At 38.4% G+C, this 70,711-nt stretch overlaps 10 protein-coding genes across 11 annotated transcripts in view; 5 read left to right on the top strand and 5 right to left on the bottom strand.

The window, feature by feature from the left end:
* LOC135801758 (F-box/LRR-repeat protein 21-like) overlaps window positions 1-2,813 on the top strand; it is a 6,329-nt gene extending 3,516 nt beyond the window's left edge. The window contains exon 5 of the mRNA XM_065315270.1: window positions 1-2,813. This exon is cut by the window's left edge and continues 1,077 nt beyond it. The gene's annotated coding sequence lies outside the window, so the exon portion shown is untranslated.
* Window positions 2,814-3,070: 257 nt separating this feature from the next.
* LOC135801756 (regulator of G-protein signaling loco-like) lies at window positions 3,071-18,923 on the top strand. The gene is made up of 7 exons (XM_065315268.1): window positions 3,071-4,189; window positions 4,247-5,250; window positions 16,178-16,282; window positions 16,338-16,892; window positions 17,285-17,479; window positions 17,544-17,927; window positions 17,989-18,923. The coding sequence occupies exons 1-7, from the start codon at window positions 3,184-3,186 to the stop codon at window positions 18,673-18,675; spliced, it is 3,936 nt and encodes a 1,311-aa protein (XP_065171340.1). The 5' UTR covers window positions 3,071-3,183; the 3' UTR covers window positions 18,676-18,923.
* Window positions 18,909-20,150, bottom strand: LOC135801759 (large ribosomal subunit protein mL45-like). The gene is made up of 2 exons (XM_065315271.1): window positions 19,993-20,150; window positions 18,909-19,938 (listed from the first exon to the last, which is right to left on the bottom strand). Exons 1-2 carry the CDS (start codon window positions 20,035-20,037, stop codon window positions 18,979-18,981), a joined length of 1,005 nt encoding a protein of 334 aa, XP_065171343.1. The 5' UTR covers window positions 20,038-20,150; the 3' UTR covers window positions 18,909-18,978.
* An 11,676-nt stretch (window positions 20,151-31,826) lies between these two features.
* On the bottom strand, window positions 31,827-35,401 carry LOC135801757 (transitional endoplasmic reticulum ATPase TER94). Its single transcript, XM_065315269.1, has 6 exons — window positions 35,197-35,401; window positions 34,338-34,697; window positions 32,965-34,276; window positions 32,725-32,908; window positions 32,383-32,669; window positions 31,827-32,315 (listed from the first exon to the last, which is right to left on the bottom strand). Exons 1-6 carry the CDS (start codon window positions 35,208-35,210, stop codon window positions 32,061-32,063), a joined length of 2,412 nt encoding a protein of 803 aa, XP_065171341.1. The 5' UTR covers window positions 35,211-35,401; the 3' UTR covers window positions 31,827-32,060.
* A 313-nt stretch (window positions 35,402-35,714) lies between these two features.
* On the bottom strand, window positions 35,715-37,372 carry LOC135801762 (myoneurin-like). The gene is given in 2 exon segments (XM_065315273.1): window positions 35,715-36,844; window positions 37,091-37,372. Coding segments are annotated over 2 exon segments (1,212 nt in total). The 5' UTR covers window positions 37,271-37,372; the 3' UTR covers window positions 35,715-35,812.
* Window positions 37,373-37,570: 198 nt separating this feature from the next.
* On the bottom strand, window positions 37,571-38,296 carry LOC135801755 (translation machinery-associated protein 7 homolog). Its single transcript, XM_065315267.1, has 2 exons — window positions 38,139-38,296; window positions 37,571-38,010 (listed from the first exon to the last, which is right to left on the bottom strand). Exon 2 carries the CDS (start codon window positions 38,001-38,003, stop codon window positions 37,809-37,811), a length of 195 nt encoding a protein of 64 aa, XP_065171339.1. The 5' UTR covers window positions 38,004-38,010; window positions 38,139-38,296; the 3' UTR covers window positions 37,571-37,808.
* A 107-nt stretch (window positions 38,297-38,403) lies between these two features.
* LOC135801754 (carnosine N-methyltransferase-like) lies at window positions 38,404-40,061 on the bottom strand. The gene is made up of 2 exons (XM_065315266.1): window positions 39,727-40,061; window positions 38,404-39,652 (listed from the first exon to the last, which is right to left on the bottom strand). The coding sequence occupies exons 1-2, from the start codon at window positions 39,801-39,803 to the stop codon at window positions 38,581-38,583; spliced, it is 1,149 nt and encodes a 382-aa protein (XP_065171338.1). The 5' UTR covers window positions 39,804-40,061; the 3' UTR covers window positions 38,404-38,580.
* Window positions 40,062-40,366: 305 nt separating this feature from the next.
* Window positions 40,367-54,511, top strand: LOC135801752 (atos homolog protein A-like). Of its 2 annotated transcripts, none has more exons than XM_065315264.1 (7): window positions 40,367-40,732; window positions 51,032-51,253; window positions 51,336-51,526; window positions 51,592-52,893; window positions 52,955-53,103; window positions 53,175-53,347; window positions 53,424-54,511. In XM_065315264.1, exons 2-7 carry the CDS (start codon window positions 51,032-51,034, stop codon window positions 53,832-53,834), a joined length of 2,448 nt encoding a protein of 815 aa, XP_065171336.1. In that variant the 5' UTR covers window positions 40,367-40,732; the 3' UTR covers window positions 53,835-54,511. The 2 variants fall into 2 exon arrangements, with proteins under 2 accessions (XP_065171336.1, XP_065171337.1); XM_065315265.1 differs by lacking the exon at window positions 40,367-40,732 and adding an exon at window positions 49,916-50,505.
* Window positions 54,512-55,610: 1,099 nt separating this feature from the next.
* LOC135801806 (uncharacterized) lies at window positions 55,611-56,541 on the top strand. The gene is made up of 2 exons (XM_065315323.1): window positions 55,611-55,956; window positions 56,118-56,541. The coding sequence occupies exons 1-2, from the start codon at window positions 55,731-55,733 to the stop codon at window positions 56,354-56,356; spliced, it is 465 nt and encodes a 154-aa protein (XP_065171395.1). The 5' UTR covers window positions 55,611-55,730; the 3' UTR covers window positions 56,357-56,541.
* A 13,763-nt stretch (window positions 56,542-70,304) lies between these two features.
* Window positions 70,305-70,711, top strand: part of LOC135801877 (homeotic protein distal-less-like) — a gene marked incomplete at its 5' end in the record, with an annotated part of 24,201 nt that continues 23,794 nt past the window's right edge. The window contains one exon of the mRNA XM_065315397.1: window positions 70,305-70,711. This exon is cut by the window's right edge and continues 146 nt beyond it. Coding sequence (XP_065171469.1) covers window positions 70,305-70,711 — 407 coding nt within the window.

Genomic DNA, 70,711 nt, shown 5'->3' with positions numbered 1-70,711 from the left:
CCATTTGACCAAAACCTAATGGTTTAGATATATTTTTAAAATCGGTTGAGAAGGCAATTTACAGATACATTCCAGTAAACGTGAACACGTTGCCGCTGCAAGTTGATCAACTGCACGCAATAAAACAATGTTACCAAGCATTAAATTTAATTAATTTAATAAACATTACAGAGGGGAGCAACGTTATCGAATCCTCTGATAATTTAAGTAGATTTTACGACGCCGGGAGCGAGATAGAAATGTGTAAATGTGAGGACATGCATTTGTCGTCGACACCAAAAAACAAAATGGACACGATAGGGGAGTAACAATTTGTACATAACAACCAAGATGCGTACCTGAACAAGTATTGTAACACACCACATAAAAAAGCAACACGAAACTGTTATTTTCACAGCCCTAGTCCAACGTACGAAAACATTTGGCCACGCTGTTTAAATCTCAAAGAACTAATGAATTAAGCACATCTTGTAATATATCGAAAGGGTGGTTATCGAGTGTGAATGTTTGTGAACCGTGTGAGATGATGCTCGGCACGAAACCAAAGTCGAGCGCAATGTGAGAGAGTATATATATTATATTTATATCTGTGATTTGTGAAATTAACCACACATAACTTGCATCCGATACAACAAGCAGACGAAGCTGGATGTAATGCAAAAACAAAAGAAACTAAATAGTGTAAACCAAAATATTGTAACATACACACAAACAAACAATTTATTATTGTGCAAACAAGAGAAATTTATGAAGCTAACAAAGAGAAAACATATATTAAAGAACTTGTAACAGCGTACATATGTTAAACAACGCCAAAATGTTACAGTTGTTACTATAACAATCTAGATGCGGCGTTCAAGATGGCGCCGAGTAGGTAACAAACAAATGTAAAAAGAATGCGAACACTGCATTGTTAGGGTGATTTTTAGATGATGCGACGGAAGTGGAATGCGTCTATCTCAATGTGGAGACGGAATCAAAAAACAAAAACACATAAAATAACGAATAATATTAAACGCGACTTTGCGTCGCAATTGCCTGTGATTAATATCGTGGAGAAAGGATGATGAAAATAGTTTATAAATAGCGAGCCGGCGAAGATAGAAATTTATGCAAGCGGAGTGCACATGCGTTGCAGAAACAAACAACAACGTGAATACCTCACATTAACTTACGAGATACTTACATATTGCATACACCAAAATGTAAATTTTTTACTTTTTAGAACACGAATCTGATGAGATAAATCATTACTAGCAAGAGAGAACTTTAAAGCAAACAGAAAACAAGATGGCGAACATAGAAATCGACAATAAACATAACTTTGGCTCTTGGTATAAACTAAAAATTAAACAAACAGCATGAAGACGGCATTTTTATGAAGTAAATATATTTTAATCTGTATGTTGCGATGAGTTGTGTTTTTCAAAATGGCGTTTTTGTTTAACTTTAAGAAAAATGATCAAAAAATCTAAAAGAATTTATTGAATGTTTAAAAATCGAAAAACAAATATATTCAAAGTATATTATTCGAGCTGAAAGCTCGAAATTTCAAATATTGCTATAAACAAATATGAAAAACAAAAAAGCAAAGAAAGAAAAATATATAATACATATTGTAATATAATATTAAACATATAAAATGCATATTATTATATATCTATTCTATAAAATATAATGATATAGTATATTCTGTTTGGTAAATGTAGAAAAAAAAAGCACTTATTGCATAAGAAACAGTACTTTTGCAAGAAGTACATAATATTTATATGATTGTGAAGAAAACAAAACCAACTTGTATGTGTATTTAATTGTATTTAAATGGCATGCACGTTTATATCATGCAATTGTGCGCATATGTGGAGATATTTTTATTGTAATCCAACATTGTAAGCCATGTTCAAGTGGAATCGATTCCTTCAAACGATCGATTATCGTTAGGTCTATAGAATTTCTTTTGTAGATTTTTTAGTATTAGCCAAACACATGGTGAGAAAAGTTAATTTCAAGTCTTTGTATGAAGCGAAAATATTTTTGTATCTGTTGTATTAAGTTTATTTGTTTTGGCTTATTGAGTCAATCATGCCAATCAGGGGAATCAGGGTGTTAGTTGTTAGGTTCTGTAGATTTGTGACGTTTATTTACGCCCGGCCCTGATACATTTGCTCATTTTAGTTCGGTTTAGTTTAGTTATGTTTAATTTGCGTTTGGATTAGTTTGAAGAATATTAAGCGGAGGAAATTTTATGAATATATTTAAAAACTAACATTAGGATACACTTATGTGTTACATGATAATGTGCACTTGCAGCAAGTGAAACAGCTGTTATTCTCAGCTATTAACTTTGTAATCACAAATGTTAGGTGTATTACATGTGAAACGATTACAAAAAGGACACTTTAATGAGATTATGAAATGCCACAGAAGCAATACTCCGTACGAATTCAAGAAAACAAAACTCCAAACAATCGAAGCAATTGATTTCCGCGAAATTGTTCTTTTTATGCACGAAGTTTTAAACTTTAAATATTGAATGAAGAGGAAAACTAAATTCATGAAGCACTAAACATGATTTGTAAAGAAAAACAAGTGAAATTTAAATGAATATTGACCAATTACAAGTTTATCTGTAGAATGCAGAAATGTGAAAGTGAAAATTGATTCTAGAAACGAAAAAATACCAAACAAATCACTTGTTAAACCATTGAACAGAAATGATAGCTTAGCTACATAGATTACAAATATTGCTATTAATTATATTTATTATTATAACATTTATTGTTACGATAATAAAGATATTTGCCCATTGTAAACCGAATTAACGGATTAATTTCAATGGTAAAATAACAAGAAACAAGAAAATCCGTATTCGTGTTTAGCGGGTTGCATACTTTGAAAGTTTACAGTTGAATTTAAACGGTCCGCATTCCAAGCGTGCGTCGGGTGGGTCAATCCTACTCATACGTCACCTACGTTGTACGCAACAAACTCATGTACAAAACAAAGACAGAACATAAAACCAACCGAAAATTGAAATCACTGGTGACGTCGACGCGCAGTTAGCACGGTCTGTTTTGTTTCGTTCCGTTCGTTTATTTCGCGTGCGTGTTTTGTTTTGTATTCGCATTATCTCGTGCGGTTCGTTTATCAGCCGCGGGTGTAAACAAAAGCGCATCGTTCGCCATGCATCCAAATCGCCGCCGTAAGAAACGGCCCAACTACGGCCTTCGCACTGTTGAAGTCGCACGCGGCCCCAACGGCTTCGGTTTCACCATCTCCGGCCAGCAACCCTGCATTCTTTCCTGCATTGTGGCGCACTCCCCGGCGGACGTAGCAGGTCTACGCGCCGGAGACTGCCTCATCAGCGTCAACGGTATTTCCGTATCGAAAATCGCACATGATGCAGTCGTGAATCTCATCGGTAAAGCAATGGGCCCCATCCGGATGACCATAGCGTGTGCAGAACATTACTACTCTGACAGTTCCGATGAAGAATTGAATATGAATCGGGTAGTAACCACGAGAAAACACAAACCCAGGGTGCACAAAACGCAATCACATCCGAATCATAACACACACAACAATAATCTCAACACATCGGATCGCCGACGAAAGAAGGACTTTGAGGAAGTGCCAGATGGTGCTTTTTCTGCACAAGTTTGTAATCCAATGGAGGATGAAGGTGGACCTATTGAGTATAAAGCCATTGTTGGATATTTAGGCACTATTGAAATGCCTAAGCAATTACCACCGAATTCACGCCTTCAAACAGTGAATTCTTGCATTAAAAAGTTAAGACAGGAAAAACGAAAACCAACTGCTGTTTTAATGACTGTTTTACCGACTTGTTTAACACTCAAGAATGCAGTCAATCATATCCTGGCCATATATCCAACAAATAGGGTAGTTTACATTAGTACAACAGCCGATAAAGAATCTCGGTACTTCGGACTTGTTACAAGTGCGGTTTGTGATAGAAGTTTGGAAAATGTACAAAAAAAGTGTGAAACTTCATATCTTAACTTATGGGATGAGAGAGGAAAGTGCAACACTGACCAAGAGAAGAGTGAGGTGGAGATTTCGAATAGTTGTCATGTTTTTGTAACAGATCCTAAAATTATCGAGCATGGGGTGCATGCAACAAAAGCGGAAGGTTTTCGAATTGTTTGCACACGTGATGTCATTACTGGTAAATATTTCCAAGATGGCAACCAAATAATCATTACTAATATTTATATATTTTCAGGATATTGTTTGGAATTCCCACGAAATGCTCTCTATATTGTATCTTTAGTACAAAACATGTACCGTTTACAAAGCCCAGTTGTAAACCAAGACGATCCAGTAGCGAATTCACCGCAACCTTCAGCATCGAGTAATTCCGACTCTGGAATAGGTTTCCGCGATGATTGTGGTACAGTCAGTGACAGAATCCTCCTCGTTGAATTCCCAGTCGCTCATTCAAGCAATCTCAACATGCAGCCGAACAATTCAAGTCGTCCTGTAAATATAATCGCGTCAAATATTAATATAGAGAATTTAGAGAACGTCGCACCTAATTCTCCCAGTAAAACTTCGGCTACGTCTCTGCCATCATGCTCGAATCTAAACAATGTGCGTGCCATGCCAGCAAAGACTCACATAAATAATATACGTGCGTGTATCAAGGACGAAAATCTTTTGATTAAAAATTCGTTGAGTTCTGAAGAAACATTTATTACTACTGCCACACCTCCATCTACGTCAAATTTGAAAGTACAACCATTTTTAAGCAAGCAAAATAATGACATAGTGAGTCCCGATAAAGATAAAATTAAATTAACAGAAGAACTAGTAGAAGAAGTGATGGATGAGCCTTATTCCGAGCGTGCTGTAGATGTGAACTTTGATGTGTTTCATGGATCAATCGATAATATATCACTACACAGCTCGAAAAGTCTCGATGTGGATGTTTTTAAGAAACCACAGAGCGCTAAGAAGAAGAAAAAACTATGGCATATCGGTGCTGGGAGTTGCGATAACTTAGGCAGTGTGGGAAAACACACAAATTCTGACTACGAGTACAAATTATCGCCGAAAGTTTACAGAGATGATGGAAAAACCCATGAGGGTGACAGGAGAAAGGTCCGACGTAGTATTAGTGAAGATTTCGGTGGAAGTTTAAAGGATCTGACGCTGTTTGGAAGGAAATTGGTAGCCCTGGCGCAGAGCGAGCCGGATGTCAGGACAGAACATTTTGATTTACAAGAGGTAAGTCAGATTTTTATCTTTTTTCTAATCAGCTTTATGTAGGGTTTTGAATAATGGTTAGTGCACGTGGTAGAATTGAAAAAAAGAATGGGAATTCAATGCATACTAACATGACAAATGTATTTATCTGATGCGGTGAACAATGTGATATAATCACGTGTGAAGTGTGATGGAACAAGTGACCTCGTTCATGTTGTTTTGTACATTTTTTTATGCGGGGATTGGTTCAATTTCGGTTTGAATCAATTCATGTGTCTATAGGAACAATGATTGTTACATGGTGATATGTTTACATCAACAACAATGGCGGTGTTCTGCAACAAAACATAATAATACTGTTACAGAAAAAACTGTCTGCTCTTTTATGTCACAAAAATTAATTATTTGATGTTTGCGGTGTTTTTGTTGCTCAGTCAACATCCAATTTTCGTGGAATTGGAGTTATTTGCTTAGATGAACATGATTTTTCGCTTACGTTACATCAACACACATTTTAGTAATATTAGAAATGAATATTATAAAAAATATACAACAAAGCATGCAAAACAACAACACCATCAATTACTAATTACGAGTGTTTCTGGTACGTAATTTACATGTGAGGTCAGAATGATGCCACCCACATACTATAAATTCTAGCGGTTTATTCCTGAATGCTTGAATCTTGCTAGTTGCGCAGCGTATGTGCGTGTAATCATTGTTAATATTAGGCTGTGAACACATACATAACGATCGACGAATATGACTCGAGTGTGTGAAGTAATATTCAAGCAGATATTCGATACGAAAATGGAAAGATAGAGTGAAACAGCATGTTGTATCATTTGTGAAGATTTAAAATACACATAGGTGTATTTAACTTGTAAACGTTCACGACTTGTCGGCACTTTGAAGTCTGTAGTTACGTTGGTAGATTGGTATCTGTATCTACTTTTAAGTACCAGCCTACATTTTTTTTTCTTTTGAAAAGTTTTCGTAGGAAATATCGAGTTGTTGACAAAATAGACAACATTATGGCCAACCATAATGTGACTGCCCCAAGAGGAGTCCTAGAGCGACTGGACTGCTGGAACCATGACTGTTTGACTTGAAGGGGTGCTTAGCACTGTGGTTGCTGCGGATTACCCTTTTATAAGTGCCAGCGACCTGCGCAAAGTGGTGCTGAAAATATTAGGAGTGGGGGAAGTTGCGCAGGAATAATCGGTTGAGCGCAGTGAGGTCCTACTCGTTAGGTATACCTTTGCTCTACCCCCCACTACTTTTTTCGGGTAGTCAGCAGGTACAAAAGGCGAGCGTTCTGCGAGGACAGTGCTCAGCCGTGCCTGAGTTCTCGCAGGTCTTTAGATTCCCTCTACTCTCTACTTAAAGGTTTTAGATTTTGATGGTGTTTAGGGTCTACTCCTCCACAAAATAGGATAAAATTGTATTACGACGATTTAAAAAATAATTTATTAAATGATGATTTAATTCATTAATATAGGAAAAGTATGCTATGATGAATTAAACCTTCATATTTATCTAAATTCTGTACCAACGCACATAATTTTAAATATTTCTTGCCTTTTAAAACACTCACTTTTTTAGTCGTAATATTATTACTATCTTAAATAATTTCGAATAGAACGAGTTTTAAGTCTTAGATTGGCATTATGACATATAAGGAATGTAAATTCATCACGATTTTGCCTCGACTTAAATTCCAACCATTTGCAGCGTTTGCCTTGCGTTGTGTCGTTGTGTTATCTATGATTTGGCGGAGAATTTAGATGTCTGGTCTGGTTCCCAGCTTGTTCTTCTCTCCCCTCTCGCCTGTACGCGCAACATTCTCTTCTCTTAACTCTCATGGATCGCGGATTGTTTCGCGTCGTTCACGTGCTTTGTTGCGTGTATGGTTCGCAAACCCGAAGTCACATTCCCGCGAATCGCGCGATCCACACTCTCTTCTCCTAGCTGTACGCCGCTTCACATCGACGTAAACATAACAGACATCAAAACAACACAACAACCAAAGCACCAAACCAGTGCGTTATGAGCTGTCGGCGTGAACGCACTTGGTCTTCGGCGCCGCGCCGCCGCACGGGATTTCCTCACGACTCAGACTTAACACACGATTTGTTTAATCACTAAACGAAAATATTCACGCGTTAAACTTTACCGTATCCGCTCTCAACGTCAGTCAGAACGTGATAAATATGTGCAATGTGCGATATTTCAACGAACGCTATCAAAACTTTGCGGCATTGTGTGCAATAAATTCACGGAATTAAATTAAATAATGATTCGCGGATTGAGTTGTTATAATAAACATCGCCTCTGTTTCGTGCGTCGAATAAAAATGTTCGATTCGATTGTGGAGAGCGAGGCTGCGATGCTGGAGCGTCGATGTTTGTTTTTGGTGCGTCGCGACCTCGTTGGCGTTGTTTAATTCGTTCAATTGGAATATTGAAGCGGGTGTAGCTGATTCAGCTTAGTGCGCCTCCGACCGCCGGTTTAATACGAAGGGAATCGTCGCGTTGTTTTAATTTATTGCGTGTGCGGTCGTCACCTATAACGAATCATCGTTATTCGTCATTAGTTGCTTTTACTAGACATTACTTGTCGTGCTCTGTACATAATTGATAAGAAAGATTCAGTGTATTGGATAGTATTTAATGTGAAAGTGTGCTTAGTCAGAGTTAGACAAATAGTGAAAAAATAGAATATACATTTTCTGTCTATTATAGTGGTTGTACTTTTTGGAAATATGCGTGGTTGAAATTTTTGGATTTTTCGAAGTGATAAAACATGGAAATATGCCCGTAAGTCATTAATTACTTTAAATATTTGTACTTTTATCTGTTTTTCTTTATTTTGTTTTTTACACACTTAAATATCTCATTTCTTTGTAGGTACAATTTTTTGCTTAAAATTAGTATATTTAACTTTTTAATTAAGTTAATAGGTGGCAACTGATTTCAAGTATTTTGATTAAAATTGACTTTTGTTAAAAAAGTAATCAATTAATGACTATACTTACATTTGCAATATAAGTATTGTATGATTCAGTTTATTTAATCAAAGAATGCCGAAATTTGCGCTTTGAATATTTGGTTTATTTAGGAATTTTCATGAAAAAAAAAACATTCATTGATGAACAAAAGGTTACAATGTTTATCAGCTGATAAAAGAAAAAATATATCCAAATATTATGTATATTATTTGGCTGCCTGATTGATTTATCACTCTGAAGTTATTTGGGAAAAAACTGCGAATTTATTGGAAAAACCTGCATTGTGACCTTCGGAAATAACAAAGAATCCCCAAACATTTCAATTCAACACGTACCAATGACGCCACATGATATTATAGCTCTTTCATTGATAAAAAAAAGAATTTGAATTTAAACAAACGTGGTTTATATTATAAACAATCTCTTTAATATAATAACGAACCGCTCCCAAGCAGTTAAAGCTACTTATAATTAACTTATGTTGTTTTAAGTTTTATTTTAATAATTCGTAATAAAAATTAATTTCTAACGCGGAAAGATGCAACTTTCACCGACGAATTTATGCATAACGATTCAATATTAACATGCGAAGCACAGAAAGCTTTGCATCTACCGCACAGGAAAATCGCATGATGAGTGAAATGTTCGCTACATTCACATTTCAAGCAAATGTAAATTGTATAGGAAAACATAAGCAACAAACGCATGTCTTCCTCCACATCTTCTTCATCTTTGAAAGTACGCAATGCCGACGAAGATAGATTACTACAGATTACACTCTCATGCGAGAGTGTGGTGTATGTGTGCAACAACTACAAATGTAAAACAACATTCGAACATTGAGAATGAGAACGCGAACGACGATTGTGCGCTAAAATGATGTTATTGCTAGAAAATCGAGCACACATGAACAGATGGCAGAAGATGATGGAACAAAAATGAGTTAAAAGGAAGGACGCCAAATTGGTTTCGTGTTATTACCAGCCTTTTGTTTCTGATTTCACACGAAAGCAAACGCAAACGAAGACGAGTAGAATCATTGTTCATGTTCATAACTTTGTTATGCAGAACGCCGGATTATTATAATAATTTCATATAATTAAATTTGATTAAGAAAATTGTATCTCAATTCTTCACTATACAACAGAGAAGAGCATTATTAAATCTTAATCGGAGTTACCTAGTTAACTTTGTGCTCTATTAATTTTAAAATATTATCTTTTCAACTGAAATTTTATCTCGCATATTTTATCTTAGATAAAATACTTATTTTCGTACGAAAATTGATAAATGAATCAATTTTTTAAATGGAATATTTTTATATTTGTTTGTAATCATGTGTAAATATTGATGCTTCGTGAAATCGAAGGCAAGGCGAGCGGAATTTTTGCGCAATTATTCGCCGGCGCTTAATTAACACGCAATTAACGAGCGTAGTAATGTAGGTATATGGTAAAGTAATGGGGTATGTAGTAAATTCACAGCGTGTGTGTGTTTTCGTGTGTACACTGCACAACGTGTGCGTGCAATGATGGAATGTTTTTGTTTTTGCTTCTTGGTTTCACAGTTTCAAGCTGCTGCTGCTTGGTTAGCGGTAATGGTGGTGCGATTCCAAAGTGAAGTTATTTTTTATAATTAAAATTAATTAGACCGTTGCGATGGTTGTAATCATGCAAGTTTTCAACATCTTTTCATGGGAATTTGTTCTTACATCAAATTCTAATGTTTTAATTATTAAAAATATAGAGCAAAACTGGGATATTTAGTCAAATAACTGTTTTTCTTCAAAAAATAATAGTCTTTTAGTGTTTTTGGGAGAAAATCTTTATATTATATCTTCAAAGAAGATTTTCATATGAAAAATCTAAATTTCCACACTTAAAAATAACTGTTTCAGCAATTTAAATGGCTTATTTATTACTTTTGCACATTTTAAAGATGTTATCACAGGTGACATTTAAACTTATGTTCATTTATAATACGTGCAAGTATGAGTATACAAATAATGCATTGTTACACAACGAATTGTCATTTATTCGTACTTTTCCACACGTGAGTTCTTGAATCTTGAATTATTAAAAATTTAGAAAAAAGATGGAATATTTTATCAGTAGCCAAATAACAATTTTTCTTCAAAGAGTAATACATCTTTATTTATTGTTTTTGGATGAAAACCTTTATATTATATCTTCAAAGAGAAGAATTATTATTTTTTCCTTTTCAAATGCAAATGCCAAGTTTCCACACTTTAAAATGACTCTTTTAGTGTTGGAATATGCGTCGTTATAACACCGGCAAAATAACAAAATTAATCAGGGCTATCCAATACTTGTATTATTGTATAAAGATAAAGTCTTAATGTGTGGTATACAATAGGAGCATTATTGTACGAATGAGTCAAAGGTTTGGCTTTAAGTTTTTGCAACGTTTTAAGTTAGTTCGATTGAGAACTTGTAAGAGAGCGGTATTCTTTTCGGTGCAGCCAATTAAATAAAATATTAAAAGCGAAAATCTTTCTAATTATTTAAATACCAATCCATAACTTCTAATATTTAGCAATTAAAATGACATATTTATTACTTCAGAACATTTTTAAGATGTTATCACCAGCTGACATTTAAACTTTTGTGCATTTATAATACGTGCCAGTATGACTTCGAGTATGTGCAAATAATGCATTGTTACACAACGAATTGAGATTTATTCGCGCTTTTCCACACGTGAGTTCTCTTGACTCTTTGTTTCGTCAGCACCGCGCCGCCGACCGAACGATAATTCTCGTTGCGTGCACAATCTACATCTCGCGAGACACACCAGGGATACATGAGAAGTTTTTTTTTCTATATAGTACCCGCATTGCTCGTAATGATTGCTATCTTAATGCGACAGTGCCTCGATTAATAAATCTCTTATTGATATATATTTAACGCTGTAAACTCGGCCGAGTCGCTGTATAATGCTCGCTGGTTAGAACACTATTAGACCATAGTAATAAATTCGATAAATGTCACACAATCGCACAATGTTTACGCCGGCGTAACTTAGCATATTCGATAGTTGAAGCAATTAATCAAGTAGAACAAGACAAATAACAATGGATTAATTAATTGATTATATAATAATTTTTAATTCACCATTATTATGATTAAGATCATATTATTGTATTGTGTGGGCTTCATTACCAATTAACATTAATAAAAATAAGAATTAACTTGTGACTCAACCGAAAGTTATTCGTTAAAATATGGAATTTCTTTCTTTTCTTCTAGTCAAGTTTAATTTATTGCGGCATCTGACAACAAGATAGCCGCAGGAATTGGTTTGTTGAAGTTCACAGCGCGTACTCTTGGGTTTTGATTAAGTTGTTGGCTTTAATTGACTTAAATTTGTTTCAATTGTCAGGGTCATTACGCATTTCATTGTCTCGCGACTAGTCTCTAGTTACAAAGACAAAAGTGAATGTAATGGTCGTAATGAAAGTGCGAGCAAATTGTGCAAAATGTAATTTGTTTTGGTTTAATTTTAGTACAAGTAAACTAATGTATTATTTGACGTGTTGTGCTTGCTATATCATTGGTAGTATGAAAATAAAATTGCGAAATAAGATTCGTCTTGGTTTAGAATGCAACGGTATCTTGCATATTTGCGCGCATAGAAATATGCACAGAAACACTCCTCCTTCACTTCACGGTAAATTGCATGGAATGCTATTTATACTTACTGCACTTCTGTTAATGGCATTATCTGCGGACCGACAATGCGGCTGCAGCTGTCAGATGTCGGAAAGCTTGTGTTCTTTCGCAAACTAGGTTCGTTTCACAGTACGTATTCTATTCGCTCGTAAACGCGACTGCTCTGACAGCCTGGAAATGAGATGAAACAATTGTTAGCTGGCTGGTATTGACGTCAATTTCCCATTGTTATGATGTATGTCATTCTATAAATATCTTCGTTATTTCCAAAATTTAGTGCTTTTGATTTAATTGGCTGTGTTTGAATTATTTATGAGTAAATTATGAAATTGTATTGCGATTCGAAAGCGAATTATTTAAAATCCGTGATTTATTCACCTCGCAAATTTTTTCCACTCTTGTTTTCTAAATAAATTATTACGTAAACAATCGCCCAACTCCCTAATAAGTGTTGTTTGAAGTGGTAATGCTTGATGTTCGGACAATCGAGCGCATGCTTTATTCATTTATTTAAATTCGAATAATTCTTTGATGAAATATTTATGAATTCTTTCTTAATGACCGCGGTGAATGTGTTAATTTATATTTACATTCGAATGATACCCAAAGATTGATGTGAAACTTTCATTAAAATTTGTTTTACATTTATTTACATTTATTATTGTATTGCCAAATGTATGGACGTGACCATCAATTTCAAATTTGGCGCCAAATTCGTCACAACCAATGAAGTTTCCATTTTTTTTTCTGTGTAATAACTTATTTGAAATTTTGAAAACAATGAACTTGCAGTGATTGAGTGATTCTTAAAATGTGATTATTAGCTCCTTGCTTCCAAATTGTAATTCCATAGCGTTCTGCAACGAGTAAAATGCGGTTTCCGGTCGCCATATCCATTTATTTGTTTTGTGCTCGGATTTGGGCATGAAAAACAAATCAATTCGTACTTTTTTGGCGAACAATGTCTGGTTTTTCGAAATCATTGTTTATAATCGGTGGTAAAAACCACGTCCGGGTTCAATTCGTCATAATTCATTCACATTTCACTTGATTTTTTACTGCGTAAAATCTACTCCCTTTTATTTTGACATTTTATCATTATTTACATTTTGATTTTATTCAAGTAAGTAACTGATGCGCATTTCGATACTTAAACTTTGGGAATATTTAAATATTTAGACGAAGAATATCTGTGGCGATAAGTAACTGCTGACGCAAAGCATATTTTGCATGCTTCTCACGCAATCAATTTAATCAAATACAAATATTTGTAAGCGATATAGATTAAAGTGTAATATGTAGCAATTTAAAAAAAATGTACAGGTATTTCCTTAACTAATAATAATGCACTGTCACTTCAATTTCTCATAAATAATAATAAATAATAATTTTACTAATTTCAAGTACGATTATATTCAGTAAAAACTTGAAAGCGTTCTCTTCGTACAAGTTAAAAATAGAAAAATTATTGACGCATGATCCCCAGCAATACACATGATTGTTCCCAATCTGTCTCACTGTATTTACTTCACTTTACTTCGTTTACTTCGCATGACTACGTGTTTATTCGATTATTCGAAACGAATCGCACGCGCGCGAGGTTGCCGACATAAAAAAATATAACGCATTGTTGCTCAATTTCAGCGGCGTGTTGGTCGATGAAATGACTTTTAATTCAATCCTGGCTGTTCATCTGTGCACTCAACACAATGGGATTACTTTTTTGTATTTCTTCGCGTACACGTCCGCATAACTCCGGTGTCTATTTCTAGCAGATTATTATAAGAATGATGCTTGGACGTCAGCACCGGTTGAATGCGGGATCTCGTTGCGTATCATTTCGTCTCATTGTACGCTAATCGAACGGATCGGAACGTTTAATGAACGTGAGAGGCATACATGAAACATACCAGCACAGATACATCTGCTTGTAGTGAGTGCAGGAGGAGAGTGCATGCGTGCACTAATTGATTAAATCAATTAAGACTAATCAACATTTCCTTTCAACATTTTGTGTGGGAAATAGCATGCAGAACACGGAATAAAACGAGAATATTTTTGTTCGATCTTTGAGTGATTTTAAGTTTATTTCTTCGTTTTAAGTTTTAAAATGAGCGCGAAATATTTGTCCGTTAAAAAATCGTTACTACAGGTGTCCAACAGCATAGCAAGTGTTTTCATGAGGTCACCTGTTGCGACACCCTTAATTTAATAGTGCTACAAGTCACCTGCGCATGCGCATAACTTTTAAATTAAACGAGGGGAAGCTTTTATATCACGTGCTCAACATTGTAACGGCTGTGAGACAGTCTCAGCCTTCTTAAACGGGGATTTAATGCACTTGCCGTTGTGACTCGCAGGCGGTTTTTAACGTACAAGTGCAGCGCACCGCGACGACCAACCGAGAGTGAAACACATGCCATTACACGCAGCATAGTAAGCTTGTTGCTTACGATGTGTGCGGTTGTAGTTATTGTCGGTTCCGCGTTTGCAAACAGTTGTGGTTTAGTCTTCCAGTGTGCATGACACAGTCGCGATGTACAAAAAGCTTTAATTTATTGATTAAACAGTGAACTTTTATCAAAAAGTTTTTTATGTGAATTTTAAAGTGCCATATTTTGATTTAGAAGTGTTGAAATATAAAAAAGAATCAATAAAAAGCCATGATATTTCGGTGAGTTTTGTGTACGATCCTGCGTATCGAAACGATGTTGAAATGTTTACAATAATATTAATGTTGATGTTACACAAGTTGCACACGAGCGTGCGCGCTGTGCGCACAATTTGATAGAAAGTTTACATTTCTGCGAGCGTTCGCAATAATTCACTAGATATTCAATTTTATAAGCGCTTCGACGCACTAAAAACCTAACGAAATTTAGTCCAGCCCAGTCGTTCTGCGTGCGTACGCGTTAAAAAACCCATTGTAAAGTGTTTTTTGTTTTTAAATTATCGTAAAACCGCAGTCGCACAAGTTGTAATCTCATTGCGACTAGAGTGATTATCGCACATTTCCGAACGAGTGCGGAACTCGCAAGATAAGCCGGAGAATTCGTGGCGATTATAGTGTGTTCAAAGTTGTTGAGTGAATGTTGCCGAGAGATCATTTGATTCATTTTTCATTCGTGATTCACAACGTCGACACGGCGCCGGGCGCTGCGGATGAGTCGCGCCTTGCTATTCGAAAAGGGATAACTACGACTGCTACATAACTCAATGTCATTTAATCGTCGACGGTTTACTTGTAGTTCAGTATGATTCAGGCTTCTGGCAAATCTAGACGCGGTGTGGTATTTACGTGAGTTTCTTGTGCGTAGAGTTTTGATACGTTCGACGCGTGTTATGAACTGTTTCGGGGGTGGTTTGACGCGACAGCGCAGCTTTATGCGGCCGTATGCTAGTTTGCGTGGTATCCGAAATGTGCGCAAACACAATTGTGACACTCGTGTAAGTAAAACCAGTGGAGAAATTGGTATTTCTACTAAAGATTATACTCGTTAAATGATCGTTAGGGGTAATAGAAGAAGCTAAGCCTTCTTGGAAACGGTTGAAAGTGACAATTTTATTGTAAAACGTGAAGCTTGTGTAACTAAACAAAATTAACTGCTTTTAACTGGCTGTTTCCTGACTGTACCCTGATTCAATTTTAATTTTCCCTATTGCTTCATGGTGGTTTTTGTTTTTCTGTGTCTGCGTACAGAGAAGGCGCAGAGCTTGGGCAGGGGCTGGTGGTGGCGTTGCGGCCTCCGTTTCGGCGGCTCAACAACTCATTCCGGCGCATTGGTTCGCAGCGTCTTGCACGCAATAATCGACCCAAGTCGGTGGCGGCATTGGACGGCGACTCGAAGGTATACAATTCACACTTGAAACACAGCACACCGCAACTGATCGCACTATGCAAATATAACATAATCGGATGATGATGATATGGACGACGTGCATGATTCGATTCAACCTTTGATATTCGAGGAATTGTGACGTGAGAAAAGGGGACACAAAGCATGACTCACATTGTCTCCTTCTCTAAACCTGCACGTATTTGGTTTATTAACGTCAAACGTGTAAATATTGTTGGGTGAATATTTTGTTGGATGTGTAGTAGTGAGGGGATTTCCATGTAGAATTAACACTTTAGCCGCTTTTTTGTGTGAATTCTTGGTTCTTTTGTTTTTGTTGTTTGTTGACCGGCTGGTTTGTGTTTGTTTTCATTGGCGTTTATTTACATTGGGTTTCTGTTTGTTCACAGTGCGAGGATAATTGCATAGTCAAGGCGTGCGGAGATGGTCCAGCGGCGTGGGCGACTTCCTTCGAGGAATTACTCAAATGTCCTGCGGGATTACACACATTTGCCGTAGGTTTTTCGACAAAAAATCTGAAAGTGCGTCTAATAAGTTTTGTTATTGTAGGAATTTCTAAAAAAAGAATTCAGCGCTGAAAACATCTATTTCTGGACAGCATGCGAACGCTTCCGCAAAATCACCTCCACTCCGGAGCGTGTGGCTGAAGCGCAACGCATCTTCCACCAACACTTGCGACTCGGCGCCGGCGAAGCGGTCAACATAGACTCCAAAGCTCGCCAATGCGCCGAACAAAACCTGCACAATGTCAACGCAACTATTTTTGCCGCCGCGCAGAAACAGATCTTCAACCTAATGAAATTCGACAGCTATACGCGTTTTCTCAAATCCGATTTGTACAAGCAGTGCCTTGCCGGCAAGGGTGAAGATTACAAACTGGATCCGAATTTGAATCTGCAAATCACCTCGGCGAAACCCAAGCGTTCTCTCTCTAACGCTGAAGATCGCCGCCGGAAATCACTGCTTCCTTGGCATCGGAAAAATCGTTCCAAGTCGAAGGAGTGCGGTGATGAGCCCAAACCACTCCAGCACGATGTGAACGAAAATTTCAGCAGCAGTAAATCGTCACTGACGTCGTTGGACATTGGAATATCATCTAATAGTGTAAGAAAACAGCGTGCACATAGTACATATACACCGACTAACAATGAACATGATAATCATGGATTGAAAACTAACACTCTTCCAACCATTACTGAAATAACAAGCACTGATCACGCTTTATCCACGAAACAAGGAGAAGTTAAATCTTTAAAAGAAATTTTGTTGAGAGCTATTTCAAAAGAGAAAAGAAAAAAACTGGAGAAACGCTTCAGCAGTATTAGCATTTGACTTTAATATAATAAAACACACATTAACACTAATGCACACATTTCATATTTCCTCTCCTTATCGCATATTTATTTATTTATTCCCTGTTTTTTTTATTATATAATCACTTGTGATAAACGATGCGATTGCATTGAATTGAATGTGACGTATGATGTTGCTTGCAGGATATAAGTAAGGTGAACGATGAGCGAATTGCGAACGGCAGACACCCGCTATGTCGCATCAAGCTCACCAATGGCGCGTCCACAATGACGCAACTCAAACAGGACGAGACAATCGAGGATTTAGTCACCAGGTTGCTCGAGAAGCGAGGCATTGTCTACTCTGCGTTTGCTGTTTACACAAATAAAGAAACCAAGGTAATCTTTTATCATTCTTCAAACAACCGGCGTCCAAGAATCATGTTTGATTATCAATTTGCAGGCTTTAAATATAAGCGAATCGGCGTTAAAACTAGCTGGATGTGAGGTGGACATTGAGCAACGCGTTTGCTTTAAACTCAATTTGCCCAATAAGAAGGTCATTGCTGTCAAGTCGAAAAGCACTAAACTGTTAGTCGAAGTACTGCGCCCCATCCTAGAAAAATACTCCTACATCTTGGAACAAGTCACAGTTTCGTTCAACAATGAACCAGCCAACATACACCTTCAGGTCACCTCCTTTGACAATGAAAGAATAATTGTGCAATTGAAGGAAGCGCCGAAAATTGAAACGCCCTCTACTTTGGAAGAAATCACCAATCGAGTGTATGAAGATATCCTGCAGGAAAAGTCTGAAGTAAAAAAGGCTCACACTGAGTCAGTCAAAGTAAGTTTTTCAGTGAACATATTTTGACTGATATAATTTATTAATCAAATATTTATTATAGAGTGAAGACTGGGGTTCCGAACACAGCTCCAATATGGTGGGGCGTTTCATGAAGCGCGACTCTGAACGTAATAGGAAGAAGAAACTCTCAGGGAGGTCGAAACTGAATTCTGCCTCGACACACAGCAGTATTGAAGATATTGTCGCTGATGAAAATCCTTTCGCTAAGAAACCTCTCATCGCTAAGCTCAAAGTAGGTGTCATGCTACAGAACACCTCGGAGAGCGAGGATTTATACGAAGGCCTTAATCGGGCACAGCGTGGCCGACTGGACGATCAACGAGGCACGAAGATCAATTACACTATGCCGGACTTTCTTAAGAACGAGCGCCTCGTTGGTGCCAGACATGCGACACAAATCATACCGGCGAAACCAGAGCGTACGAATAACGTGTCTGTCACCGCTAAGAATCTCAAGCTCGAGCTACATTCAGACTATGAGAATCAGAATAACGTCAATGGCGCATTGAGTCTGTCGTCGCCTTTTAAATGTGTACCTGTACCTGATAATACTCCTAGTGAGCGAGTCCCTAGTGCATGTAATGTTGTTAGAGTAGAGCCGCCGCCGCTCCCGCCTAAGCCGAAAATCGTGCCAATAAAGCCCTCCAATTGGAAGGTGCGCGATAATATTGTTGTGCACAAAAAAGAATGTTCCTACTTGGAGCAACCAACTAGTAGCTTTGTGTAATGACGTGAGATTTTTATTTGATTTGACTAGTAGATTGAAGTTGCCTCCGGTGACAAAATGGCGACTACCAAAATGTATTTTATATGAGAGCAAGATAAATTATTATTTTATATAAAAATTAACGCTAATAACTAATATATGTGTTAGTAGATTTACTTACCAAAAACCAAAAGAGAGTAGCGACATCCGAAACATTGTGTTATTTTGCTTAAATAACAATATAACAAAAGCGGTGATCCTTGTACAAACTCTTATTTTCTCAAATTATTCTATTATTCAAAACTATCTACAAACAATATAAGTTTACTGCGCCGGCGCGGCGATTTCCTTGATCTTCTCTTTCTTAACCCCATCTTCTAAAGCCTCGACTTTCTCTGGTGTCTCAGTAACCGGTGCTACAATTTTCTTGTAAGTCGTCTCCGATGGCTCTCGCGGTGGCATCCAATCCGGGATAATCTTATAGTGAACTCTCCATTTGCCGTACTCGTTTGCCAAGTGTTTCTCGAAGACCACGTATTCCAGAACATCCTTTGCCAGAATCTCGCTACCGTGCATCAATCGACCGAAACGATCGTAAATCGCCAGCATTTGTTGGGTGTGGAAACGAACAGTAAGTTGAGCAAAGACATTCTCTTTACTGACAATATCAGTGCATCTAGCATGAACCACTCGAGGCAATTCAATATTCTTCAAGTGTTTCCATCTGATTGTTTTTCCCTTTGAGTTGTGGACGACTTCAGGGTATGCTCTCTCAGTGACATAGTCAATAATATTATCAATGTCGCCATTTTCTGCAAGACACTCGTGTGACTTGATGTATATTGCTTCAGCTTGCTTGCAGAATTCCGGCGTGTCGAAATCTTCATCGAATGTGCGTATCTTTCTAATGGCCATCATAGTTTTTGTCTTTTTCTCAAGAAATTGAATGGACTGTTTAGCACCTTGTACACTGATTGGCGAAACTTTTCCGTCACCTTCAGGAGGGACATATGCCTCAAATACACCACCAGTTGAACTCAGAAAGAATGGTCTTTCCAGCCATGGACGCGGTGGTAACAAGCCTTGTTCTTTGAGTTTGGATCGGGTCTGTTCCTCTGTTAGATCGTCCCATTTTTCATTGAAGTCCGGAAGGTCTACTTTGATTACCTTTTGACGGCGGAGTTGCTTCCACTTGGGATTCCAATGTTTCGTGCGGCGATATCGGACCTGGTCATGTTTGACTGATGTTTGAAGAGCAGGGGCAAGCAAACCCTTGGGTGACTCCTGAAGTATAATTACTGATTAAATGTGTTAATTAATTATTGAAAAAGAACATACCCTAAGAAGTTTTGTTGTGAGATTGTGGACTAATCGAAGTGTCATTATTAATATCAGTTGAGGAAGCAGCAAAGCGACATAACCCCGATCCAACCGGTCGAACGAATGGAAGCAAGGTGCGTATGATGTAAGGTTATTTCAAAACAGTCGCAGTGACTACTAGTTAACTATGTAGCTTCTTGTCTTAATCTTTGTCACGGTTGGTAATGCCGCCTAGACATAATATGTCTACAAAATAGAACCTACACGATAAAAATTAAATCAAAAAAAGGCTTGCAGAGAAATTCGCGATATATTAATAAAATAAAAACTGAATTAATCTTGATCTTGATTCTTGTTACTTTATTTGAATGGAAATACGGGATTTTAAGATGAATATATGCTTAATTCTACGATTTAAGCATTAAAATTTGTCGAATAATATTTTAATGCTTAAATATGCAAATTTGTGAATTCCAGATTTAAATCAATACATCTAACGCCATCTTAGTTTAATATATCAAATTAAGTAATACAATTCAAATTCGCTGGGTGAGTCGGGTACGTTTGATAAATAGAACATACGAACTGATAAAATGCGCGCCCCAGGCTACGAAACACTCGGTATTGTTTAATTTTTTGTAGAGATATTGTAAATTTAGTTTTTATGTTGTTTACGGTTTGTAAAGCATGCTTATTGCACGTTTTAACTGATAATAGTCGCGCTAGTCAATTTTGCTGTGCCAGTCGGTTCACATCCGTCGGCTATGCATGTTTTTGAAAATTTCGGAAAAGCCTGTTATATTTAATTGACCATCTATTTAATTCAGTGATATTAAAGAGGTTTAGTGTTTAATGATCTATCACGGTGCGTGTATTTTGTAAGCGTGAATTTTGTTTATACATTTACACGTGTTTTCGTTAGTGAGTTGCCGTCGGTTGCCGACCGAATGTGACTTCTCTAGACTAGTGGAAACTACTTTTGGCATCAGAAGAAGTTTTCGGATTAAGGTACTGCTTAGTAAGTGTCTTTATTCGAGCAATTAATGCGAGGAAAACTGATTTTAAATGAATTATTTAATTTATTTTTATGTGACGGTATTAAGCAAAACCTTGTCTTGTTTAAAGATTGCTTGCGAACGCGTGCCGTTAAAATTTTAAACCGGGTTTCTAGAGATATAGAATTAGATTAAAAAATTAAAGAGATTTTCTCGTAGGTTAAAAATCATCATTCGCCTTTCTCTATCCATTTTAGTTTACGTGATAATAAATATTGGATATTAACGCGGGCAATCTTTCACCCTAAGAAATTAGAATTACAGTAGAGTCCGGTTATAATGACATCGAAGGGAATTGACAAACACGTCATAATAAGCGGACGTCATACAAAGCGTTTTGTGAAATGAAAACCCTTTTTTATGTAAATACACATACATATACATACATATTAAATCAAAATCAAAATTGCACGTAATCAGCACATTATAACACATACAAGTGTATTTTTTACTGCAAGTAATCTGTAATTTTTGTCTGCTTTTGTTTTTTCATTTAATTAATTTTCTTGTGATTTTCGAAGCATCTTTGGTTTCAAAACATTTGAATTGAACAATTGCTTAATACGGCTCTTGTTTTTTTAAAAAGCATTGAGATTGTCGAATGACCCACGCCAAATTCGGATTAATGGAAAATACGGATTAAGTCGTGGTCAAGGTGCTGCTGCCCGAATGCTTATATTTACTATTTAAGCATTTGGTCTTCCGATAGTAAATACATAAAAGTAATTTGACAATCATAAAAGAAATGTAGCAATAAATATAAAAAGTTCGCCACGTGTCGAACGTCGTCGGGTATAAACGAACATTACCGGAGGTGTAAAGAATCATGTTGGTCATTATAACCGGACATAATCTGTTAAAAATGGGTCATAATAAGCGACATGTCACTGTAAGCGAAGTCATTATATCCGACTTTTTTATACAGAATTTTATATAAAAACCAAACTTGGTAGTGTAGTTACGTCATAATAACCGGTTGGTCAATATAAGCGGAGTAACAATAAACGGATTCTACTGTACACGTATCGAATTTTTTTTTAATTAGTTATAATAATCTTAATTACGACACTACTATCTGTAGCATTCAGAGATGGCACCAGCATGAACTAAAAATTATAAATTAGAAGTGTATTAGTTTTGAACACAATCCTGTTACCTGCGTTTGTATACAAACAACTTTTTTATCTCATGTGTCCCGCGCGCCGTCCTCTCGCGCCGCATCTACTTGCTGCATGCAGCGAAGTCTAGTTTAGTTTAGATCACAGGTAATGTGCCTATTGCAATTTCGCACACAAGGTCGTCTTTGCGCATTTCTTGCTTTCTTATCATATACTGTCCCGTCGTTGTTTACGCAGTTTCGGCATGCACTCTCCGTGGATTGCAACCAGTTTCGTGCCGGTTGCTGGTTAATCCAGTCGTGTTTTGAGAGACTTATATCGTTTATTCGGATTTCAATATTCTAAATTAGTGTTACACCCGAAGATCAATCGACTATTTATTTGTACTTTGCGACTATAGTAATTTGTTTAATGTTCGGAAATGTCGGTTTTTGATCGCGTTTGTTATGTGTATTACAAGTCACGTGATAGTGGATTTGATAACATTCTTCACTCGGCGTTGTGTTTGGTGTCGGTTACTAAATTAATCGAATATATATCGCCCCCATGTTGATTCTCACCATCAAGAAACATTCATCAGGCTCGTATAAGTATTTTTAACTAAACAGCACAGATTGTTTATTTTGTGTTGATTGTTAATTATAACATAATTCAATTGTATGAAATATTTTTGTTGTAATTTATGTTTTCGCTTAGTTACAGCACTCGTTGTGCTTGGCAGCCCGATAAGCTATACACTGGTAAGTTTATAATTCAATTATATTTTTCGGTAAAATTTACATTTGTTTATTATAACAAGTTTTCTATATATCACGTACTATCTACGTGCAGGGCGGTTAAGAGGGCGGGGAGTCAACTGGGATAAATATCCCGAGCCCCGGCTGATCGCTCTTAAATCGCAAACACAAAAAAATTAGCAAGAGATAATTCCATATCGCGAGTTATATTGAAAATTGTGTGTGTGCGCCGTAGTACTCGTTGCGCTAGGAATTATAGTTTTTTAGTATAACACGCGAACGCGGTATTACAATTAGTTCGAAATTATTTTCCTAGATTGTGAATTTAATTCTGTATCCCCCTGTATTGAAATTTATTGCGAGAAAATTCCGTAACGCGAGTTATTTTAAAAGTTGTGTGTGTGCGCCGTAGAACACGTTGCGCTAGGAATTACAGTTATTTTTAGTATAATAAGAGTCACACTAATCACACTAATTCTGTATCTCCCTGCATTGAAGTTTATTGCAAGACACCGTACAAGGGTAGCGGTAGAAGTGACTCATGTTCAAGGCACCGAACAAGGGTAGCGATAGAAGTGACTTGTGTTCAGGGCACCGTATAAGGGTAGCGGTAGAAGTGACTCGTGTTAAAGGCACCGTATGAGGGTAGCGGTAGAAGTGACTCGTGTTCAGGGCACCGTACAAGGTTAGCGGTAGAAGTGACTCGTGGTCAGGGTACCGTACAAAGGTAGCGGTAGAAGTGACTCGTATTTTTAGCACTTTTAATCACATTTCTCGCCCTTCTCCTTTACGATATTTAATTATTTTATATTATAATCTAATAGAGAATTTTCCAATCTTTCATAATCTGCAATTTGTTGATTGTTTTTAGTTTAAGAGATATTAAGAGATATTGGCAATTTTTTCTTAAGAATTAAAATTTCATCTTTCAGATTTACGTTTTAACTATCCTATCTTTTGGAGAATAGTCCGTAGATTAAAACGCTGCGCTGTGATCTTATTTATCTCTTTTAGTTTACGAGATATTCGCGATTGAATAAAATGGGCAAAAATTGAAAAATGTCACTTTTAGCTCCTTCAGTTGCGTTTTTTGACCTTGCAATTTCTTGCAATTCGAAAATTTATATCTTTTGTGGAAATATTTTTTAAGCATTTCGCAGGTAATTTGAGAATAACATTTTAATTTTTTAGTTGCGGATGCTTCAATAAAACTCAAATATTAATCATAATTTTATTATTTAAATTTTAGTTCTCTAACATGAACTAAATATCATAAAATAGAATGGTATGAGTTTTGAAAACAGTGCTATTATAAGCGTTTGTGTGAAACAACTTTCTTATCGCATTCGCCGTGCGAGATGCTACACGTAAGATTTTCGGCGCGATGTCGCATGCAGCCAGTTTCGTGCCGGTCTCTGGCGTATCCAGACGTATTTCGCGCAACGCGTTTCATTTTTCGGACTTCTATTTTGAAAGTTTGCATTATATTCGGTCATCAATTGACTAAGTCGTAATATGCATCTGCAATAATAATTAATTGTGCGTTAAATGTCCCAAATTACAATGCTGCGGTTTTATTGACGGATATTGTGTGACGTGGCCGGTCGCTAGATCAACTGGAAACCTATTCGTGCTGGAGTAAGTTAGTTTTATATGACCATTGCGATACTCACTCGTAGCACAGAAAGTTTGTTTTTCTCGTATGTGTGAATATAATAACATTATCATACTGTATGAAATATTTTTGTTTTAACTATATGTTTTATTTTAATTACAGTACTTGTCGTACCCTGCCAATCCGATGAGCGCTGCATTGGTAAGTTTATAATTAAGTTATATTATTCGTGTGTTTTATCACATTTTATCTGCGTGTTGCAATTAAGGAGCCCGGATGTAAAACACCTTGGTAGGTTGATTAATTACTGATTTAATTCGAATTCTATCAGATAAAGTAAACGTCTACGTTGCTGGCTAGGCTTTCCTTTGTTTCCTATGATTTTAATTCTATAAATCGCGTTACATTTTAACTAACTTTAACTGTTTGCATACACCCATTTGTAGCGTAAAAGTGTATGTTATTAAATTGCCGTTTGTTGCTATGATATTGGGTTAGTATCTGGTAAACCTTAGTGTGTTTCTAATTGCTGGCGAACGCGACAATTAGATAATATCGTATTATAATTTGAACTTACAGGAATTGTGTTACTCCGAAGATGAGAAAACAAGCGTTTGTGTTGCAACACCTGAAAATGAAACTTTTTACTTTATAATTTTACAAATTTCCTTTGTTCAACTTTTTATAAATTTTCCAGATATTATTGCATTTATTTAATAATACATGTGTATGTATGGTGGCTCAATGGTACCTAAGATATGCTACGATGCATTGGATCGTACGTACGTTCGTTTTATTTAAAAAATGGTTGTTTGTAAAGTAGGTTTACGATCGAGATGTTTACGTGATAACGTCTTATTGGTGATATAAGTTTTGTTTGTTGCAATTGTTGTAACACTTCACTTGCACTTCACATTTTGTTTTACTGTTAAACATTCAACGAAAACTTAACCGCACGAGAAAATCTCCATTCGTTTGTATGCCGCTAGAGTGAGAGAGACGGAAGATCGGTCCACTCACTCGAACGCTATGCCTGCCTCCGCTCGTGTGGATTCCGCGTGACAAGTTTCACGGAATGACTGGCAGCGCTCGAGATGAGACGGGAGATCGGTCCGTCTCTCTCTCGTTATAACGAGAGGGGGGTATACCTGCGATCGGCCTCGAGAGGCCACGTGACACAGTTTCTGAACATGTCACCCGACTAAAACGATTTTAAAGACGTTATCACGTCAAAAATGAATGTATTGTTAAATATAATTAATAAAACACGATTTAAAATTAAAATCTCATTCATATTTCTTTATGATATCCTCTCTGTCGTTTTTAGGATAATTTCATATTAATCTCATGTGCGTGAAGCGTGTACAATGCATGCTATTGCTTGAATTATGTTGTTGTTTTAAAAACATGATAAAAACAGAAACATATATAGAAAAATCGAATAACAATGGTAAAACACTCGGTGGTCGAGTGGAGACGTGCACCTGCTGGCATGCTAGCAGACACGGATCGAATCTCAGGTATAAAAGGCATTTTTCTCAAATATAAAAATATCAGGTGTAATTTGGGTTGCATATATGAATTGCAACGAAATATAAGAGAAATTGAAATACAAGTGAAGGCAATACGGAGAAGTAAGAAAGTAAGTGGAGAAACGAGAACAGAGAAATAGAAGGAGTAAAGAAAATAGGAGAAGACAGAAGGAAGAGAGTTGAGCAGAGAAGAGGAGGAGATAGAAGAAAGAGAACAGGAGAGGATCAGATTTTTAAATTTTTTGGCACGTGTCGTTATAAGACAGTCACTGGTCGATCGCCCACTGCTTCGATGCGTCCATTGCTCCCGGCCCATCCTACAGCTACGATGTCTCTGCGCTTCATCCCCGAAATTATCAGGCATATCAACAATTTTTATGGTGGGGGATCACCCCCAGAGAGAGGGAACTCCTTATAAGGACATCCTTTTAAGAACTTATAAAAATATTTTTAAGTTTTAAGTCGTCTCAAGAGACACTTAAAAATATTTTTACAAGTTCTGACCTGTACCTGAAATGAGAGAAGGAGTACACGAATCATACAGGATACCTTAACAATTTTTATAGTGGGGATCATCCCCTGAGAGAGGGAACTCTCTTAGAGACCTGTTCCTGTAATGATAGAAGGGGTACACAAATCAAAGAAGTCAATATATCTTACTATTTATTTATTTACAATAGAGTACAAGTTTAGATTTTACAAGTAAACAGAATGCCGCCATATTGAAACAGGACTCACAATTACTACTTCATAAAGTTCTACCGGAATAATGAAATTAGTAAATAGACAATTTTCTAGGTGATTGAAAATGAAAATAAATATACAGGGTGTTACACAAGGTAAATTTAAAATGCAAACAAACAACTCTCAACACTACAAACGCCGCTCGTTTTCACTCGACGATCAGGGAAACTAATATACAGGGTGTAATACACACGTTCCAAAAAGAAAATTCTAAATGCAAACGGGAAAATACTGAAAACGACAGCTAAAGCAAAATTTTCACGGACACAAAGGAAAACATATATACAGGGTGTTCTAGAAAGAAAATTCCAAGTTCAAAGCAGCGAACACTCAAACTCACAACTAAATGTGATTTATTACGTGTTAGGAAAACTAATATACAGGGTGTTACAAAAAGAAAATTTTAGAAACTACAAAGGGAGTCAATATTCACAATACGAACAGGGAAATTTACAAATTAACAACAATATTTTAATATAAAATCAGAGATTTTACCCGAAAAACATCGAAACATTGAGCAAAAGGGTGCTACAAAAATAAAACATTTACATTTTAATATATTTAATATAGTTAATATATTTATTAACTGATGGTAACATCAACTGTATAAGGTAGCCGACGGGTGAAGCATATCCGGCGGAAAACATCTAAATCAACAGACGGCAAGCGACGGCGCATAGCAACACAGTGGTTAAAGATGATAAAAATAACTATTTCTTTGTAAATATTAAGATATACTGAGACTGCAAAAACGAAAAACCGTTCAAGATTTTATTTCAACAAGAAATTATTAATTTAATGATTCAATTCGATTCGAAAAATTTTTATGTTTACGTGATCATCGAAATCATGACCGAACCGACGGCCGACGGCAAAGTAAGCGTGGTCGATCACATGAATTTTAAAACCGTGCTTGTAATAATTAAATCAAGCATATCAATTTAAGTTAAACTGCCTTAACTTTCCGCGAAAAATTTTAATTATCCACCCACCTGTGCATTGATGAGGATATTTTCTATCCTGTAATATATTCTATCAACTGAAAACTCGCGCAGGGATTAACGGACACTTATTTCTTACTTAAGAAGACTCTAACCGCCATAAATCATTAAACAAAACAGGCACACATGCCCATTGCGAATATTGTGCCGATTGCCGAAAGAATACACGACGATTAATCCTCAATTAAAACCTCAAAACGCGTGATGATTAGAGAAACACGCTCGCGGACCACGCGGTGAAACAACTGCCGTGTGCGCTGCGCGTAGCCGGGTACAAGGCAGGTAAGCAGCGATATCACGAGTCCGTCGAACAAAAAAATTTGTTTATACACAAACGAACTGATAAACACGTAGTTGAGAAGACGAAACTAAAAATTCACAATGTTGAAATACACATACACGAAATTTACTTTTATGTACTTTCAATATTTCTCGGCATACGAATAGAATTGGTTTTGGAATGTAATAAGTTTGAGTCTTCGTAAAAGTTTACTGTATACGAGTACTTTAGTTAATTAAGGGGTGTTTTTGTAAAGGTTACTCACACTTTATATGTGTGTAGGACAGTAAAATACCACTTATTTCCATTTCAGTGCTACAGTGATACATTTATAACACTACACATCGTAAAATTGAAATAAATAATTATATATGTTATTACATTAATTTAATAAAAACAAATGTGAAACTTTATATATTTATGTTTTATGTATTATATTTTATGTATAATTGTGTCGATTGTGTCAACCTACCGAAGCTTAGTTAACACACCTTTTGTTTATAAAGCGTACTTTACACTTAAGAAAACACGTTAATATGTCAGTAAACTTGCAAAATAAAAATAAATAAGTACCTCTTCCTTTACCGAAAATTACCATTTTCAATCAAATCCTTCTGGAAGAAGCATGCAGTTCACAGCTGGTCGAAGATATCCGTAAGGTTTCGTTAAAATGTTAAACCTACAAAACTAATTTATAAGATAAGATAATAAAATTTGGAAAATAAGAAGGAAAATAATTAATAACAAAAAATATTGCTGCATCATGCTGTATGAGTAATTTCAGTAACGAATATAATCTAAACTAAAAGCGATAGCAGCTAAAGGATTAAACATTATGAAAATTTGGAAAATTCTTTATAAGATATGACAATAAAATAATTAAAATTTTTGGTATAAAGGTTCAGAAATCTTAATCAAATAAATAATTTAATGAATACACAAAACAAAACCACTAGGGATTCTTAGCAGACGGAAGATATCCGCCGGCCGACGGGAAATACCTGCGTAATTTGCAATTCCGAGTTCTACGCGCGATATCTCAATAACTATACGCCGTACTTGTCTGGTAATTCTAAATTTTAACTTTGTTAAATTTTCAACAATTCAACAATCGTCTTAAAATCACAAGAAATGCGATAAGTCATTACGAAAACCGTCGCGCAAATAAGAAATAGAAGAACAGTACGACAGAACGACCATAAGAAATAGAACAAAAACTGCTGATTTTATATTGTGGACGTTGCCTCTTATTCGTATAAACAACATACGAAGATAGCTATAGAAGCAACACCCTTTTAGGGCACCGTATGAGGATAGCGGTAGAAGTGACTTTATTCAGGGCACCGTACGAGAGTAGCGCTAAAAGTGACTTTATTCAGGGCACCGTACGAGGGTAGCGGTAAAAATGACTATATTCAGGGTACCTGAATAACGATTTTAGAGCACTTCTAGCGGGATTTTGGCGGACTGCAAGGCCACATCTAAGAAAATGACTTTCGAAGTATCTAAATTTAAAAAAATCATTGAAATTGCGCAAACGGTGCGCGAGATACAGCCAAATTTCCACCGGGTGTTTCAAAAATTCACACAAGGCGTAAAAGTTTGAGAACGATTTTAAGGCACTTCTAACATGATTTTGGAGGACTGCAAGGTCGCATCTTAGAAAATGACTCTCGAACTCCCTAAATTTGAAAGATTCATTAAAATCGCACAAACGGTTCCCGAGATGCAAGCAAATTTCCACCGCGTGTTTCGAAAATTCTTGAAAATCGTGAATGTTTGAGAGCGATTTTAAGGCGCTTCTAGCGTGATTTAGGAGGGCTGCAAGGTCGTATCGTATAAAATGCATTTCGCGCTATGCAAATTTGAAAGAATCATTAAAATCACAAGAACGGGCAAGCAATTCAAAAGGCATAATTGCAATTGAAAAATCAAGACATGACGCTGCACTCCCATTTAGCATTTTTTAGTTACGTATTATTTATTCCATTTCTTATTTTCTCGATTTGAATTCTACATCTTATAGAATCTATCTCTTTTAGTTTGCGAGACAATCGCAAAACAAACCGATTGAATCGTTTGCTATGGCTGCTGCGTCCGACTGAGAATCGCAGTAACAGAAAACGATTGTCCATCGCAATTGCACATAGTTAAAAAATAAAACAATTGAATATAGGTGCAAGTTAAATTTAATAATGTAATTTTTTGATGAAAAATACATCCCACAAGCACGCAATAAAAAATTTGAACATTTTGTGACCACGTTTTTTGAATCTATAAGGCCAATGAGTACTTTGCAAAATACAAACGAGACCGGTACAAATGATTTTAAAATGTATTAATTTCAAACTGCTCGACATGTAAATTAAATGTTTACCTTTCCTTGCATGACCCAAGCAAAATTCCAGTTGAATCAATTAAATAATTGAAAATCACCGCAAAACAAATATATTAAATGACGACAGTAAATCTGGATTTATAAAATAAACTATTTTTGTTCATATTATTACATACATAAATTTATCAATACCATATTAAAACCATATTAAAATTACGTCGTTCAAAAGACTCGAAAGCAAGCAGCGACGGCATGCAAAATTATGTGCATCGCACTTGTACAAAGCCAGAAAAAGTTGTTTATAAGATATCCACAGCGATAAGCCCGTAGAGGAACATTTGCAATGTTTCGCGAGGTTTGAACGAGAATTCAAGGTGTATATTTTAACGATCACAATGATTTACTTAGTAATCAACCATAGTACCACGCTTTGCATGTTATGAAACTAAACAGTACTAAACCACTCTGCTTTATCACATCTTATTGAAAAAGAAAACGCTGGCACTTACCCCTGTATACATCACTGATGCCCGTTCACGTTTTCAAAACATTCCACGCGAGATATCACTACAATCACTAAACGCGAGCGATGTCCGCAAAGTGTCGAATTGAAATGACAGCCTATGAAGAACGCGTGAAGGATACGGGCGGACAACCGACGACAACGGCCGACAAGGACCAACTGAACTAGTTAGTATTCGACTAGAGTCACACTCACATGATTTGCAAGGAGTGGGACTCTATTGGGGGAGCTGCACGGCGGATCTGGCGCGGCGATATGCCTTCATGGACGCGCACCCCACACTGGTATTTTTGATGTTACAGTGCAACAACAACAACAAATTATTTTAGAGGAAACAAAATAAATACTCATTTAAAAATATTAGATTTTAAACTAGAACTTAATGCAACTTACTGATATAAAAACACAATCATGGTAAATTAGGAAGACGTCGCGCAAGTAACGATTGCAAAACTCTTCTTCCAGGCAATAATATTGCATCTTTTATGTTTTGTTAAACACAATATCCAAATAAATCGGTTACTATTAAATTCCATCGTCAATTTATCGTATATTCGAATGTAACAAGATTTGTCAATGTAAAAACTCAACAACATTTCAAGTTTTTACTTATATTCACCGTGTGATTTTACATCTAAACGAGAGTCAAGTTGAAAACAACAACAAGGACAAGTTGATAAAAGATAATCCGGTTTATGAATCTCGCATGCAGCTCATCCGGACACGGTGCACTCATCACAATCCTAAAATGCAAATTCAGTGAAATAAGTGCATCGCAGCGCCATCTCTGAGTGATTTAAAGTGTACAAAAGTAATCGGCTTGTTTGTATACGAATAGTTGGCCAGTCAAAGAGAAACTTAATAAATGTACGAATGCTAAAATTTCATGAGTCAAATATACCAATCGAATACATTTTGTACGAAAACGTTCGTTTTTTTTATTTGTTTCTTTCCCAAAAACATTACTGCAGTATTATCAATTTATCGTTTCAAATACGACGCCCTAGTTCGGGCCAATTTAAAGTACGCGAGTACTCAATTGAAACTAATAAATTATACAAATATAAAAGTAAGTTTAGTTTATCAATAATATTGTAAATCAAAACGTTTGGGTGCTTCGGCACTTCGGCGTCGCTCTGGTGTCTAGCTGTAGAGATCGTCTTCAGGATCTTCCTGGAAGTTGCCCTGGTCACCACCGGTGCCCGCGCCCGGCTGAGACGCATTACCCGTTTGATTCGGAAAACGGAAGTTCGTGCCAAAGCCACGCGATTGCTGCAGCGTTTGCGCGAACATCTCATACTTGCGGATGTCATTATCCGATACTGAGCGCCGCGCGAATCTCATCGCTTCCTCGAAGTGTGCGCGTGTGATCTCTGGCACCGGATCATCGTCGTCCAGCTGAAAGAAGGGCGACAAATAATATCCAAGTAAACGCCTAAAAGTACCGTAATGGAGTTAAACTTACTTCCATAGCATGATTCGGATTAGCAGCGCGTTCGCGCTCTCTACGGATCTCGTTCTCGATCGACTGCCTGATGGCGAGTTTACAGGCGCGCTGACAGATCTCTGTGATGTCCGCACCAGAGAATCCGTGCGTCACCTTCGCGATGTAAGTCATTTCAACGTCAGGCGCTACCGGTGACTTGCGCAAGTTAGCCTTGAAGATGGCTTCGCGCGACTTCTCGTCTGGCAGAGGAATGTAGATCAGCTGGTCGAGGCGACCCGGACGCAAAATAGCCGGATCAATGATATCTAGTGCCAAAGTATTAGCAACATACACGCAACAATATATCGATTGTAAACAAACCTGGTCTGTTCGTAGCCCCAATGATAAAAACGTTCTTCTTAGCGCCCATACCGTCCATCTCCGTAAGAATCTGATTGATGACTCGATCAGCAGCACCTCCAGCATCGCCAACATTTCCACCACGAGATTTAGCAATAGAATCCAATTCGTCAAAGAACAACACACAAGGACTTGCAGATCTAGCCTATAATACCCCACATGTTTTAATAAAATAAATAAATGTTATCATTTAACACCTACCTTATCGAAAATATCCCTGACGTTAGCTTCAGACTCACCAAACCACATCGTCAACAATTCCGGGCCCTTCACCGAAATAAAGTTGGCCTGACACTCGTTGGCAATCGCCTTAGCCAGCAACGTCTTACCACAACCGGGCGGTCCATAGAAGAGCACACCGCGCGATGGCTGCATGCCAAACTTGAGGAACTTGTCCGGATGCTCCACTGGATACTGCACCAATTCTTGCAGTTCACGCTTGACACCTTCCAGGCCACCAACGTCCTGCCACGTAACGTTCGGCACCTCAACGACAGTCTCACGCAGGGCGCTCGGACTGCTCTTAGACATAGCGTACCTGAAGTTCTCCATGGTAACAGCCAGTGAAGATAACACCTCGGCGTCAATCTGATCGTCCTCCAAATCGATCAAGTCCATCTTTTCACGGATTTGCTGGAGTGCAGCCTCCGAGCACAAAGATGCCAAATCAGCACCAACGTGACCATGAGTCTCAGCAGCGATCTGTTCAAGATCAACATCATCATGTAACTTCATATTCTTGGTATGAATGCGCAGAACCTCCAAACGACCAGTTGCGTCGGGGATGCCGATGTCAATTTCCCTGTCGAAACGTCCAAAACGACGCAGAGCCGGATCGATTGAGTTGGGGCGATTCGTTGCCGCCATAACAATGACATGCGAGCTCTTCTTCATGCCGTCCATAAGCGTGAGCAACTGCGAGACAATACGACGTTCAACCTCGCCATGAGTCTTCTCACGCTTAGGTGCAATAGCATCTAACTCATCGATGAAGATGATAGCCGGGCTGTTCTTGTCCGCCTCTTCGAACGCCTTGCGCAAGTTGCTCTCAGACTCACCAGCCAATTTACTCATAATCTCTGGGCCGTTGATCAAGAAGAAGAAAGCGCCGGTTTCGTTAGCGACGGCACGCGCAATTAGAGTTTTACCGGTACCAGGTGGGCCGTAAAGCAAAATACCACGCGGCGGCTTCACACCGATCGCCTTAAAGAGCGACGGATGACGGAGTGGAAGCTCTACCATCTCCTTAATCTGGGCGAGCTGTTTGCGGCAGCCACCAATGTCGTCGTAGCCGACGGCATTCAGCGAGTCCTCCTCTTCCTCGCGCTTAATCGGGTCGCCATCACAATGAATCACAGTGTCCGGAGCCACGATGCAGAACGTCTCGGGATCGGTTCCGACCACTTTAAATTCGACGGCACGCATACCACCTCTTATCATGAAGACGTCGTCGGTGTGAATCGGCCGGTAGGCCTCCAGGAAATACGGTTTGATGTAAACTTCAAACAAATTTCTACCAAGGAAGGAAATAATTACAATTTGATAAATTACAGGATTTTAGTTGTTATATTTACCCAGTAAGTCCTTCAACGGTATCATCAATAGGCAATACGTGAATGCGCTTGCCGTATTTGATGCCGGGGCACGGCTGAATCGAGACGACGTCCGAAAGACGAACACGTAGATTATTGCGCACGATACGATTCATGCGAATCTTCTCGTCGGGGCAGGAATCGTCAGCCAGAACGATGGCGACGGTCTCCTTGCGCCGCTTGCCCTTGAGCAATACGGTGTCGCCACGGAAGAGCTGCAGCTCGTCCATCTTCGCCTGCGAGAGCGCGACCACGGAATTGTCATCGTTGACGGCCTCCTCGACGAGAAGACGGTTTGGGCGATCCTTCTTGCGCAAGATCGCGGTTGCCAAATCATCAGGACTGCAAATTAACACACACAGTTAACACACGAGTAAAATGCTTGTTGTGAAAGTCTGTCACAAGTTTCCTTTGTTTGAATGTTTACGATATGCGGTTATTTCGAAATGTGATTCCCCTCAATATAAATAATAATACAATCAATTCAGAAAATTTTCCGCTTATAAGGCAGTTGCAATGAGCTTCTCCTTAAATTACAAAAACCATAGAAGAATGTACATAACAAATGTTTTTTTACTCATTCGTAGGGGATGTATGTATGGGTGGGTGCTTTATTATATCCAAAACGGATAAAAAGAGATTCTTAAATGTTGCAGTTATTCAACTGCCAGAAATAATTCGGCAAATGCGCCGAGTCCACCATGATGACAAGTGAAATCGGCTCGACGGTTCGTGTGCACGGCATCGCATACGCAAATGTCGTAACTAGTGAAGCCGGAACCGGCTAACGTCGCACGAACAACGAAAATCAAACGAGCGCCATTGTATGCAATCGACTTACCTCTTATCGGTCATCTTGGCGCTTCGCTGCTGCGCTCGGAACGGGAAAAGTACGTGGAAAGCGGGCAAATGAAGAGTAAAACGTTTTTCACCGGTCGTCCGCACGAAACAGAACCAGCTCGGTCTCAGGTGACGATCGTTAGCTAGCGACTACACGAACTGCACGCACAGGATGACGGGCCGAACGAGTATGTGCTGAATGACGTTGCCGAATCAGCGTTTTTGACAGCCGCTTATATGACATCTGTCGGGCGTTTCCGTACCACGCGACAACACACGAACAGTTAAACGTCTGGTGCGTTCTTTGTTTCACTCTAATATGTCGGAATGATGTTGCCCTTGTCATTATTAGAAACGCAATGTCAGAATCATTTTCTTACACTGTTTCATCAGCTCACTGCGAATTACTACAGCGTCCCCCTCGAAAACAACGGATGTTTCTAGAAAACCGACGTGTTCGAATCAGAATGCACCACACGCAACCCATTTACCACGAAAACAATTAATATATTGCCATAGTAATTTTAAACAAATTTATTGGTTTTGAATAAAACTATGTAACACTTACAACATATTAATCACGTTTCTAATCATACATTAAACACAAAATAAATATCTTAAAACTTTGATTTTTGTACGTCCGCATCTTCTTTTCGATGCATTTTTGAATGTCTTACAAGATGCGCCTTCTGCGAGAATCGCTTCTGACAAAATTCACACAAAAATGCTTTCTCACCCGTATGCACCAGCATGTGCTGATCCAGCTGCCCTTTCGTACTAAACGCTTTACCACATTGATCGCAGTAGTAATTCTTCTCGCCGGTATGAATTTTAACGTGTGTGTTGAGATTACTTGAACTTGCAAACCTCTTCGGACAGTACACACATGCGTAAGGTCTCTCGCCAGTATGTATCGCAATGGTATGCTTTGTCAACTGTTGGGCAGTTGCAAAAGCCTTCGGACAAGCAGAACACACGTGATTTTTCTCACCCGTATGCGTCCGCATGTGCGTATGCAAATGTCCACCGTTGATAAATCGCTTATCGCACAAATGACACACGTAAGGTCGTTCTCCGGTGTGGATTCGTATGTGTCGCACCAGACACGGCTTCGAAAAGAAGACTTTATTGCACATGTCACATCTGTGATCTTTATTCTGCGCATTTTGAACTTTGTTCTTTTTCGCGGCGCTTTTACTATTATTTTGCTTATTATTTTCTTCAGGTTGTTCAGTTACATTATTAAATTCTATATAACTTGTTGGCACTGGTGAATTATCAACCAATTGTTGTAATTGTAATGATTCAGCTGAATTTAGTATTAGTTGATCATCCGAATTAAATGTTAACTCTTTGTTTTGCATTTGAACTGTGGAAACTTCAAGTAATTCATATTTTATTGCTGCGTTCTCTAAGCCGTCGCTGTATAATATTACGTTTTCGTTCTTTTCGATTTCTTCTGGATGTTGCTGAAGCGTCGCAATGTGGACATCGGGATTTTACGCGGCCTGAATGCGCTGCATGTTTTCCAATGCTTGGCGCAATCTGGCGTCTGCCATTTCACATTGAGTTTTGATTTGGAAGGCTATATTTAATTTGGATATGCATTTTGTGCATATATTTCCAGGCAAATTATCATCCTGGGATATCTGAAATTAAATGATATTTAAAACTAACTTGATGCAACAAATACAAAAATTACAAAACTATAGTTATGAAAATAAACAACCCTTTAATTTATGTTCAGAAACATTGTGGATGTGATATTGAAATATTCATCACTTAAAAGAAGTATAATAATAAAAAGCCAGCAAGATATGTGAAAATCTAATTACTACGTTGTCTTGTATTAATTTGTGTTTTAAAAATTCCGGTTGTATTCGATTTGTGTTCACCTGTACTGAAGCACATGCCATGATAAGTATGGAGAAACTCGGTGGTTTGCTTCCGTCGAAGATTGGCACGAGTTTGGACGCCTTCTCCAGACATATTCGACATATTGAGTCTGCGTTCGTCGTCAGGTAATAGCTGAGGTAGTCACTTGTTTGTGCATTGCTTTTCGAATCACAAGACATATTTTTGTTTACAGAAAACAAGAGCCACTGGCGAATGTCAAAACGCAGATATTGAAGGCACGCACATGCGCAGTAATGCAATAATAAATCGCGTCGAATAAACAAAGAGTCCATATTGTAGATAATAAACTTCGGTATAAATGTACTAATATACTGTATAAGTTTGTAAGTAATAAAAGTAATGCATATTGTTGCAAACTCTTAAAGAAAGTGCAAAAAAGCAAAGTGTAAACTTAGTTGCCTACTTCTGAAGTTAATCAATTGTGAAAAGCAAACATTTACTTCAATAAATCGCGTATACTGAAATAATTTATTTATTTGTAGTTTACTTTCCAAAATATTCTATTACTATCAAGAAACTTCTCATTTAAAAACTTGTCCAAATGCAAATTGTCCAAATGTCTATGTTTTATTACAATTTTAACATGTTAAAAAACAACTTATTGAATGTCCTTATCCATTTTGAGAAAAATGCACTAAAAAGTGCAAAACTTCTTAATTTATAATAAACATAGTTGCAATGTAGAAGAGGTATGTGTTATTTCTTTCCAGATTTCTTGATTCCCCCACTGACCAAGGGTCCTTTTTGGCCAGCTTTGTTCTTAGCATCTGCAAGAGCCTTCTGTGCTTCTTTTTGCTTCTGCTTGAAAGCTAAATCTTCCTCATCCAAATCTTTGTCGGCCTTCTTTGGCGCCTTCAGAGGCTTCTTCTTTCCACCTTCACGTCCAGACATTCTGTCACTAAATTTAACGGTGAAATTTAATGTATTATTGACACAAATCGTTTAATAACCTCAAAGGTAAACAATTAAAAATGAATATTTTAAGAGGTCGTACTTAATTATAACTAGTAACTATTAAATATATACCTTAAAATTTACGTAGAAGAATATAAATGTACAAGTAACTGTGTTCCGCCTCGAATTTGGCCCCAAAGAGAATGTCAAGAGCACAGAACGTGAAAACCGATCCGCGACCAACGTGCTCCTGACATGCGATTCGAAGCGCGCTCTATGGAAACGAAAAGTACTTAAAAAGTATGCAACCCAACTACATCATTTGTTTGCAAGGCAATAATTACTACAATTTAAACTTAATTTATCTCTTTGAGAATCACAAAGAAAATGTGCAAAATTCACCTATTTCAGATTTATTAATTATTTAAAAACTTAGTATTATTTAACAATCGTACTGTGTACTCGCAAATTCGCGTGAGACGCATTTTCCTGGCGCAACTGTAAACCAAAATAAAATCTAATATCATCGAGTGTTTAAGGCAAGTGTTTTTTGTTCATCAGGTAACTTATTAACTCATTCAGTCAGTTTCAGTTCAGAATCATCCGCTAAATATTGTTCGTCGCCTAATCTAGTCGCGCTGCTCTGCATAGGTTTGCGACACACGAAAAACACGCTTTCATATTCATACTGCAACATAGCTTTCGGATTTTGACAATATCTAGTCTTCAACGCAATCTCCTTCTTTTCCATAATAAAACCAACGTTCCTAATAACACTGCAGAGAATTTCAAAGCTAGGCTCGATGCTCTTCTCGTTTTTCATATCAGCGTAATGATATAGCAACGGGCCGAGATTCACCCACACACCACCCGGTTTCAGAATATGATAAATCGTCTCAATAAACTGGACAACATTAGCGGCACAATCAATGAAAAAACAAGTGGCGATACAATGCCACTCATCTAAATCCGTGTACACCTCGAGAAAATCTCCGGCGACCATCGAAAATTTGTTATCAAGATCTAATTTTGGCAAAACATCGGGAAAACGTACGCTAATAGTCTGATTCTCCGCAGAAAGATTGTTGCAATACTGATGTATCCACGGATAAATCTCAAACTCTTCCTCCTTTTTACAATGGTTTAAAACATAAAAAGAAACAATCAGCATGAATAGATTGAATTCGTTTCCTTGGCAACTAAATTCACGCGATGCAATCTCAAAAGCAAGTCTGCCGAGACCTGCGCCAGGCACTAAAACGTTTATATCTGGACGGTGAACAACATCAGCCGGGAATTCCTCCTCTAAAACTCTAATTATTGGATCGTAACATTGTCCGCGTTCTTCAGCGCCCATCTTGCTCCAGTCCCTCATTAAATGCTTGAAAACTGACTGGACTTTATCCAAGCCCTCAGAGAGACTGCCCACATTTGTTTCGGAGTGCGTTGTCGTGTCGTTGATGTAAATATTTCCGAATATATTCTTTGCATGATCCACAATAATTGGAACTAAAGTTGAGTTGGCCTCCACCGCGTGTTTGAAGCTATCCAAATCACGTTTGTACTTTTCCAGCCATTCTTTATGGTGTTGGGGAAGAGTGGCGAGACACTCTTCACGGTGTTCGATGCGTAGAAGCGATTGACTCCTTGTAAATCGGCAGAAAAACGCGTATTGTTAAAAAGTTAGGTTAAGATTTCGAATCGGTGGAAGATGTTTTACCTGTAGCTTTGGAAGGTTTGTAGTACCTGCAGGAAGTACTCGCGTTCTTCGGTAGCGCCTTTGATTTGTTTATGCATTATTCTTGGCAATCGCGCACTATCACTGAGATTAACTTTATCACATAATGTTGTGACTATCGGCTGCGGGTTGTTAACTTTGTGCCGGCCAAAAAAACAAACTTTCTGTACGTGTATAATTGGTTGCCAAGCAATAACTTATTAAAATTAATTTAATAAGCGACTATGTCAACAAATATTAATAAAACAACTAAGAAATTAGTATACTTTATATATAGTTAAAATTATTTTTTAGTATTACTACATCATTTTAATTGGATGAATTAAAAATAAATTATATGCTCTGACGTCCCATACTTGACGCAACCAAAGATACACCAAAGTAAAATCGTGAAAACCTTCACTTTTTGACGTCAAAACGCAGTAAATTGTTCATATAATCCACAAATAATACATACATTTATTAATAATAGCGTATTATAACATTATTTACTAAAATTTTATAGATTTTACGTGGATTATTCAAATTCAGCGCATATTCCGTTCACCTGACAGCGACTAGCGCAACCAGATGTTTTTTTCTCAGCGGGGTGCAGCGGGAACCGCACGAAACACACTCACACAACCACAACCAAACTGGCAGGCCCCCTTCGAACAGCTGACTAGTAGCTCGCTCGCCAGTGTTCTGTCAACACGCGCATAAACATAAACACTCAGATCCGCCGTCGCGAGTAGTGCCAAAGTGCCAGCCTGCCAGTCTGCCATTATCACAAAACGCTGGTGTGGCAATCGCAGCGAACATTCCCGGTAGCCATTCGAACAATCTTGAAGAAAACGCGAGGACTTTAGCTGCACAAAAGCCTCTGTCCATCGGCGGCCATCCCAGAAGGAAGCAAGCGGATAATGTCGAATCGCAAGCTGAGACACTATCTGTCGGGTGCGATCATATAGCACACGGCGAGCGGACGTGAGGACAAGCAATCAAGAAGGTGAGTTTCATCATAACACTTACGAAAACAGCGTGAAAATCGTGTGGCAAAGTCAGCGGAAAATCAAAGAAGTTGGCGTGTTACAAAATGGTCGTCGCCGTGCGCTCACACGGCGATTGGGCGATGATCGTCTTTGTTCCCGGTGGATACGTTGATATCTTTTTATTTTCTCCAAACCACAACTGTCTGTGCAAGTAAAATGATTGAAAATAAATTAAAAACATAATTTTTTCTATCGAAACATGACCTCTCTTTAAACCTTTGTTTCAACTTCAACTACACAAGTCAATTGAGTTTAATTGAGCGTAGGACGAGTTCACATTAAGTCATTTATTATTAAATCATTCACATTCAAATCATGCAAATTGTACGTTCTCAACTTATGATTTTTTTTTTGCGTGCATGTGACTTAAGTGCGGTGTATTCGCTGTCAAATGTCATCGTATCGTACACAGCTGGTCGTGCGCTGCCATTTTATCTACAGGTCCACCAGTCTACCACATTGGCTTTGTAAAGTTATAAATAAATGCTCCTCACATTCTCTGTTGCAATCTGTCCGTGCGTCATCCGCATGCCGCCTCCGCGGTGGTGGCGGTGTGGGTTTAATGCACCGCGAATTAACATTGATTCCGGGGTGTATTTTTAACCATCGCTGCGGTATCAACCTTTCAAGGAACACCGAACACGAATTTAATAACGCTAATTATAAGATGTGCTAATTAGCTGAGCTATCGGCGCGTTTGTATTTTAACCCGACGATGATTTAACTTTCGATTGTTCCAACGTCTGAGTCAGACATCCGAATACAATCAAATAATATTTAGACGAAATAATGAGCCGCAACAAATAACTTTTAATTAGCTGAATTAATTTTTAATTGAATAATGTCTTCGTGTAGCTAGGTCAAGCGAAATATATTGAAATATTCAACGAGTTGTTTTATTCAGCAGAATTTTCCTTTTTCCCCATATAGAAAACACCGTTTTTATTAAACTTTAAAAGAAAATGTTTAAAAATATGATGTCATGGATGACGTACGTACATGATGTCGAATGTAACGGAAATAAGCATTATGGAAGAATTGGCAGTCGGTATGGGCCGCCACGTCAAACGCGCCGTTGGGTCGATAAAGCAAAACTTGTTTTCCAAAGTCAAACAAAATGAATACCGGTGGTATTTATGAATCAGATATTCCACTGCACACTGAATAAATACTTGGTTGCGGTCACGGCGAAGGGACAAGGCCCTTAATTGCCATGCTCCGCTTCGATTTAACATCGATTAACAAACCGTATGCTGTTTGTCATGATAATTATATGTAGGCAATGATAACAGACCGGAAATTCAGCATGCGAATAAAATCAATTGTACACAATGCAACAATTTCAGGCGCACTCCTGTAATAAATTTTCCATTAACTGCCGATCTTCTTATATTTATTTAATGATTATTTCTTAATATAGGTTTCCCTTTGTTGATTTTCATCTTTGCCACTTAGGTCAACTGTTGAATACTGCATTTTATCCACGCGTCTTATTTTATTTACGTATATTTAAGTATTTCCAAGTATTCTGTTAATTTTATGTGATATTTATCGGTTGGCAACAAACGATAGGCGAGTTTCCACGTCCTTGAGTGCCACAAAACATCATTACGGTGAAATAAAAACTACAAACGAAATTTCAGTGGGTTGAACGACATTCTACAATTGCCATGCCTCGCCTATCAATGTAGGTAAACTTTTATTGCCTATTGACCGATACTAGTAAAAAAGCGATATTTTCCAACCTACGAATTGGTTTAAACATTCTTTCAACTTTTTGCGGCTTAATTATATTTCGTTAATTGATTCGTCAGTGTTTATAAATAAAAAGTTATTGTTTGATCAATTTTTGCTTCACTTTTTCACTTTATTCAATTGTATCTTAAATAGACCAGTTAATGATTATTAACTTGGGCATTAAGCAAACGCACTACGCATCTCACTTTCATTTTTACCGTGAGTGTTGCTAGTGTTGAGCGTTTATTGCAACAATTTGCAATAACAATTATCATGTACTCATAGTGTGCTTGAATCATGCGCGATTGTTTGCTCAAATCACTTTTGTGCGCGCTTGTTTGAGATTTTCACTTTTGTTTTATTCAAACAAAACGAACTACTTAATAACGCTTTAACATTCGATATGAATAAAGAAACCATTTTCTTTGCAATTATTTATAATTACAAAATTATTCCTCAATTATTTCGAAAATGTGTGCTACGTAACAGAAAAAAAAAACGGTGAAAATTTAAACTTTCTAATCTTGATGGAACAATTTGACACAATTTGACAAACAATCGGTGTTACGTGTAGATGTGTGTGAGTTTCATACTTCATACTTGATTGAATATTCCGTTATTGTCTTTATTCAATTATACGCGATCTCATTTTGCGGTTGGAAATATTTTTAGTCACGGAACATATCACAAGAAAATATAAAATACTATAACTATGCAATTATTCTGCTGCATATAATTCGTTGACATTTTGTTTGACGATTATGCAAGTCCCACCGAAATATGAGTAAATCCATCATGCGTGCTCAGACATTTAATCATTGACGTAATGCCTCATGATAAAGAATAAACGAGTCGATTAATTAAGAAATCACATTTACGAGCACAACCGACAATTATTACGATATATCATTATATATTTCCATTCTATTTGCAACCTCATGCAACATTGCAATCTTATTCACATCCTGAAACCGCTCATTAGAATATGAGCCGCGTGTCTACCTATTAATTATGTAGGAATTGCTTATTTCGTTTAGGATAATACAAAGTGCTTTTAAAAAATGTTGCAAGTAAAGTTTTTTTTTTAAACTTTAATATATGAAGTCATACCATTGTCCTAATACACTTTGTATATAAAATATTTATTAGAATAGAATTCATACAATGTGTATTGTAGTAATTTCATGATTATAACCAATACAATTCCTAACACGTTACTAGGCTATCATTACCGCTCACCGCGCCGTGCGTAATTATTATTAACAATTATGTAAGCGGCGACTTTCTCTGCACGCTCGAGAGAGCGCTCACTGCGGAGAACTTCTGATGAGCGAGCACATATGTGTTGATATTATTTTTGCTTATATTCGCAAGGAAGTTGAAAAAATCCAAAGAAGAAAGAAAATATTCAGATTTTTTGCTGTACTTTTACTTCGCGTAATGTGATTTTAATTTAAAGACATTCTATTTTCATTATATTTTAAATTTAAAAGTACCGTGGATAAAGTGTATTATTCCTGTGTAATAAACCTACATTTCCGTTTAAAACCTCCTTAGAAATTCCAATTTAGTTTTCCAAATCAATTACGCTTGATTCAAATTCCAAGACATCCAAGAGAGATTCGCTCACCAACCAACCGCCTTGATCCGCGATCAATGCTCAATCAATGTCTACGATCGAAGTCACTTGGGTTACTTGAGCAAGTCAATTAGCTTTCGCCGATTTCGCGACCGTTTCAAGAATTCGAATTAAGCACACACGCGCGGCGCGCTGACGCAGATTCTTTCTCTTAATTCATCACGTGCTTATGCAGTCATGCGCCTCACATTCATATACAGATAAATAGTAAATTGGTTATGAACTATTTCGGCTTAGAAGCCACTGAGAAATAAAATTTAAGTAAATTGGAAATACGAGTATAAATAATCCTAGTTTGTCTCATTAAAATACTTATCACTTCGGAATATAACTTGGTGTAAATTTTCTATTTTCAAATGTTGGCTATTTGTTTACCTTGTATTATTTTATGTTTTGTGACTTCCTTGTGCTGTGTTACTTAATTTGTAGTTTTTCGTGTTTTGAGTGTTCATGGTTCACTCTAAACATGGGTGGTTTGTTATCTAGGCTCGAAACATGATTACAAACCACATGCACACAGACTTACTGAAAATATAAAATTATATACAAGTGGAAAGCAAATCTTTATATTGTTATCTATCGTTATCGTATCATGCGTATAGGAAATGAAAAAGTAAATAAAAATTGAATCAAGTATATAATATTACTATAGTACCTACTGATTTTGATTATGTTTTGATTCTGAACTGAAAGTAAAAACCTCAGACCTTACAGAGATAGTAGACTATCTCTTGGTCTGGCTCACCACACAGTCGGCCCAGCCGAGTGCAGCGGAGACGTGGGCATTTCCATAGCGGGAAGTATTTTGACCCCAAAGAGACAACGGCGACCGCAGCGTCGGCCGGCGCACAGCGCGAGTGCGATGCGTGTGCATCATGTGCACTTGGTTCTCGGGTTCGGGTTCGGCGACGAGACGCACGTCGAGACGGGTCGCTACCCTGTGGGGTCGCGTTTTTGCCGCCGAGGGCACTGTACTGGAATGTCTTGGAATTCATTTTACCGACGTGCACGCTCGTCTGACTCAGACTTTCCGTTCACGTGATAACGTAAAAATAAGCAGATTATATCGCGTTATTACTTAACTTAAATAGCAATCATAGTTTTATGAGTATCAATTTATAAAGCTGCCAAATTTAATGGTTATAGGTAAATATTATCAGCTTATCACAATAACCACCGAAAATTTATTAATCTATATATAAAATAGTTTTGTTAGTTACATCATTTATAACTCCAGAACGGTTTGGTAGATTTTGATGATCTATGGTTTATTGGAATCATCTCCACCAGGAATAGGATAATAAATATTAAAATATAGGAAATTGTGACTTGAAGGGTGTTAATTAAGAGATGAAAATTGATATAGAGATTCTATCTTAATTTTAGCTAATTAATTGAATCAGAAATAGCTCTAAAGTGAATTATTAGCAATTCTGACTTGTTTAAAATAAAATAGCAAATACTATTGAAAAGAAAATAAAAACAATGAAATTTTTACTAAAAACTACGCCAAAAAAGATAATTTAAAGTAAAAAAAAATGTATAACTTCTCATCATTCTTAGTAAAGTTTGCGATTAAATAAAAATTAAAACTTAAACATCCTGACACCAAGCACCAAGGTTGACGCAACCCAACACTCATCGCATCAAAAATGCAATTTGAGTAATTACCACAGCGCACCGCTGCAGCCACACTTTGCATTGTTCTATATCACAGCGAATTAATGCAGTGTATAAATAGCCAAGACGTCAAGGTAACAAAGCACTTTTTTGATTGTAGATCTCATTAGCATTTATAAAAAACAAACGAATTAAAATTGTAAATTAAAGTAAACAAAGAATAAAGCATATTATTAATATGTATTAATAAATATACCGCGATTTCATGCGGAATACGAAAGTGTTGGAATACTAACAAAAAAATCGCACGTGTCGCGTGGCGAAACATGTGTGCAGCTATGTGTGTTACATCCGAACCAGTGTGTGGGAGTGAATTACAGCAGCTGTGTATATTATGTGTGTATGGACAATGTATGACTCGCTTGTGGTAGATTATGTTATCGCACGTGCACACACCAGGTCGACGCAAGGTCGCTGAGGTACAAATATTGCAATTGCACAAATACGAACAACGCACACTCACTAATAGATAGATATATAGATAGATTATAAATTTAATTAGATGTAATACCTAGAAGTACAAATGTGTATCTATTTTATAACACATATGTGTTAATAGTTTAATAGAAATAAAACAGGTTTAACATTTAAAGGTTTAGCCTAAGTTTAGTGAGGTAAAACTAAACTAAACAAATCGGTGTCTCAGTCTGCGTCTGGTCTAATCTTGATTTATATTTATATTTAGCTGAAATGTAACGTGTCTGATTTTTTTATTTGTTTGCCAGAAAACACAAACATGTTGATCAACATTAACCAAGAGTCGAATACTTAATCACAATTCCGATGTAATTTGACGTTCGTACGTTGGATGACTTTTACATTTTTTATATTCGAATTTATTTTAAGTTAAGACTTTGTCTGTTTGTTTGCTTTCACCCAAATTCTTTTGTTTAATTTAGATTTAAAAACAGAAGTCAAATTTGTTATAATTTTGTGAAGTTTGACTTGGCATCACATTTGAGATATGTTTTTCGGTATGTGCTAAATTTCAAAAATCTCAGCGTCTAAATTTAGTTCATTTAAATCCGGAAGTTTTTTCATTTGACGGTTTCACGTCTGATGACGTTCCAAAGACGCTTGCGTTTGATATTATTAGATATTAGTATTTATCTTTGAAATTTTACCGAAGTTTATATATGAATGCTATTTTTCCGTTCAAAACTAATATTTGCACTAATAAACACAAAATATTTACTCTCAGGATGTCGCAATATTACCAAAAATCAAGAAATAGACACCAATTATTTCATGATTAAACCAACACAAATAACTGTATTATTACAATAAATAATTTACATAGAAACATCAACTTCACACTTGTATTCCTTGATATTTTATTCTCCTACGCCTAAAACATTCTGAAACATTTCAGGCGTGTAATATTCAATGACGTGTCATTAAACCAACTCGGAAACTTTTCGTCAGCCAAACGTTGATCTACGCACTGTTTTACGCACCTTTTATAACAAGCACAAAGCCGTACGCAACTACGCATTATTTTTCAATGCCATGACATAATCAATTTGGCAATGAACATATTTGTTCAACTCTCAACTTTACACACATAGTGTGGCTCCAAATAAGCGAGAAAAATCTAGTTTCATCAAGTTTCACAATTGTGCAGCGTTTTTTCCTGCTGCGAATTGATTTTAATCTGGGTACTCGCTGGTCAATGTGCTGACTGTTGTTAAAAGAAACAAAACAGTTACAAACTCACTCGCCGGCTAAAAAAGTCGAACCCGTTATAATAAATTTCAGCGTAAACCGTGCGCCAAAGTTGACTGGAGTCAAGTTGTCTACGGTTATAGTTCATGCACGTGCCAATTACTGTAACATTTATTAGTGTAATTGGTGTTGATGAGAATTGTAATCAATTTATTGATTCTCGCCGAGCCTAACAGCTACATGATACACGCATAAGTCATCATCATTCATCAGGATGTGTTTGATGTGAGTTCGGTTTCTGTGGGCGAAGCGAAATGAACGTTGAACCGGACCGCCGACACCGAAATTGATTAATTTCAGCATAAACGGAGTGGAAAACTACGCACTCACCGACTGCTTTTCTTTGTTCAGCGCGAAATACCGCGCCGTGGTAATTTCCGCCACTGACTCAGGCGAATTCCTAATTATTTTGTTCGTGTTTGCAAAATGAACAATCGCACACATGCGTCAACAACCACGAGCGCATGAATGAATTTTCGACGCGACTGCGAATTTTTTATGAATGTACACGAGACACGACCTATACGATAAGCATAAGTGCAATGTTTAAATAAGGTCAATTAAGGTTAGGTCTGCTGGAAATTTAATGGCGGCCATTTTAGATAACGGTTTTATGAATTTGTTTCGGATATTATTTGAGAGTTTGTGTAAACAATAAACGAAACTAAAAAGGTACGCGAGACGAAAACATGATGAGATGAGTTGGAGTGCTTTATGCAGCAGCTGAGTCGGTGCAACCTTGACAACCCAGCACACACAGCCATGTAGAGAGAACAACGGTGCGCTGTGTATGTACACGCGGACGGCTTGTGCACCAATCGCGGCGTGCTGGCAGTCAGCTGTCCTTGCGCTCGATCAGCTGGCGCGCGTGGCTCACAACCACAAGCAAAATTCACGAAATCTATAAAGCGCATGAGCAGTAACACACCTTCTTGCTTCGTCAAACCAATATGATATGCATCTTCCAGTCCGTTTCTAACGGTCTGACGTCACGGGATTGCAGTCCCCACAAATACAACGGCATGTGTGTAATGTTACAAAGCGGCGAGACTTGTATGGCTGTGTGTGCACGCACGCGCGGGCCGAAAACAAGTGAAACGCGAAAACGGGACGACCCAGGGAGAGAGTAACGATCAGCTGTTATCGAAAGCGCACCGAAATACACCTCGTGCGCATGTGTCTAGCGTCTCGTGCCGATGGCTCTATTTATGGCAGCATCCTAGAGGCGGCTAGCGCCCAGAAAACTCGTCGTTTTTCATTTGTTTGTGTTGCCGGGATGAAAAACAAACCGAAATGTTTGGGCACACGAATCGATACGCGTAGTAGCAGACGCAAACTTTGTGCGGAAACAAAAAAAAAACAACAAAGAACTGCAAAAACTGCGTTTATTAATTAAAACGTAAACAGACGCGACGATAACAACCGGAATTATGGCATTTTAATCGCGATTGCAATATTGCAAATGAATAAAAAAGCAATCACATTTATTATCCGAAACAAGCTCAGCAGCAATTACAAGTTAAATCCTGTTCGCTGTCTGGTTCAGTTATTTGTATAGCATTAAAAACAAATTAAGAGGAAAACGTGTTGAAAGTTGTACTCGTTTTTCATGCGGTTTTTTTTCTCTTGCCTCTATGTTTCTCCTCTGCGGTTATTTTGTTTCTTAGTTTCTGCTATTAGATAGGTGTTAGGTGTGTGCAGTGGCAACGGTTGTGGCTTTGTTGCTAGGCGTTTATTTTTTAGGCATTGAGCAAGCACTACCAGCAACAAGCAGTGTGCTTTTTTATGTTGCGGTTGGCTTTCCTCTCGCTATCGCTTACTGGGCTTATAGAATGTCATCGCCATCGGCGAAAAAACATGGAGGATATGAAAGTGACTGAGGTGATCAGATTATGCATAGTTAAATGTCAATTTTTCTTGTTCGCTTGAGTTGAAAATCAAGAAATTCACATTTCGTAACACATTAAAAGTTTTAATTGCAAAAATTGGAACAGATATCACATATTCTTATTAATAAAACAGCTACTTCTTGTATAATACGGGTTTGTTCCTAATTGAAGGTTTCAAAAGTGTGAAAGTGGAGTAGCACAACTCATTGTACTCGTTTAAATTGTGCATATGTGTAGATATTGTGAAAAAAATGCTGAGAACCGATCGATGGCGATTACGAAATGGTAAAACAATGAAATTTTAATTTCGGATGTTTAGAACCTACAGGTAGACCTAAAATAGGTTTGCTTGTTGGACCTGAGTTGGGTTCCAGCTCCAGATGCTGGAAATAGTGAGAGGAAGCTTTGAGGTCCGGCCCGCTTTGCCCCACACGACCCGCGAACCGTTATCCGTGTTGTACACGCCGCCTTCTTCTCGCACTCGCACCGCCGCTGAATCTGTCTGTTTCGCCTCGTGCTGCACGCGCGATTGCCGCTCGCTGCTAGTTTGACCCACTTTTCGCGAACCTACATTTACATCCATCTATTCCACACCAACATTAACAATTTATTCTGTGTGTGTGTGTGTGCTCGGTACGCGCGCGGATTGCGCGATCCAAGCTTCGGCCCCGTCGACCGAATCAGTTCTTGCAGCATTCGCACTCTGAACGGTTCGAGCCCACACGACGATGGCAACGGTCAATGCGCGACAAACTGAGAATCTTTCTGCTGCGAGCCCCAAGTGCGAAGTGCGAAGCTGTCGTTATATTGAGGAATATAAAAAGTTATTCATTGTGAAAATAAAAAGTTTCGATTAGAAAGAGAATTGATATTAGAAAACGCGGAAGTTGATTAATAAATAAATGTGGAAAACAGCGACATTATGGCTTTAAAAACTCGTCACTGGGAAGTTGGTCTTGTCATTAGTGCGGTTTTCTAAATTGAACCGCTCGCCCGAAAATACGAGTACTTGAAAAATTCGTCGTAAGCAGCTGAAGCGCAACAAACAACGGAAACGAAAGTAAATGACGAAAACGACTCGTTTATTTTATAACACTACAAGCGCAATAAAACAATATAAACTTTACGCATTTGTTTCACTCATTTGTGTTTCACAAACAAGTACACACACACACCATACTACCCATGCTCCAATTTCGTTTATCTTGAAATTTATTTTTGTTCTATCCAAATATACTGAACTATGTGTATCTGAGCTAGAAGGATATAACGTTAATAATGAAAGCTGTTAAATTAATTCATGAATGCAAAGATGCGTGTTTTATTTTAATTAAAATTTCTCTTCAAACGCATCTTTAGTGTTAATTAAGTGTTAGGTTGTCATTTGTCCTTATTAAATTAAATATTATTCCGAAAAAATCGATTTGACTTTAAATTAAATAAACCGAATTTTGTTATTTATTATACCTAATTATTTATTTATTCTAGGTTAAGATTTTTAGCCCCTTTTAAAAAAGTTTTACGAATATTTCTACTTATTTTGGCGAAAAGAATTTGAAGTTACAAGAGTTTTTACTTGCTTGCAGATGCACAGTTCAAGTTTCGACGTGGAAACGCAGCGTTTTTGCAGTGGGGACGGCGGCGGTGGCGGCGACGTGCTTGTCGCGCTGACGGCGCTCGTCACCGAAGGCCGCATCCCCGGCAAATCGGCAGCGGCCAAGAGCCGCGGCTTCTATGAGGGCCCGCACTGCTGCAGCGTGCTGAAAAACAGCAAGGAGCAACACGATTGCAATCGAAATGATGAGTTGGTAAGAGTACTATACTACTCAAACATCAAACTAATCCAACTATGAATGATGATACTAATTCATTTATGATTAATGATCGCAGTGTCAGAAATACGAGCAAGTCCGCAACGAAGTGCTAAACCTATGGCAACGACGCATCCCCCTCTGCGTGGACGTGCTGCTGTCCATGGTCTGTCCCTGCGCCAGCGAGGAAACCAGCGGGGGCAGTGATAAGGACCACCAAAACGAGGATATTCTCTTAGAAAAGTGGTATATTAGCGTCCTACGCAATCGGTAAATATTTCGGAACCGTTACGAGTTATTATGTTCATAATTATATTTAAACAACTTGGTTGTAGATCGTCTGATGTCTGCACGTTTAATTTCAATCAACTAATCAACGCCATCCGCTCACAACTGTACTTTTCGCAAATCTCCGCCTGGCTGTCGAGTCAGGCAGAAGAGGACAAGGAAGGCGCACGCTTAAAAATCTCCAGCAACAATCTGAAATACAATCTCACCATCCCGGGCGAAACCTTCGAGCGCTGCAAGTTCTCGCCATCCATCGCCGTCAACACGCACGACTTCCCGCTAGCCGATATCGGCAACGGATATCAACTCAAAGTAACACTGAAGAGTTTGCCCCGCATGGCGCCACCCACGCTCGATTGTAAGCAGTGTGCGGCCGAAGCTAGCGCGCCTGCGCAAACAGAACCAACGCCTGCAAAGAGTGAAGCTACGGATGAGATGTTTTTGCTTGACGATCGAATGCATCTGAGTTGCACACTCAAGGGCAAACACCGTTGTGAGGATGTGGATGATTTCGAGTTGCGGAAAGAACAACGCGTGGGGAGTTTCAAGCGAGTCTGCTGTTACGGGGAGGCGTCCACATCGAAAGCCGCTGCTACTGCGGGAAATGCGAGCGAAAAACGCAATTGTAATCCGCAGGTGGAGCAATCCCCGAAAACTCCCAAGTTAGACTTTAAGTCAAACGCAGATCTCAAGAAGCAACAGCACCAAAACGATGAGGGTGGTGCGCCAGCGGGGGCGAGTCGCAGCGATGTATTCTTACAAGCCATCCTGCGCAGTTGTCGCCTACAAGACGAGCCCATCTCAAGCACCAGCAGCGGTGATACTACTAGCACTGCCAGCTGCAATCCTAGCTGTAGCAGCAGCCCCCGTGATGTCAAATGTGTTCAAAGGCTGGGCGAGCTGGGCACCCACCTGCTGAGCGGATGCGCACGCGCGCTTCAGAAGAGCGTCAGTGATATAAATAGTGATAAGCAAGCCGACAAACGTGATATAGCACCTAGTTGTAGCAATAGGGGTAGTGGCAAGATAGCGGTGTACGCGGATTGTGATAATGGCGGCGGACCGGCAGCCACCGCCAACACCGGCACCGCCGGGACGAAGAAAATGCGAGATATTTCCAACCTGCAGTTGGCGGTTGGCGACGACAAGCACAAACACGAAAGCAATATCATCGACATACCGTCGCCGAACGCGAAGGCAAAGTTCCGCAAGTCGCTGGACAATGCCGCCAATATGGTGTTTCATGCGCGCACCGGGTTACCACTCACCAGTAGCCCGGCGCCGGTACGCCGCGGGAAGTTCAACTTTGACTTCGATTCCAGTATTAATTCTGTTTCAGATATCAAAAGGTAAAACGCGTGTTGTAAAATCACTGCTTGATCTTATTTAACCCTGATTTTATCATTGCAGTGCATTATTCTCGACAAGTATTTCAACAGACGACGATAGTGAAAGCGATGGCAGTATTGTCTCACCATGCAGCCCGGAAACATACTATCCGAAGAAGCAGCCGTCGCCTGTTAAGCACTATCGACGAAGCAATGCTGCCAATTTATTAGGTACGTTTTTGTACTTAACTTTACCCCAGTTCATGCAAAATTATTTAACTTTTGATTATCCTACCTTGCAGGAAGTTTCGAAGAGTCAGTCCTCAATGGCCGCCTCGAACCGGTGTCCACAGTCCATGGCTTTACTGCCGAGCTCGGCGCAAGCGGCTCCTTCGTACCGCGTCACCTAGTCGTCCCCGTTACAGTCTTCTTCTACACACTCGGCGACAACGATAAAGTCTCATCTCCCTACTTGGTAAGTGCAAGTCTTACAATAAAAAATCTCAAACACTATGCTGAAACTTACGAGTTTTATTTTCTTATGTGCGCAGGGTCATATTAACCTAGGCAAAAAAGGGTACATGGTGCCAAAGACGGGCACGGTCCAAGTGACCCTTTTTAATCCACTCGGCACCGTGGTGAAGATGTTCGTCATTATGTACGACCTTTCCGACATGCCGCCCAATTCGCAGACCTTCATCCGGCAGCGCACACTGTACATGCCCGCCGAGTGCACCGACCGCCACCTCGAAGAGTGGGGCCCCAAGTGGCTGCGCTACCTTGTCCACCTGCGCTTCCTCAGCTCCAAGTCGGGGCGCATATATCTGCACAGCGACGTGCGCATGATTATCTTCCGCAAGGCGGATGTTGACACGGCGACCGCGCACGGCATTGATATGTGCTACGAATTGCGCAGCTTCACGCACATGCCCGCCAATCCGAAGTACTCGCCGCGGAAATAGTCCGCAGCCGTGCATCCGCCATCTTGGTCGACCTCAGAGCCACCTAGCGCACGCCACCACTTATATAGCTGTGCTTCTAGCGTTATTCTCGACTTGGCTTGCTGTTCGTTGTTGTCAATCAAGTCAATCTCTATGTGTCGTCGTAGATATCAATCGGTGGGCAGCGGTCCAACATTGGAATCACTTGGAATGAGAACTTAATCTAGCGAAAAGAGAAAAATATTTATTGAATGGCCATTTATTTCAAGTTTTCAATTGTTTAAATAATTCGTACGAGTGATAAAATATAGCTACTGTCGGAATAAGTGATTACACTTTACATTAATCTTACTTTATTGATACTAAGTTGTTTTTCGTTCTTTTTCTTTTCTTTAATGAATTTAAGTTATAACTCAACGCGGACGTTATGAACTTTTCTGGATGTGAGATTTATAATTTCAAACCTGGAAGAGAATTCTATATTTCTTAGAGAAACAAAGTGAAATTATATATATACAAATATATTGAAAACAAACCAGAAACATATGGAAGACAAAATCGCAAAATGTATTTATTGCGCAATATTTTTATTAGATACCTAAATATATAACACAATAATTACGAAAAAATGAATTATGAACATATAGTAATAAATGTGTGTGGTAGCCAGCATCAACATAAAGGACAAAAACTTAAAACTTGTGCAAGTTATTTTTTATCTCCTCAAACAACTGCTGCTCAATTCTAGCATAGAGATGTTTATCGCCGACGACGTTCAGACTGAGATAGATGTTCTTTTTTAGGCGCTTACCTAAATGATGTACAAGATTCCTGGATTCCTCATTTAGAAAACTACCAAAGATTTGTATGCTTGTGATGTGTGTTGATTGTGGATTTAGGACGGCGTAAGAGAGATCTTCGAATTGTTCAGCGTTCTTTTCATTGACGAATATCATTAGCGAGTTGTTCATCTTTAGAATGTCATATTTGTAAGTCTGTTGGTTGATTTCCGTTGAAAAACAGTGAAGTGATAAGTTGCTGGGCACGAAATTTACGTTTACACGATTAACACTAGAAGGCAAGTATTATATTATATGTCAATCGATTATTTAAATCACAAGACTTACGCCATAGTTGATGTTTTTGTTTATTATTTGTGTTTAATTACTGTTTTGATATAGTTTTTATGTTGGCGGTAACACGATGATTTACACATTTATTTAGAGGTTAAGACTGAAAGTTGCGGAATGCACGTTGGCGAACATGAGTTTGTGGTGTTTCATCGTAGGCAACCAACGACACACCAACAAGTGCAAATTTAATAAAAGAAACAAGATTAACAAAACGTAAAACTAATTAAAATAGGATTTTTATACTTGTCCAATACCGGTTCTACTATTTGCTTAAATTATTAACAACTTTTTTTGTAGTATAAACGGTATAAATACAACTTAAAACTTTGTTTTATTTCATTTGAAGCAAAAAACTGTAAATGAAAGTAACGCTGGTAGAATATTAAACATGCCACCTGAATTTCATCATTAACATCGCGTTGAACCGCATTTTATGCTGGTTTACTCACATCCACGCGCGCTAATTAAAATTCGAATTCGCATCCAGGCATCCGTTTTCGTGTGCGTCGTGTCACCTCGCACTAATTACGCGCGAATGCGTGTACTAAGCCGAGAACGCAGCCAATTAACAATCCGCATGCTTGCAGCAGAAGGGTAACATCTGCACCGCTGCAATCGCATCGTGAATGCTAACGAGCACTTTCCGGAGCTATATAAGCCAAAAATTCGATTTTTACTTTTTATTTCATGTCTTATACGATTACATTCAACAGTCGCGTAGTATTTTTTAATTCAGAAGATTCCATAAGTAATTACTAACTTAAGTTAGGTTGTGTTGGTAAAAATGTTTGAAAAATTTGCATTATTTATTGTGCTACTGATAATGGCACTAAGTACTATTGAATTTGTTCGTTGCCAAGATAATCTCGAATTGCAAAGAATCGAAAAACGTAGTCGTCCGCAAAATGGTAACAATAACGACGATTTCGAAAAGTTTTTCCTTAAAGCATCAAAATCTGTGCCGCGAATTGGTAGACGACGCATTACAGAGCCACCCAGTGATACCAAACGTAAGTTTATTGAAATTAGTTATTTATAGTCTAAATTTTAACAAAAAAATAACACAAAACACAAGAATAAAAAAGTTTAACATTATTCCAATTATTTTACATTTTTATACTTTGAAAGATTATTATAATTAAACTTTTGTGATTTAAAATCCTGATTAAAGTACCCTTGTGGGCCGAACTCTCCGACCTGTACGAGTACAACCCCGAATTATTTGCGTCACCGCAATTACTGGTGCGCTGGCTGGAATATTATAATTCGCAATTACCTCGTGAGGACGCAAAAACGCCAGACGACAGCCTGCCCAGTGGTTGGTCGCCAAAGATGCGCTTCAAGAGGGATCGCATCATTCAGAGCGCGTCTCCCAACGACGAGCTGTATGAATATCGTTTACAACCCTAGAATTATCTCCCAGATGAATACCAGCTACACACACGTATAATCTACCATTATTATTAATCCAATATTTTTGCAAATTGCATAGAGATTAATTGTAAAAAGATAAGAAGTCAGTCGTGACTCGTAAAAGCAAAGAAAAACGTTTCTTTTTTTATATAAATTTAGATAACTTGCCACGTAAAACAATGAATATTTGTGATTTTGTCGTATGAAATAGGTATGTACTGTAGATGTGATTAAAAACATGTAAAAATCCTACAATATTGTGTATACAAGAAACAAACGCCGATTGCATTTGCTATGCATGTACCTACGGTGGGTAGACGCGTCGAACACGTTCGGGCTCGGCCATATTAATCCATAAAAATATGGATGCGCCGCCGCCCGACCAATCGCAAGCCTATCATTAATTACAGTTGTCATGACTACGGCCGCGGAACGTCCAAGGCCGACCAGGTAGAGCGAAGCAAACGCACGCGATACTCTCCCACTCAAGTTTCCAGCAAAAAAGGGGAATCACTTCTTACGCAAACCAAAAGCGAGCGAGCTTTCTAGCATTGGCCATTTCCCACCAGATGGCGCAGCATGTATTAAACTAAGGTTAACTAAAAATTACTACAATTTCGTTTCGTTTACTTTACGCATCTTATTTTAACATAATTTCATGTAATGCTAGGACATTTTGTGACTTTCGAGACGTGAAATAAGTGCGCGTAGGTAAATTTTAGCGATCTTCGCGTCCGAACGCTAAACAGTTAGTAAATTGTTATTAAAGCGCAGCTCACCGGACTAATTACGTGTAATTAGAGTATTAAATTCAATAATCTCGCGGATGTGTGTAACGACGATGCGCGGAGCAGCTTAATGCATTATGTTTATGCACTTTCCGATTACATACTGGATGATAAAATGCAGTGATTAACATAAAACGTCAAAACAAACAACAATGAGGTTAAATATAACCTCAGCAGTAAATATACGACATGGTGGCTATGTCAATTAATAGCAGCCATTGTAAAACGTTTTAATTCGTAATGTTTTACAGATTATATGCTAATAAATCGTAAAATATTGAAGTTCTGCGCTCGCTCGGTGTTGCAGCGGCTTAGATAATCACTTTAATGCAACGCCGGTGAATTGTTATAATGAGTAGACAACGAAACGGCCGACGCATTAAAAATCATCGCCGCCGTCAAACGTCATGTGAGCGTCTTGTAAGCGATTGTAAATGTTTGTATGCGTCATGTAAAAGATGCCAAGCGTCCATCTTGAAATCACGAATGGTTATTATTTATTTATGCGCCGCGTGCGTTTTTCTCAAGAGTTTTCATCGCCGCAGCGCGCAGCGCGAAATCCAAGAATGTAAATTTAATTAATTCGCGATGTTATTAATTGCGGCCGTGGCCGATGGTTTCGATATCGTTTATGATGCGATAACCGAGCGTGGAAAATCGCATGGCGATGAAAATTTGTTCGCGCAGTTATAATCATTGTGTTTTTTATAAAATATCGCTAATTAATGATCGTTATTAACGCGGGCGCTCGTCGGCGGCATTCGGTAATTTTACATGTCTTAGATAATTAAATTGCGCTAAGTTCGGCAAGTTTTAACATAGTATTTTCATATAATTTAACTTTATTTATCGATAAATTATCTTTAAAGTGTAAATTTATGGTAAAAACTGTCATTTTCACAATGAATTATAATAAGCGAATAATTTTTAAAAACTAAATTTAGTTTCTTGAAAAAATACGGTTTAATTTGTTAAAAATGTAAAAATTGTGTGCTTTTTATCAATAAAATATTAAATATGATAAGCTGTCAAACTTAAAATTGCAGGAAACGAAAACAATCGTGAGTATTTCGTGATAACCGAATATTTTACCAAATATTAATCAAAAAAATGTAAAAAATTGTCGATAAGGTGAATTTCAAGACATTTCAATAATATCCAGATATCTAACTGCAACCTGCCATACCCACTTAGCTATATTCAAATATGGTTATGTTTAACCAGCTTTGACGAAGAAGTCGACTGTCGGAAACGAGTCGGAAACTTCACGAACGCGTGGAAAAATTAATAAATTCACTCGAGAATAAACGCAAACCAAGCACAACACAAACGCTACATCTATATAGCCACAAATGCACAAATAAATACACGATTACGTATTTATTTATTACGTCGCGTTCGTCACACAGCGTCGTTTGTGTTAAATCGTAAACATGCGGTTAGTCGATTTACTCTCTATTTCGCAACACTGAAGACGAACACAAACAATACGCGACGCCTTAGCGCAGAAAAATATGCAAGCAAATATTATACCCATACAATATACCAATCAAAATGGCCGTCAAACACATTCACACAAACAATCGACAATCGAGTATCAAACGTTTGCCATTTTGTTTCAAGCACACACTTTGGGAGTCAAGACGTTGGGTGACTTCGACTTCTTGGTATTGTTCTCGTGGCGCACAACGCGCAACGCTTGCGAGGAAAGCAAAAAGCAAGAGAAAAAAGCGCTGGCGTTTATAAAACGTCAATTTTCAGGTAGATTATCGCGCTAAACGTCGAAACAGCGGCGACACACGCTGCGCTCTGCGATGCGATGCGTTACGTCGACTCGCGAAATGACTTTGAAGAACGCACAGCGAATTAAAGCACATTAGCGTTTTGATTTCAGCGAGGACCAGCGCACGCAATGTCGAATTTCATTGAAAGATAAATTGGAATTATGGCAGTCTATAAAAAATAACATATTGCGTGCAGAATACAAAAATATAAAAAATTTTTGTCAATTTTTTGAAAAAAAAAATCTATTTTAAGAAATATTAAATTTTCATGTGATAAATAAGTGAAAAAATATGATTTATATAATTTTAGCATAAAAGTGATAATTTAAAAAGCTAAAATGTAAATAAATCATAATGAAATTAAAGTTAAAAGTGGATTAAAATTAATTTGCGTAATTTTTCACTTAGCGGTCTGAAATTTTAATAAACCGCCGAACAATAGTCTCGCCTCCTTCAAATTGTAAATAAATCCATAAAAGTACACGGCTAAAACAACAAAAAAACAAACGGCACACGAAAATTGCGCCACCGAAACCGGCAATTAAATCGCTCGCGTTCAACAAGTCGCGACCGTCGACTCGTCGCATTTTCGAGTGTGAATATCCACTATGAATAAATCCGGTCCTTGATATATCACATACACACACTTGTCTATCGTTTCGGTATTCTGTATTTGTGCGTGCGTTTATTATTTTTTTCGTGTACTGTCATGGATTGCCGGCCTTCCTGCGCCGAAAACCAGAAGCGAAACGAAACGAAACAACAACGCAACAAGACACAAGCAGCACCAGCACCGAAAAGTCAAAGCCTTCATGCTCTTCGCTTCCTTCGCTTCTACGCGTACGAGTAGCTCTCCTCTGACGCGGATGGCTCCTTCATAGACAATTCTTTTCTTTTGATATCTCGCGCGCACAACCGACGTGTTCGTGCGTTCGAATTCGTTTCGTGCGATGTGCGCTGCGAGCGTGTTGGTGACTTGTATTGTCATCGTTTTTTTTTTCGTTTCGTTGTTCTATGTTGTATTGTTTCTTGTTTCGTTTCCATGATGGTGTTGTGTTTTTTTTTTGTGTGGTGCTGGCGATGTTCGTTGGTTGGTTCGCTTCGTTCCGTCGCGCTGCACAACAATCGAAAACGTAGATAGACGTGTAGTGGTATAAGAAAACGAGAGAAGGAACCGACTCGCTGACAATCGCGATCGTAATTATCGAATCAGAAACAATCCACACCTCTGCTTTTCTGGCTTCAATTGCTGATGCCGTTATAAATCTCAAGTGCGCAAGTTTCACGGAATTGCAGTAAAACGCAGAAAAAGTGGTCGAAAAATTGAAATTCGTAAATTCAGAAACAAAAATTAATATTTTTATGATTACTTGAAAATCTAAAAAATAAGTAAATTATTTTGATTTATTGATAAAAATTATAATATTTTGTATTTTTTGTACTTAAAACAACAAAAAACTGATAAGTAAAAAATCAAACTTGAATTTTGCTTTATCCAAAAATTAGAGTCCCAAAAAACTACGGCGTTGACAGTTATACCGGCCAAAGAAAAATCGTGTAATTCATGTATAATCAACCAAATTGTCCAAACATTTTGTAAGTATCTAAGCAAACCTCAAAAAAGAAACATTAGCGAAAGAATGGCCGCATTAAGAGCGCGTGTGCATGCTTCCTCCAACATCAAACTTTTTGTCAACTTCGGTATAATGTTTTATTACATTTATTAGGCACTACTACTTTGTTACAATATACCATCCTTTGTTTTTCCGACGCAACAAAACAAACAAAAACCTAGGTAGCGCTTTGTAAGCTTTTTTTACTGCAACACCAAAAAACTAAATAAATAAATAAAGTACCTAAACGTAACAAAACTTTGTACTTATCCGCATACTCATAGGCTTCAATAAAAGGGTGTGAAGAAAAGGGCATTGTTGATTTAGTAAATCATTTGAACAAAGATATTATCCGGTTGTCTCGGCTTGTAGAGCCAAATGATAAATAATTATTTAACGAGGATTAACTGGCGTGTAATATGCACGTGACGCGCGTCGACTGCGAAGGGTGGCGGCGAGTGGTGTGATAATGTGCGGAGTCACCGTTCAACTATTTATCATTTGGTTTTCTCGCTGGATTCTCCATGCCGACCGTGATCAGAGTTCCAAGAGTTTCAAGCAAAACCGCAAACAAAGTTTTCTTATTTTAATTTATACCACAACCAAAATAAAAACGAAATATTATATTTCTTAATATTTTATCATTCCCCAGGGCATCCGCATTTAAAACAAGTCAAAATATTTGATATTTCAATTGCCAAAAGTTATAAATGAATAAAAATTGAAAAATCTCTGCAAAGTCATTGCTAAATCTTAAAATATTACTTTTAAGTTGTTTTGAAGATGAAAAAAATGCACATTTTTCTTAACATAGATGTAAACCAATAATAAATGAAGATATTTAATGAAAAAGATGAATTTGATGACTAAATATTCTGATTATCATTCGCACGTCATTTATCAACTTGTGACTGATTCTAAATGATTTATGCATGTTTCGCACACCTATTGGCGACGAAGCGACGCGTCCAACTATCGCGTACCTACACATGCGTCGGCAGAAAGACGTCGACGACGCGCCGCCGACGGTAATTTAATTATAATACCGCTCGGCACACATGTAATTAATTATATTTATTGCCCGGATGAGTGGCGCGCGCGCGCCGTAAAAACCGTACCGAAGACGGATCGCAATCTAAAGACCCGCAGTGTCACAGACCATTATATTTATAATCAATATTTTGCCAATATTAATCAATTAATTAATAATAGAGGAAGTAATTTGTATAGTCCCACGGAATGTTTATAGGTATAAATAAACCCATGTGTCAGGCGCCAAGTTGTAAATCACAATAAATATTCTGTTAAATTTTCTTGTGAAAAAATGATTTCAAAAAGTGTTGAAGCTTTAAAAATCTATTCAAATGCTGATTTTTAACTGAATGTTGAGTACTATAAGTCAACCAACAATCGATTGTTGCAATTTGCCACTTTTATTAGCCTCTGAAATGTTTTCTTTGCTGAAATTTGCATATTTTTATTGGTCTACGAGTGGGCACTCAAAGTCATGCATAAAGTGGCGCTAAGAGCACTTAAACTCCAGCTGAGCGAGCCAGAAAGCACACAAAAGTTTGAAACACTTTAAACGAGGTGTTACAAATTGACTGCGACTTTCAAATTAATGGTAATTTTTATTTGCAGAGATGTTTTTGGTGAAATCTCGAACTAGATCTCGATTTTTACCCATTTTAAAATCATTTTTATCTCCAATTTCATGAAATTAATAATTAGGATAAAGTTAAAAGCTAATAATTTCAAATTCGACCTGAAAAACGAAGAAAATGACTTTCTAATCGCTAATAAATTGTGGAAACTTAACTTTCCAGTGCAATAAAAAGGGTTCTAATAATTTTTCTAATGATTTAAACGTTCTACAAGTTCAAAATTCAAAAAAATCATAAATCATGCGTTTTGCGTTTTGAGAAAAGAGTTGTGGCACCACCAGACTGGTAAAATATTTCCGTTCCCGTGAAAACTTTTACCCCAAGGCATCACATCAAACAAAACGTTTCGTTCTGTCTTAAACTTCAAACCGACTGCGGAGAAAAAAATACGTCTGCTAAAACAATACCAGCAACTAGTAATATCAGTAAAAACGTCTTAGAACTTCTTTGAAACGTCTTCGAAGCGTTTCTGAAACGAGTTGAAGTCTTAGTCTTCACACAGGTGAAAGACAGAGAGATGGGCCGCGTCTCCGGCCGAAGGGCCTCGAGAAGGCGCGCAGCGGTCGATTTTGATGTGTGCATCATGTGTCGGTCGCGCGTTGCCGCTCAAAAGACGAGAGGTGTGTTTCGGTGGCGCCGTCCGAGCCGACGCGAACGTCCGTCTCCGCGACCACAGGTACGAGAAGACAAAGGACTCGCTTTCGCCTAGGAGGCGCACACAAAACAAGCGCGCGGCGCTTCGCATTCACGCACACACACAAGCACATCCACCAGTCGCACTTAGGTACTTACTTATTCCTTTTCATGCTCATGTTTATGCACATAGGCATATATTATGAACATAACCTCAAACATATTAATCCTTAAATACACGCAACTCAAATAACTTCAGAAACAAATATCTATAGTGTTTGAGGGTTAATATAGGTATATTTGTCTGTTGCTTCTTGGGCGATGACTACTTATGCACAAATGGTGCAAATTTATATTTTTTTGTTTTACATGAAAAATCAATTTTCGACAAGCTACGACTTAAAATGATCAGCTAAAGATCCAAAAATAAACACGAGTTCATCACGGTTGGTCTTTACAGGGCGCATAGTCAAAGATAATTCAAAATTGATTACTTATTGAACTAAACCAACCTTCCTTGTTGCAAAAGTGCCGATGTAAAGTGTTTTATGTTCACCAAGTATCACTTGCTGATGGCGCATCGTGTGCGTGCGTTACGCGTGTTAAACCAGCGAATACCTTCGAGGTAAAGCAGTAAAATGCGTTAAATAGGATTTGAGGAGCGTGCGAATCTCTGCGAAAGCGCACGGCCACACACAATAGCCAACGGGACGTTGGCGCGATGCTTTTCAATAGGAAATATTTGTCGAATGCGAGGTATGGTCAAAAATGACATATGATGATTTAAAATCTGCAGAAATTTGCAAAACAATGAACTTTTCATGTAGGTAAAATATTAACATGGTGGCAGCCGGCAACACCTCAAACAATATTTTACTTTCAATATTAATTTTTAAAGTTAATATTTGACACTTTGTTTTTAAATTATAAAATAATGAATCAATGATTCTCTTTGACAAATAACTTTAAGCATAAAAGCATAATTTTCCATCATTAAACATAATTTGTACTTATTTACCCACTAATAATTTCAAATGATTTAGAATATTTGATTGTAATATTCCGTTTTTTATTCTTTAATTTCCTTCTTGTTTTCTCTCAGTTCACGTTTGATTAATTCGCTGCAAAATCACACAATCATTAATTTTAAATCACTCACCGCTGCGCTGCAATGCACCGCAATACAGTTCGACATTACCGGCTGCTCGCATTATTTGTAAATTTATGAAAATTTAAGTGAATTTCAATCGATCGTTACGCCACATTATGCGCGCACATACACAGCGCACAGCGCGCGGTGATTAATGAGCGCCGCTTTTTCCTCCTCATCCCATTTTACGTCGCGCATAATCACGTGGGAATATCATTCATAAACTTTGCTGATTTTACAACTTCAAGACGACGCGCAGCGTAGAGTGTTGTCAAGATCGGAGATGATGCGAGATGCAGTGAGTGAGTGCACTTATCTACTCTTCAGTCGCGAACGTCCTCAAGACCACAAGTCACTAGACGAACGTCTTAATCTAGTACATACAATTTTATATTTTACAATTTATTACTTCTTATACAGTGTGTTTCCGCAATAAAATCTATTTAAACGTTATTATATCAATAAATCTAACCAAAAAAATATTTAATAAAATCATCCGCATCATAAACTCATAAAATATCTCATTAATATTTAAAATTTATGAATATTTCAATATTTAACCATCTTGGTACGTGTTTTATCTCGCACGCAAAGAGAAAAATGTGATTTGACTAATTTTTACTAGACGCTAGCCTCTCAGATGACTTTGAGTGCGCTGCGACGATGAGAATCCGATTGGGAATGACGCCGTCGAAAGTCGAAGGTGCGGACAGGTAGTGGTGTTCTCGCTGCGTCTTCGTGTGCCCCGGCTGATAACTGCAGTACAGCGCGCGCGCCAGGTGACAAGTCATGCTGTTTAATGATTTACGACCGCGCGGCGCAGACGATGACTGGACACTACAAGCCCGGTAGCTACTTACTTATCTATTTAATAGAGATGACGCCAGCTTCTCGCACCTTCGAGCAAAAAGAAACGCTCACCACGCAGTTTCATATTTTCGACGTCAAGAATTGCATATTACCATCAACAACAAGAAAAAAATGAAACCGTAAACTATTAAAATGGCGCATAAAACAACATCTAGATATCTGTAACTGCATTCAGCGCCATCTGGTGGTGAATAGTCATTACATTTAAATCTTGAACTTTGCGTATTTCCTGTCTGTGAAGTGAGTCGTAATGAGGATCGCGATCGAAAATCTTTCCTAACGAGATCTAACGAGACGATGCGCGCTCCTGTGTGTGAATTGGTAATGAAGAGCGCACACACAGCATGTGAGCTGATCACATCTTGAAACGGCTTGATCTCTTCGCGTGAACATGTGCGGGTTTCGGTTGGTTTGCATGCGCGCGCGCGAGTGTTATTCTTTTTCGTCATTCTTCTTTTGTGCGGCGAGCAGCAGGTTGTCGAAGAATAGGCGCGAGAATAGAAAAGGTTTACGTTAAGGACGTTTCCTGTTGGCGCCGGCGTATAACAAGCTATTCTAATCACCGGTAACAAGTTGTAACAAGTGCTAACAACGAGTTACAAGCCAAAGAATTGAAATAAAAAGAAAAATTTTCAAATATCTCTATGGTAGGCGCATTGAATGTAGTTCAAGTGCAAAATCCAATTTACGGTTTACGATTGACGATTTACAATTTCGAGCATTGCGCGCAAGTGATTGGTGTTAATGATAGTAATTTTTGATTCCTTTTTTTACGCCTGCACAGTGTAAAAAAAGTCGCGCCTTCATTGATAACTCGTTTTATATCATTTGCTTCTCATTAAAGCTCATTGCTCTATTTTAGCTCGAGTTGGAAATGTTTAAATTTTTTGTTGTTTTTGTTTAGTTTAGAATACTATACGTACGCTGGTGTGTTGTTTGAGAACCATGCACACCTTGAAGTCGTATAATTGCGCATAAAACGCGAAGGGCCCCGCACGAAAGCCTCGCAAAAAAAAACACAGCGTCGAGGGATTAACTCGGCTCGCGGGCTCGCGGATGGAAAGCCAGAATGAGCTGCAAAGCGAGAACATAAAAGGAAATATACGTTCGTATATAACGACCGGTGCATGGTGCACGGCGCGGCGGCACCCCGTTTAGGATGTTCGGCGCCACGGGCGTGCGCTGGTGCCGGTGCCGCGTCACGCGAGCCCCCGAACGCACGAAAACCCGAGAAAAGTGCACCAAGAGGCAACAACACGATGCGAATGCTACGAGTATATCGACGTGTGTAGAATTATTGCGATTGGCGAACGCGCTAACTAAAATGCTATAAAATTCATTTCACAACGCAATGCGACGCCATTTTACAAAATTTTACCAAACATTGCGGTAAACATGAAAAGTAAGTAGTTTTATACCTACATAATAAATACCTTGATTTCACGCGTAATTTTTGCTTTTTCGTTTTAAACTTGACCGAAATATGAAAAATAGTGTATTCGCGTATTGTATTAGAGTTGGCAGGTGTCAATCAGACTGGAAGAGCGTTTGCGACCCTTTGCGGCCTCCTTGCTAGGGGCGGCGCGCGGCGTCGTCTTGGTTCTTCGGCGGTCCTCACGCACAAAACGCTTACCCCGGAGCGGTCGTGGCGTCGCACGTTCCCCATTGTCTGCGTCCGTCATTTTTTGCGCCCCTTTGAACGTGGCCCCGTTTTACCGCAACACGACCACAACAAGGGCATCGTGAGCAAAGTGGTAATTGCGCATTCGGCAACAAGACGACTGCGTAGCAATTTGCAATTTGCACTGGAGACAAGCCAAAAGCGGCACTCGAAAAAAGGAATAGAAATTGTAGTGATAATGATATAATTGATGTATAAATAATAGGTACAGGAACAGGTTGAAAAATATTTTAGGTAAAAATATAGAAAGTAAATTTTAAAAATCAGGGTGGTAAGCAATCATAGGGCTGCGAAAAATAATTATCATCAGTAAAAATATCAAAAATATGACTTATTTGCTAAAACTAAGCAAATTACTAGCAAAAAATCTTTTGCTTCATTTGCTTCCTGTTCAAAATGTTTGTTGGTGGTCCATAGTATTATGACTCAACATACTCATGTGTGGACTTTTACGAACTGCAATTCGCGCGCCGTAAACTCGCATCTTTCGCACTTCTCGACATTCTCCCCGTTCGACGGACTAATTTATTTATCGGTCTGCGCGTCGTGTCGTTAGCGCATTTCGCAATCTTCGCAATACCGCACAACGACGGCGCACACACGCACAGGTAGAGAGCGGAAGGCGTCAACAACCAATCTGACCTACATAAATAATTCTGTCGACTCCACGCCACGCTCGCGCATACTTCACAGAACTTTTGCCCTTTGTCGGCGCGTGATCCACCCATCGCAGGAACGCCATAGACTGTTGAGCCATAGTTGGCGAATTAGTAAAACAGGTAACAAAACTAAACGAGCACTAATGCAATGCAAACAACTTAAGCAAGAAAAAAACGAGCGCGCCGAGTGCCGAAAACCCACTGATTGTCTTCTACCTTTGTGTAACTGTGTGTAAGTGTGTGTGTTTGTCCACGTGTTGCCCGACGTCGGGTTTCATTTGCTTAATAATTTATCATTTCGAAACGATGCTCAAATAAAAACACGATGTAAAAGACACATTAGGAAGACGAATGGAGGGCACACACAGCAAAACACACCGGCGAACAAAAGAAGAAACTCATTCAGAGAGTTCAAGCCTCACCAAGTTAATAAAAAACGAGTGGAATTTGGAAATGAGATATTTGACTGCGTTTTCTTTTCTTTCTACTACTACCACACCGGATTCGTAAATCGAATCCGTTTCCTAAAATGCGACATGCCTTAACATAAAACACCAATAAAACAAAAGCTACCGGTAATTCTCAAACTAAACTTATTTAGAAAGGAAGTCATAATTGCATCTTTACGGCTTTTACGATAACATTACTCAAAAATAAAATATAAAAGTTTTTTACATCAAATTCTAAACTATTGCGCAGCAGATGGCGTTGCGGGCATTCCACAGCAACCATTCCGACACTGTCATATTTAATTCTATATAATTTCCATCAGTGTCCGTAAATTGTGAAGGCAGTAAAAATTCTAAGCACATTTCCGAAAACACGACACATGCGTCTCCTCCCACATCGGTGCACGTATTATTAAAAAATACTTGCCGCGTGGTATTTGCATAAAACGCGAATAAATTTCAATTAAAACCTATCACTCTGAAAATGAAGCAATTACGAAGTGTGAATCGTCGCTAGTTCCAACGCGTCCGGGCATTCTTTTAATTCTTTCATTTGTTTACCCTGTGTTTTATGTTATGTGATGTTGTTCGGTGTAGGAACAGTTGTAATTTATGCAATTTTTAAATTGACTTAAGTCAAATTAAACTGATACGACTTAAATACGGCTATTAAACTCATCAATGTCGAAACGTGAAATTAGAAGTTAAAAAATTTACGAAAATGTCTTAATCCATTTTATACTTAGAGAATTCTATACCGAGTGTTTTGTGCTTTATTTAAGCAGTAAAATAAGTAAGTAAAATTAATACGTATTAATAAGACGACTTGTCGGCAACGGCAAAGAACCAGAAGCGGTTTTGGCGTCGCTGCAACTCGTCCTCGGCGCTTTGTGAGAGCCCATCGCGGCAATTAATAAATTAGTTGCTTTTTCCGAGTGGCGCCAACTTAAATACCTCTTCGACGCACATCATAAGACACAAATACGTGCAAATGCACGAGAAGTAAAAACATAAAATTTACCAAATAATAGATTGTCAAAAATTGCATTTTATGAGATATTTTGCACTAAAAAATTAGATTTTAATAAAAATATCCTAAGACTCGGCTGGTTGAAAAAAGGAGAATTTTGAGAGTTGACAATATCCAAAATGAGTAATATCTAAATATCTTTCTTGCTACTAAGTAAAGAACTTAGTAAAGTCTTAATAAAAAATAACTTATTAAAAAACTAAATATTTTAGAAGCATTCGCACTTTCAGATTCTCTCTAAAAATTTTCGCGATTATTTTTTCCTTTTTTACTCTAAGTTGTGAGAGTTGGCATCGGCATTATTAGAGAAATTAAAGGCAGAAACCCCGCCGCGACGTCCCGCTGCTTTAACGACCCTACTTAGTGTAAACACACGCCGCAAGATCTAGATAGGAAGCACCTTTCCGCGCGCGCTCCCGCCGCTCAAAGCAACCGCCGCCGATCGGTTTTGTTTTAGAACCTTGAGCTTCACCTCCCAAAACTCCCCTGTGTGTGTGGGCATCGCCAAAGATGATCCGGCAAGAGATCACCCAACTCCGATAACTCACTTCCTTCTACAAATGGAGTTACAATATTGTTGGAGTTACAAATTTGAAGACATGAGATGGATCTGATTAGATCCGAGATGCTGGTTGGTGGTAAGGTTATCGGGTCTTCGATCAACAAATGTTTGGACAAGGACTGTTTTAAAGGTTTTAGTAGCTTTAAAGAGGATCTTTGGAGGTAGCACATTACTAATCCACCTCTAAGCAGATTTAAGTAAGATTTGAGGGTGCAATTGACCGGAAAATCCACGTGGCGCCTAGTCTCAACCCTTTATCCAACACTATTGAATATCGCACTGTTTTAGCACTAGGATTCACTCAGAATGTAAAAGATTGTAAGATGTGAATGGGAAAGCGTCCGGGTGAAAAGTGAACCAGCTCGTCGCAGGTAGCAGGGGCGGGTCGACAACACGGCGCCCAAACGGGAAAACCGCTGCGGCCGCCCAAAAGAGCCAAGAGGATTGGTTATGGAGGTTGGTGGAAGCGCGCGCGGCGAATCCCACCGCTCTGACGACGTGGTGGGCGCCCCCACCGGTTCCCACACCTCAAAGACGACCTTCGCGCCATCTGAGCACCCGTCCCAGCAACTACACGCCGCGCTCGGCTATTATATGATTATGCTTCATTATAGTGCCTACGCTCGTAGGAAGTAGATGGTTGAGAGAGTTCGACGAGAGCGCGGCGAGAGCAATTTTCGGGTGGCGTACGCGCGTCAGCGAGATAATCGCCCTCTTCGCCCATCGATCTCCATCCACCTCGCGTCGTCGTCGCGCGCAAGCGAGAGTGCAACCACACGAGTGCAGTTTTTTGCCCGGCCGCGATTTCGGGCTAATAACAACAAACAACCACCATCATCGGGTGCGACAGCTATTAGTGCGAATTATACGTTTTAACAACAACAACACACACACGTTCACAGCCCCACACACACATCCGTTGTGTGGTGTCGCGGAGTGTCCCCAACAAAACTTGGATAATAATTTTTTTCAAATTCTAAATCAATGTGCGAGTGAAAAGTTTAGAGTTTAAATAAATTGTTTGTTGCTGATGTCGGCGACAAAGTGTGATTAGGATTTTAATCTGGTGGTGCTAGCGGCAGCTACCACGGAGGACGGAGGGTACTTCTGGAAGGAGGGCGGCCGGAGCAGCGGCAGCAGTCTGCACCCGCATCCGTACCTGCAACCGGCGGCGCCACCGCACGCGTTTGCCTCCAAGGTGGATATCAAACCGTTCACGACGCTCAACTTCACGGATCTGGGCTCCCCATTTGGGGGCCCCGCCGAGGAGCCGCCCGGCACGCCAACGATGGCGGCCGACGGCGGCGGCGGCGGCCATCTGGCCCACCAACGCCGCACGACGGCAGCAACAATCCGACGCCCGTCTCCAAGTCGGCGTTCATTGAGTTGCAGCAGCACGGCTACGGCCCGTTGCGCACCTCGTATCAACATCACTTTAACGCGCCCGTCTCAAACGCGCACAGCGGTCC

This window comes from Atheta coriaria, unplaced genomic scaffold (assembly GCF_025399875.1).
Source record: "Atheta coriaria isolate IRGN ID8LTWV9N9 unplaced genomic scaffold, Caltech_Dcor_3.1 hic_scaffold_13_pilon, whole genome shotgun sequence".
Lineage (NCBI taxonomy): Eukaryota > Metazoa > Arthropoda > Insecta > Coleoptera > Staphylinidae > Dalotia > Dalotia coriaria.
This window is presented reverse-complemented; position numbering and strand designations above follow the sequence as displayed.

What these genes read in the sequence shown, in the direction of transcription:
- LOC135801756 (XM_065315268.1), top strand. Translation starts at nt 3,184, where the DNA reads ATGCATCCAAATCGCCGCCGTAAGAAACGGCCCAACTACGGCCTTCGC. An exon ending in TTGGAATATCATCTAATAGT is followed by an intron (nt 16,893 to 17,284) that starts GTAAGAAAACAG and finishes TGTTGCTTGCAG; the next exon opens with GATATAAGTAAGGTGAACGA. An exon ending in ACACAAATAAAGAAACCAAG is followed by an intron (nt 17,480 to 17,543) that starts GTAATCTTTTAT and finishes ATCAATTTGCAG; the next exon opens with GCTTTAAATATAAGCGAATC.
- LOC135801806 (XM_065315323.1), top strand. Translation starts at nt 55,731, where the DNA reads ATGTTTGAAAAATTTGCATTATTTATTGTGCTACTGATAATGGCACTA. An exon ending in GCCACCCAGTGATACCAAAC is followed by an intron (nt 55,957 to 56,117) that starts GTAAGTTTATTG and finishes TCCTGATTAAAG; the next exon opens with TACCCTTGTGGGCCGAACTC.
- LOC135801754 (XM_065315266.1), bottom strand. Translation starts at nt 39,803, where the DNA reads ATGCATAAACAAATCAAAGGCGCTACCGAAGAACGCGAGTACTTCCTG. An exon ending in CAAACCTTCCAAAGCTACAG is followed by an intron (nt 39,653 to 39,726) that starts GTAAAACATCTT and finishes CCGATTTACAAG; the next exon opens with GAGTCAATCGCTTCTACGCA.
- LOC135801757 (XM_065315269.1), bottom strand. An exon ending in ACCGTTGAAGGACTTACTGG is followed by an intron (nt 34,277 to 34,337) that starts GTAAATATAACA and finishes CTTCCTTGGTAG; the next exon opens with AAATTTGTTTGAAGTTTACA. An exon ending in TCAGGGATATTTTCGATAAG is followed by an intron (nt 32,909 to 32,964) that starts GTAGGTGTTAAA and finishes GGGGTATTATAG; the next exon opens with GCTAGATCTGCAAGTCCTTG.
- LOC135801755 (XM_065315267.1), bottom strand. Translation starts at nt 38,003, where the DNA reads ATGTCTGGACGTGAAGGTGGAAAGAAGAAGCCTCTGAAGGCGCCAAAG.
- LOC135801759 (XM_065315271.1), bottom strand. Translation starts at nt 20,037, where the DNA reads ATGACACTTCGATTAGTCCACAATCTCACAACAAAACTTCTTAGG. An exon ending in TCACAACAAAACTTCTTAGG is followed by an intron (nt 19,939 to 19,992) that starts GTATGTTCTTTT and finishes ATTATACTTCAG; the next exon opens with GAGTCACCCAAGGGTTTGCT.
- LOC135801752 (XM_065315264.1), top strand. Translation starts at nt 51,032, where the DNA reads ATGCACAGTTCAAGTTTCGACGTGGAAACGCAGCGTTTTTGCAGTGGG. An exon ending in ATTAGCGTCCTACGCAATCG is followed by an intron (nt 51,527 to 51,591) that starts GTAAATATTTCG and finishes ACTTGGTTGTAG; the next exon opens with ATCGTCTGATGTCTGCACGT. An exon ending in TCTGTTTCAGATATCAAAAG is followed by an intron (nt 52,894 to 52,954) that starts GTAAAACGCGTG and finishes TTATCATTGCAG; the next exon opens with TGCATTATTCTCGACAAGTA.